Source organism: Heptranchias perlo, chromosome 12 (assembly GCF_035084215.1).
Source record: "Heptranchias perlo isolate sHepPer1 chromosome 12, sHepPer1.hap1, whole genome shotgun sequence".
Taxonomy (NCBI): domain Eukaryota; kingdom Metazoa; phylum Chordata; class Chondrichthyes; order Hexanchiformes; family Hexanchidae; genus Heptranchias; species Heptranchias perlo.
Genome location: NC_090336.1, coordinates 33,879,387 through 33,951,475, shown reverse-complemented (window position 1 = coordinate 33,951,475; position 72,089 = coordinate 33,879,387). Strand labels below are relative to the sequence as shown.

General features: G+C 40.5%; 1 protein-coding gene across 3 annotated transcripts; it reads left to right on the top strand.

Moving 5' to 3' along the window:
* Positions 1 to 19,073: 19,073 nt before the first annotated feature.
* lmo1 (LIM domain only 1) lies at positions 19,074 to 59,965 on the top strand. Of its 3 annotated transcripts, XM_067993510.1 has the most exons (6): positions 19,074 to 19,143; positions 20,042 to 20,107; positions 20,645 to 20,768; positions 45,984 to 46,197; positions 57,640 to 57,765; positions 59,540 to 59,965. In XM_067993510.1, the coding sequence occupies exons 3-6, from the start codon at positions 20,747 to 20,749 to the stop codon at positions 59,643 to 59,645; spliced, it is 468 nt and encodes a 155-aa protein (XP_067849611.1). In that variant the 5' UTR covers positions 19,074 to 19,143; positions 20,042 to 20,107; positions 20,645 to 20,746; the 3' UTR covers positions 59,646 to 59,965. The 3 variants fall into 3 exon arrangements, with proteins under 3 accessions (XP_067849611.1, XP_067849610.1, XP_067849612.1); XM_067993509.1 differs by lacking the exons at positions 19,074 to 19,143; positions 20,042 to 20,107 and having other exon boundaries at positions 20,188 to 20,768; XM_067993511.1 differs by lacking the exons at positions 19,074 to 19,143; positions 20,042 to 20,107; positions 20,645 to 20,768 and adding an exon at positions 20,822 to 20,897.
* The last annotated feature ends 12,124 nt before the right edge of the window (positions 59,966 to 72,089 follow it).

Here is a 72,089-nt window from a genome sequence, read left to right as displayed (position 1 = left end):
TGTGGATGGGGCATGGACGATCGCGACCTGAGATTTGCAGGTCCAATGACAAATTAGGCCCAAAAAAGAAGGCAAACATAAGTTGAATTTCTGAACCCAGTGAGTCCAGTGACCTCACTCAACAGTTTTAATTTTTGTGTTGCTTTCAAATCCAAGTGTTTTTTTTAAACTTAATTTCCAATCAGCTCTGTTTATGCTTGAACATTTTGTGATCCTCAAATTAACTTGCATAAATTTGACTGACTGCTCAATAAGCTAATAAAAACGTTAGCATTGGAACTAAGGTTACTGGAATGAAAAATGAGCATATCTGTTGTGTGTGGATATGTGTTTGTCTCTGTGTCTGTGTGACATCATCTGTTTGCGTCCAACATGATATTATACCATTGAACGATTAACTCTGCCTACCTTGAAGGTTAAGAAATGAGATTTCCCACATTTTTGGTCATTTCCTTTTCTTTTGCTTTTATTCTGTTGTTTAATAAAAAATATTTTTGCATAGAAGTTTTGGCCAACACTTATCGTAAATGTTCCTCCTCATGTTAACATGTGATCTACCTGCTCGTTCCATATTGAATAATGTAAGAATGGGAGTGAGTAACAAAGCAGTAATTTAATCGAGGTGTTCAAGCATTGTCATTAAACCTTCAATGCAGTTAAAGCTATTTATGGAGATCACTTGCAGCCTGAGATTTAAGTTACTCCCTTCTACACCTTGGAAGTTTCTAGGCTGCACAGTGCTATTGATATCTATAGTAGTTTCACTGTGCGAGCAGTAATGTGAGGCTTTGGGTTTATACCACACACATGGTCTGACGTGTATGGAGATTATCCCGTCCACTCTCTTTACCTCTGTGAAATACTTTGAAATTCTCTTGCTCTGCATCTTGCAGTGGAAAGGTAGATCAGAGATAGATCAGTTTTGGAGGTGGGCCCATGCCAACCCCTCTTGTGCTCCAAGACCCATGGAGAAGGCTGAGGCAACTCCATCTCCGAGTAACATTCCCTGAATCTCTCTTTTGATAAGAGAATTAAAGCAGCATTGTGTTTTATAATGGATGGCGCATCAGGCAGCCTGAGGGTCCTGGCTGCACAAAGAGTAGGTGTGAACAGGGACAAAATGGTTCAAGCACTCCATTTGGTCACAAACACTATCTGGGTACCCAAGTCATGCAAGTTACTATTAATAGTGAGCATTGCTAGCTAAAGGTATAGTTTGAAAATAACCTTATTTATTTGAACACAACAGCCAAGTTCAAGTGAAGGTAAATCTTGGCAATCCAACTCATGAGGTTTTTGGAAGTGAAGTGCCCAGTCACTTGCACTGCAAAGTTTTCTGTATGCATTTGTATATTTGATCATACCATAGTGAAATGTAGCCCTTTGAGTGGATGAAGCCTGTACTTTCACATATAACTGAAATTACCTTCATGCAAAGACCTTCCTTCATATGGTAACTGTGTTACACATTAAGTAGCTATGACAGCAATGTCTCACATGGATAAAACCAAGTTGGCAGGATTTCTACAGAGCAAAAATAAAGATTTCTTTCCTGTTAGTGAGCCAGTGGCAATAACTTGGAATATCAAGGAAACTAAGACTAGGCAGATGAACTGAAAAATGTAGGAAGTGATTGAGGACAGTCAGATTGATTGAAGAATATACTGGATAATTGAGGATAAGCTAATTGGAGAATATACCCAGTAATTGTAGATTGGCTAGTTGGAGAATGTACCTAGTAGTGATTAATTGGAGAATGGAGCTGGTAATTGAGGCTAGGCTGATTGATTGAAAAATGTATTTGATAATTGAAGGCACACTAATTGGAGACTGTAGTCGTTGATTCAGAATGGACGGGTTGACTGGAGAATGTACCTGGTAATTGGGGATAGGTTAATTGGAGAACGTAGCCAGTAATTGAGGATAGGCTAATTGTAGAATCTTTAAAAATTCATGCTTGGGATATGGGCGTCTCTGGCAAGGCCTTTATTGCCCATCCTTTATTGTCCTTGAGTGGCTTGTTAGGCCACTTCAGAGGGAAGTTAAGAGTCAACAACAGAGGTGTGGGATTGGAGTCACATCTAAGGCAGCTTTCCTTCCCAAAATGACATTAGTGACCCAGTTGGGTTTTTACAACAATGCATCAAGGTCACTTTAACTAACACCAGCTTTTTTTATTTCCATATTTTTTTAAACTGAATTCAAGTTCTCAAACTACCATGGTAGGATTTGAACTCATATTCTCTGCATTATTAGACCAGGATTATTAGTCCAGTAACATAACCATTATACTATTGTACCTTCTGTAGTGGTAATTGAAGATAGGCTAATTGGAGAATTTAGCCAGTAATTGATGATAGGCTAATTGGAAGAAGTAGCCAGAAAGTGAGGATAGGATCACTGACTGAAGAATGTACTTGGTAATTGAGGTATAGGCTGATTCATTGGAGACTTATACGAACATACGAATTAAGAGCAGGAGTAGGTCATTCGGCCCCTCGTGTCTGCTCTGCCGTTTGATAAGATCATGGCTGATCTGATTGTGACCTCAACCCTACTTTCCTGTCTACCTACTATAACCTTTGATTCCCTTGTTAATCAGGAATCTATCTAACTCAGCCTTTAAAATCTTCAATGACCCTGCCTCCACCACCCTCTACACCATGAGTTCTTATTTTGTGTAGTAGCCTTTGATGTGGCACCTTGTCAAAAGCCTTCTGGAAATCCAAGTACACCACATCCACAGGATCCCCTTTATCCATGTTGCTTGTTACTTCCTCAAAGAACTCTAATAAATTAGTTAAACATGATTTCCCTTTCACAAAGCTGTGTTGACTGCCTGATTGAATTGAGATTTTCTAAGTGCCCTGCTATAACCTCCTTAATAATAGATTCTAGCATTTTCCCTATGACAGATGTTAAGCTAACTGGCCTGTAGTTTCCTGCTTTCTGTCTCCCTCTTTTATTGAATAGAGGAGTTACTTTCGCTATTTTCCAATCTGATGGGACCCTTCTAGAATCTAGGGAATTTTGGAAAATTAATACCAATGCATCTACTATCTCTGCAGCCACTTATTTTAAGACCCTAGGATGAAGTCTATCAGGACCTGGGGACTTGTCAGCTTGTAGTTCTAATATTTTTGTCAGAACCCTTTCCTTAGTGATTGTAAATGTTTTAAGTTCCTCCCTCCCTTTCACCTCTTGATTCACAATTATTTCTGGCATGTTATTTGCACCCTCTACAGTGAAGACAGACGCAAAATATCTGTTCAATTCATCCGCCATTTCCTTATTCTCCATTATTAATTCCCCAGACTCACACTCTAGAGGACCAACGCTCACTTTACTTACTCTTTTCCTTTTTAAATACCTGTAGAAACTCTTACTATCTGTTTTTATATTTCTAGCTAGCTTTCTCTCGTACTCTGATTTCTCCCTCCTTATTATTCTTTTAGTCAGTCTTTGCTGTTTTTTAGATTCTGTCCAATCTTCTGACCTTCCACTAATCTTCGCGGAATTGTATGCTTTTTCTTTCAATTTGGTACTATCTTTAACTTCCTTAGTTAGCCACAGATGGTACGTCCTTCCCCTGGAGTCTTTCTTTCTCACTGGAATGTATCTTTGCTGAGTGTTATGAAATATCTCATTAAACGTCTGCCACTGCATCTCTACTGACATATCCCTTTACTTAATTTCTCAGTTCACTTTAGCCAGCTCTGTCTTCATGCCCTCATTATTGCCCTTATTTAAGTTTAAAACACTGGTCTTGGACTTACTCTTCTCTCCCTCAAACTGAATGCAAAATTCAATCATATTGTGATCACCGCTACCTAGAGGCTCCTTTACAATGAGGTCATTAATTAATCCTGTCTCATTACACATTACCAGATCTAGAATAGCCTGCTCTCTGGTTGGCTCTAGAACGTGCTACTCTAAGAAACTGTCTTCAGCCACTAATTGAGGTTTGCCTATTCCTAGAGGGTGTATCCAGTAATTGAGATTGGACTGATTGGAGGATGGCACCAGAAATTGAGGATAGATTAATTGGAGAATGCAACCAGTAATTGAGAAAAGGCTGATTGAAGAATATATCTGGCAATTGAGACAAGCTGATTGAGTGAAAAATGTATCTAGTAATTGAGGATAGGTTGACTGACTGAAGAATGTACCTAGTAATTGAGGCTGGACTGATTGGAGAATGCACCCAGTAATTAAGGATAGGCTGATTGGAGCATGTACACAGTAATTGAAGATGGGCTGATTGACTAGAGAATGTACCCAGTAATCAGGATAAGCTCATTGACTGGAAAATATGGCTGATAATCAAAATTGGTTGATCACCTTGAAGAATTTATAATGTAATTGAGGATGGGCTGATTGGAGAATGTACCCAAAACCTGAGGATAGGCTGATTGACTGGACAATGTAGCAAATAATCAAGACTGATCGATCACCTTGAGAATGTGTAAATTGATTGATGATGGACTGATCAGAGGATGCACCCAATAATCGACTAATTGATGGGAGAATGTGATTGGGAATTAGGAATTGGCTGATTGACTGCAGAATATAGTTGGTAATTGAGGCTATGCTGATTGAGTGCAGAATATTGCAGATAATCAAGGTAGGGAGATCAACTGAAGAATGTATAATCAAAAGCAAAATACTATGGATGCTGGAAATCTGAAATAAAAACAAAAAGTGCTGGAAATACTCAACAAGTCAGGCAGCATCTGTGGAGAAAGAAACAGAGTTAACGTTTCAGGTCAATGACCTCTCATCAGAATTAGAAGTTGTTGAAGATTTAACAGTTTTTAAGCAAGTACAGAGCCACAGAAAGTGGGGGGCGAGGAAGGGGGAAGGGGAGGAAAGAACAAAAGGGAAGGTCTCTGATAGGGTGGAGGGCAGGAGTGTTTAAATGACAAAAGGGATGATGGTGCAAGGAGGGTGGGTAATGGGACAAGTAAAGAAACAAAAGATGGGTCTAGAGGAGCTGTAAATGGCAACAGCAGAACCATTACCCATGCTGCTGTCCAAAAAAATGGGAGCAGTGGTTATGATCTGAAGTTATTGAAATCAGTGTTGAGTCCGGATGGTTATAAAGTGTCTAAACGAAAGATGTGGTGCTGTTCCTGGAGCTTCCATTGAGCTTCATTGGAACAGCGTAGGAGGCCGAGGTCAGAGTGGGAGTGGGACGGGGAATTAAAATGGCAAGTGACCGGCAGGTCAGGGTCACACTTGCGGACTGAACGGAGGTGTTCAGCAAAGTGATCACTGATAGTGATCAGAGGTAATCACTCTGCTGAACACCTCCGCTCTGTCGCAAGCGTGACCCTGACCTGCCGGTCACTTGCCATTTTAATTCCCCGTCCCACTCCCACTCTGACCTCTCTGTCCTCGGCCTCTTACACTGTTCCAATGAAGATCAACGGAAGCTCGAGGAACAGCGCCTCGATTAGGCACTTTACAACCTTCCAGACTCAACATTGATTTCAATAATTTCAGATCAGAACCACTGCTCCCCTTTTTGTGGGACTGCAGGTGATGCTAATGGTTCTGCTGTTGCCATTTACAGCTCCTCTAGACCCATCTTTTGTTTCTTTACCTGTCCCATTACCACCCTCCTTGCCTTGCACCATCTTCCCTTTTATCATTTAATCATTCCTGCCCTCCACCCTTTCAGAGACCTTCCCTTTCGTTCTTTCCTCCCCCACATCCAACCCACCCCCCACTTTCTGTGGCTCTGTACTTGCCTAAAAACTATTAAATCTTCACTTCTTCCAGTTCTGATGAAAGGTCTTCGACCTGAAACGTTAACTCTGTTTTTTTCTCCACAGATGCTGCCTGACTTGCTGAGTATTTCCAGCATTTTCAGTTTTTATTTTTGAAGAATGTATAAGGTAACTGAGGATACCCAGATCAACTAAAAGATGAAGACCATCAGGCCATCCTTTAATCAACCTGCCCACCATCAATTCTCTGGTATACTTCACACAGGCATTTGTTATTGCTTCATTCAACCCTCTGAGGACTGTAGAAGCATTGCTGCTGAGATTCCCAATAATAACAGAAGATTAGAACTGTCCATTTTTTTCAGACTCCACTATAACCAGAGATATGATCCATATGCCTGTTCTCATCATTGTCTATAGTATTCAGTTTTTTTTTGTTTAAGGCATTATTTTGAGAAACAATATGTGATGGAAAACAGACTTACTTCTGAGAAACGGATAAACAATATATGCCAGTTAGTGAATACTGGATTAAAGGGAACATTTGCTCAATTCCTGACAGTCACATTAGAATGTATTCAACGTTGTAATGAAAAATCTGCCAGTTTGTAGGAGCAATTTTGACCAGATCTCTTTTCCTTTTTAGGCCTCATTCTTAGGCACAGCCGCAATATTCCATTACTGTATAGCAATTGATTATATTGATGCATTGAAGAGCATTCAGAGAAGAAACAAAAATCTACATCTTAAGGGCCTAAGATATGAAGAGCATCTCCTACAACTGTACTTGTTTTCACTGGAGAAATGAAGATTAAAGGAGGACATGATCCAGGTCTTTAAAGTACTGAGAGGCACAGATGGTGTAGATGTAAGTGGGCTATTTAACTTAGTTTGTGATTACGGAATTAGAGTGCACAGGTTTAAAATTAAAAAGTATCAAATGAGACTAGAGAAATGAAGATTTTTTTTTTCTATCCACAGAGTGGTGGATATATGAAACAGACTGCCGGAAAAAGTAGTCAAGGTTAAATCAATCGCCTCCTTCTAAAAGGAGGTGGGTAAGTATCTGATTGGGAATGAAATAGGAATCAGTAAAGACTGAGATGCTAAAATAATGCATAGGAGACAATAGTTCCTGCACAGCTGGGGAGGGGTGGGGGAGGAAATGATTATTATTTGTGAAAGGCAACAAGCCTGTGAAGATTTGGAGATGGATCAATAGTTTGGACTTTGCATGAAATTCTTTAGGGATCAGGGTGTATTTCCATCAGGGTGGAATAGAGTTCACCATTGGGATTGTACATAGTCTGTGGAAGAATTGGGCTTGATTGGCCAAAAAGCCTTTTCTCATTCAATGCATTCTTATCTTGAGAAGAAATACTGTCGCTTTTTGTGATGATTGTTCCTTATGGACTGATGAAATATAGCTAAAATGATCGATCAAAAAGTTTTTATATAACCTGTAATACTGTACTTTTAAAAATAAAACCATTATAAATAATTGTGATCAACATCCTATTTTTATTTGTCTTGCATTTAAGTAGTATATTTGATGACATCATTAAGGGAAATGACTTGGAGGAGACACTAAGGGAGTTAAATCAACAGCTAAAATGATGCAATCATTCAAACACTGGGTTAATGACTGAATCGCCATTGATTCATCTCCTTTTTATAAGTCTCAGTAACTCCTCCCTCTAGCCACTAGTTCTGATGATGCCATCAGCATCCTTAACTCACTATTTATGCATAAAACATACTAAAAAATAATGTTTATAATTTTTTTATGTTTGATTTTTTTTTAAGTGCTCTGATGGTGACATTCAATCTACTTCAGAGATTGTCTTTTTGAATTTACTGATATTTTCCACCTCTATGTAGCAGTTCTCTTTAAGTGGTCAACTTCTGATCACTGAGCCCTTTGCTGAATTATATAACAGCTGTGACTGGATAATAAAGGCACAGTTGTGGGCAAATTCTGCAGGATAATCACAGTAATTGGATAATTAAATTTAATTTTCACAGAAAATTGCACAATTGGATAAAAAGTAGTGAAAGACTGCTCGACGTAAAAGACGTGTTCTCTTCTGGTACACTTGGTCATCTGGTTAAAATAACTCTTTAGAGCTGGAACGTTCCTCTCTTTTGGTTTTGTGTTTGTTCTTTTCTAGGCTTTGTATTGAAAGCTATGCAAATTTACAAGCAAATGGTCTTCACTTGAACTAATGTCATATTTTTTTGTAAGCTATTTAAACAGTATTGCAATAATCTGTTAATGCCAGACACGTATCTAAATAAGGAAGAGATTGATTTTTTTGAATATATGATAAACAAAACTGAGACTGAAAAGTAGAGGGAGCACTGGGACATGGATACTGACACAGTTTGTTAAACCAGTTCTAGTGTTTCAGAGTATGTGTAGCCATGGGTTTAAAGAAAACGTGATGGTAACTGGCTCATCTTTCTACAATTGTAGAAATCACAGAACAGAAGGAGGCCATTCAGCCCATCATACCTATGCTGGATTCATAATAATATTTAACATTATCTCCTGTTGATTATGTCACAGTGTATTTGAAATGCCTTGCTTTACAAACCTGAGTACAAGGGAGTGACATGTACATTCAATTTTAAATCCATCCAGTAGCCAAACAAAAGTGTTATTACCTCTTTAACTTAAAATCAGATTAACAAGTCTTTCCTGTAATGAAAACCCTATAATGATACTAAGCTTTTGATCAGCTGCACAGTTCTTTTTAAACAGTAAAAGACCCGATTTATTCTCGGATTGCACAACCTGTTCCTTTTGATGTTCTTTTTAAATAATGTTAACTGCACCAATAATGGACTGCCTGTTCACATCAAAAAATCATTTTACCCACATCATTTTGAATCAGAGCAAGAAATGGCTCTCCACAATGTTAACAAAAGTCTTTGAGCATATCGAGACCCTTTCTTTAAGTAGAAAGAACAACTTAGATTAGAATTTTGTGCTTCACTGGATATTGAAAGATGAGGCAATAAACTGCTAAACCTGAGTAATCACACGCTCCCGGAGGAGTGTCTAAAATGGGGACAGTCTAAAACCTTGAAATTCTATCCATCCACACATGCCTGTGCTTTAACATTTGATGAGATTCATTATTGTAGGGGCTGAATACAAGTGTATTCTGATTACAGACCTTCCATTAAAAGTTCCCACCAGTATGCCTTTCCATTCAGAAACGTCAGTGGGATTAAAACCTTCAATTCACCCCCCCTTCCCCCAGTCAATTCTCTCACAACAGGATTTCATCAGAGACAGTCAGTAAGGAAATGGCCTAGAAAGGCATATAGAGATAACTGTTGCAACAGCTGGTGTATAAATTATATAAAGCCCACTTTCTACTAACCAAGCACACCTTAGGCTCAGCTGCATTATTTTTTAATCATCAAAACTTAAAGTAGATGATTTTACGTAATTCATATTGTCCTTTTATTCCACAGAGGCTTGGCTTCACATTTAAAGTAAAGACTGTGCAAACAAATTAACATATTGAAAATAGCAGTCATATTTTCAATAAATTTTCTCCTAGTGACCCATTTTTATGCTGATACCTCATGTCTGTGTCAAAAGAGGCATCTACCAAACACCATTTTGAACACTGTGTTCTTCTGATTGATTAATACAAAGCATTTCAATGTTAGCAGCAAGTTATTTTAGTGCTTATTCAGAATCGGCTTTTAATGTGTATGAAGAACTTGTTAAAGAGTTTGACAAGTTTGTTTTAGATAGTTAAGCAACACTGCGCTTGCGTGAAAACAATAATATATTTATAATATGTATACTGGTTAATACCCTGGAAAACATACCAAAGTGAAATGATTTACTTTGTTTTTGTACTTACAATGCCATCCATCCATTATCCTTCATTACCAAAAACCTGCTCATCTCTATCAATTTATCCTGACGTGATACTGAATATAATTTGTTCATCTTTATACTCCACTTTTTATTTTACTCATTCTTTACACCTCCTTCCACACCCAATATGTGCCATTCCTCAGCCAAGCAGCCGAATAAGTGGCATCACCCCATGTCTCCTCATATGCTACTCTTTCAGCCACTCAATAAGATGTGTATGAGGATTCCCTGGAGTGACTTGACTGCTTAGTGTCCCTCTCGCCTGCTGGGGAAGTGCTTTCACCAAGTTCTGGCACGCCATTCTGCAGCATGTGATTAATCCAATGTGCTACGACACTCACTGTCTAAACATTTCTTAACAGCAAGGGTGTCCTGGCCAGAAAAAATAATTGGAAATAATCCCATGAAAAAAGAACCCAGAAATGTGTTTTAATATAACAGCGATATAAATATACACTGATAGAGAGATAGCTAGATGCCATGCATGCACTCCTACAAGTTCAGAAATTATATAATGTAATTTTTGTGACTTCAGAGTACTACTGGCATATTAGCAGTATAGAGTTTTGAATGGCACAGTAACCCTAACACAGGCTATTTCACATATACCATTAGCCCTAAACAGAGAAAATGTGAAGCTGGTTCAAAAAAATTAAACGTGCAGAAATTTAATAAATGGTAAATACTTTTTGTAATCTATTCAACTATAACCAATATTCATGTACAAAATAGTAATCAAAAAAATCTTGAATGGCTGAAATTCATTGCTGAATTGGCAAACAGCAGCAGGAAGTTTGCATGCACTCCTGCTGCTTAATATGCACTCACTGGTAGTGGCAGTTACGAGGGCAGACTGAACAAGCAACTGTCTAAACAACCTTGCTTCTGCCCTCTCAATTAAAGTTGCATTGTGATTGACAGCGAGGTCTGTGTATTACAACAAATGAATATAATCTGGTAATCATCCCAGGCTATTCCTTGAACTCTAGAAGTTCCCCATTACATGGGTGGGCTAGTTATTGAACTCTGCCCATCTCAAATTAATTTGCACACTTCAGCTGTAGTGTCATACAATACAAATTCAGCCTTGGCTGATGAGGTTCAGTAATCGCATGACCCTTACAGAGTTGAGTTTTCAAGACTTTTAATATGAAAAACTTGTGGACTCAAGTTACCTAAAACTCAAACAAGTTCCATCTCTATAAACGTCTGATGATGGGGTGGTCCTCAAACTCACTGTTTGCGTAGGGTTTATTACAGCTTTTGAGCAACTATATCTTCCCATGTCAGTAGATTTTTATGTGAGGAATAATATGATGCAGTGGGCATCTACTGAATGAAAAAATCTACTTTTAAATTCTCAACTTTACAGAATTGTATTAAAATGATGAATTGCTAGTAATTTCTAAGAGTTTTTTATATTGATTTTTAAAAAATATACCCTCAAAATTTAACATTTTGTCCTGACAATTTTAAAGGAAGCCATAGTTTAATTAAACTAACCTTGAGTAGTTGGAGACAAAATCATCCATTAAACACTTTGGCCTAGGTTGCTGAATCTTTGGGATGCATCCTTAAAGAGAGTCGTTATTTCCTTCAGATAAAGCCTGTCTCCTGAGGCTTTCTTAATGGCTTAGTGGGCAAATGCAACTCCCATCAGGGTACTGAGCCATTCAGATCAAAAGGTCCCAGGTTTAAATTCCCACTCTGTGCCGAATTAGCAGGTCTGAGCCAGAGTGCCAATAAGTGTTACAATTGGTCCCAGCATTCCTGGTAAAAAATGGGAAATGACAGCAAGTGTCCCACTCCTGATCAATATAAAGTGATTCTTGCTGGAAAATGCTCATGGGTTGAGAATATTGGTTGAGAACAGGATCAAACTGAGGCACCAGTGATGCTCCCCATGGTTAATAGCCTATTGACACACGCTGTCTAAGCTCATACGTTTCGAATAGCCTTTTGGTTGAGATACTGGAGTGTTGCTTTCACCTGTGGAACCGATCGGCAGCAAGAGTTGACATCTTCAAGCGAGGATAATTTTTTTAAATGGTCGGGGGTGGGGGGGAGCGGGGAGGGGGAAACTGTCCTCCTAAAATTTTTCTAACTGCTAAAAGTACTGGTTGACCCGCCAGCACAGCAGTAACAACCCTGGCTTTAAAACCTGTAGTTACAGGTTCAAGTTCCAAGAACGCTTGCTACTGGAACGCTCCAAGCAAACTTGTGAAAATTTAAATCAAATCTCGGTGGGTTTCATCTCACAAAACTGTAGCATTCCACCTTGGCAGAGAAAAAAATTGATTGCCTGTTTCCTCTCACAAGTGGTCTTTTTATTGATGAAATACAGAGTGCCATCAGAAATATTCTCGGCTACCCTGCCTTTCTGACTGAAAGAGCTCCTATGTAGACAAATAACACGTGGGGAATGAAGTGCAGATAAAATTGAGGGGGAGTTTTAAAATTTTGTGGCACAAAGCTACATTGTCAATTTTGTGTTGAACTGAAATTTAAAAGATTTTAAATGCCCTTGATTCACTAGAGGACACAAAAGATTAACTGAGGTGGCCAGAACATTGGATTTGCAATGAAGTGACCCAAATTTGAAACCCAATTTGAACTAAAATTGCATTTAGGCTTCCCCAGGGGTTATGTTTTTCAATCTCAGTTGGATTATCTTCTTTACCCATTAGAATGTGGAACTTGCTACCACATGGAGTGGTTGAAGTGAATTGCATAGAAACCTTTAAGAGGAAGCTAGATAGGTATATGGGGGAGAAAGGAATAGAAGGATATGTAGATAGGGTTAGATGAAGTAGGGTGAGAGAAGGCTCTTGTGGAGCATAAACATCGGCACAATCCAGTTGAGCGAATGGCTTGTTTCTGTGCTGTAAATTCTATGTAATTCCATGTATCTGAGCCAGAGAGGGAAAAATTACAAGGAAGAATTTCTTCTCTCTCAAGCATATCTCATGATGTGTAGACCAAAAGGTAACATTAACTGCATTTGTGAACTGGACCATCCTATTCTCCATGATGAGAGGCCAAAAATACAACACAAAACAGGTAAGGATTATTGGAACTATAAACATTCCAAAGAAGAATGTTGCCCATAACGTAATATGTCTTTCAATTAGAGGCTGAGATATAGAACTCTCCTCAGAGAAATCATTTTTGCCATGCACAAGGTCAAGTCAAAACCCATTCTAATGTGATTCCTCAAGAAGGCTTAAACCAACATATGGCAGAATAAGGAAACATTTCAGAAAGTCCAATAGCAAAGAGGTTCTGGCAATGGTGTGCTGAGAGATTGGTTTTATTCCTGTTCTATAAACTAAAGGCTTTAAGTTGCTGATGCAATAGACTAGTTAAAATACCATTTTCTGTAGTTACTGAAGCAACAAACAAGTTGAAATGTAATTTTCAATAAACGTGTTCCTCACCTAACAATTTAAAGTCACAATATATTTTTCTTTGATCGTTTAAGACTCATAGGGGTACAAATTGATATGTATTGCACCCATTTTTCAGGCATAAAATGGGCACAAAGCATACCACTTTCGCAGTGAGATAGCCTGCGCTCAATCTGTGCAGGTATTGGTCCCATCACTAAATTCATGGGGCTCTTTTCTTAGGTGTCCCGAGGACACCTAAACTGCTGTTAGGCCCCATCAATATGTAAATTAGGCAGCTAATAGCTGTTGAAGGACCCCATCCAGAAGTTAGATTGCGATGAGCAGGGCAGGCATTGGGCCTGCCATGCTCAGAAATCTTCAGTGGCCCTGGCAGCTGCCAACAAAAGGTAGGTAGTGAATTTTTTTTATTTTAAAAAAAACTTTCCTGCAGAGCCAAAATCTACCCCACCAACTATTTAAATGTAAAGGTACATGGTCTCCAGGAGAGCTGGTTAGCACAGCTGGTCAGAACACTGTCCACTCCTCTCTGTGGATGGGATGAAAATGTCCTTTCTTTAATAGCTAAGTGTCCCACGTGAAATGGTTTGGGCCAGTTTCAATCCAGCTGTCCACAGACATGAGTCTGTAACACATAGCTACCCTAACATTAGTACAACAGTTGTTAATTCCACAACGCAAGGCAAAAAATGGTACATTAATGTAAGTGGAAGGGTTAGCTGCTGTTCTGCGGTGCAATTTTAACCATATTGTCAGGGTAGTATAAAAATACTCCACTGCATCTACCCCATGCTTTCTCTTAATGACTACTTTATGGGTGAAAGTACTATTCATCATCACTCTTGGGCCTATCCTTTGAGGAAAATGAATTAGTACTAATTGTACTCTTTAATCCCTCCTTTATTTTTCCTGTATTTTATAATGTTCTGCAAAGAAAAACAGCAGTCTATTTCTGCTAAATTGTCTAAAAAGTTCTATATTCAACTGTAGAGAGAATTCTAATTAGTTGAATTAAAATTAACAAGTCTGTGTGTGCAAAAAGGAAACCAGACCCTTAATCATATATTTATTTGCAGCTGATACTGGATGTGTAGTTTTTATTTTTCTAAGTTCCCAGGGAATTCAAATAACTGCAGAGATGAAATATACACAACCAACTGTTACAGTCAGAATCCTGACATACTTTGGCATTCTGAAAAATAAACAACAAAAAAATCTGAGTTTCATCAAAACATTCGCCTGATTACTGCACAGTCACTTTGTTACAGTCAATTCCAGATAAGCACTTGCCTGATCCTAACATGATTCTGATTCTGATTCAGCTGTAGAATTCCATTTCACCAAATCATTTTCCATTCATTCCCTTTACTTAAAATCCCTGACCCACATATATTTCTTTGAGTTTTATTGTTTCTAATGTAATTTTGCTGATAATCATTTTTGAGTGCTAGGAGTTAAAAGTTAATTAGTAGATATGTTTCATAATGATTCCAGTATTAATCCATATTTCTAGGGAAATAGCCTCACACAGGTGATGTACCAATAGCAAATGACATTCCACTGGCCATAGGTTTTATTTCAGTTAGTACGATGTTGCAGTAGTGTCGTTGTGTATGACTCCAGGACAATGCCTTTGGTCTGTCCCACATGCAGCACAAGATGGGTGGCGTCACTTCGCCAGTCTCCCAACTGTTAAATTGAGGAAATCCTGCAAACCTCGATGGCAGCTGGAAAGATTCAATGCAGAGTTACTGCAGGTAAAAGCGTAAATGTTCTTTTTTTGCAATAATCATAGCTTGCATTCCGCTTAGCAAGTGGACAGTGATAAACCAAAGGATCCAAAATGTGAAATATGCAGTTTGGTCTATGTGTGCGGAGGTGGGATTAATTCATCAGGGAATATGTGTGTTATGAAGTCCTTTGTCAGATGTGGAATATACCAGGCACTGCAAAGGCCCACATTGTGTATTCTGTTTATGCAGATAAAATTGATTTAAATTTTGCGAATTTAATTTTAATATGGATTATTGCAAATTTACAATAATGGCCAGATTCTTTCATCTGCATTGCCTCTTACAATTTTCTTGAAATGACTGGCCTCCATATTGAAAATGTATTTAATTGGTATTGGGTATTACATTTATTTTTGTCATAAATGAGTCATGAAGCTGATGTAAATAGTTAGCTCTGCGACTTCATATGAAGACTCAAAAATTTAGAAATTTGCTGTTGAAACCTATATAAAAATTAAATTAGATGTAACCAACCAGTATATAATTCATGCACATGTCAGTCAGAGATAAATTGTTCCAATTAAAAAATTACAGCCTTGAAATTATATAGCATCTGATCACAACTCTCAGTACTTTACATAACAATGAATTACCTTGAAGTACTATTGTCATGCCGTTCAGACCCGCCAGATGGACCCACAATGGTCTTTTCCAGTCTTGTACATTCCTATAGTGCCAAAAATGGCAACCATTTAGCACATGGCAAGATCTGAAACAATTAGATTAGTGACCAGTTAATCTGTTTTTGGTAGTGTTGATTGAGGGAGGAATGTTAACCAGGGCAACCAAAGAATTCCCTTCATAGAACCATAGAATGATACAGCACAGAAGGTGGCCATTCGGCTCATCATGCCTGCGTCGGCTCTTTGAAAAAGCTATCCAATTAGTCCCGCTCCCCTGCTCTTTCCCCATATCCCTGTAAATTTTTTCCCTTCAAGTATTTATCTAATTCCCTTTTGAAAGTTACTATTGAATGTGCTTCCACCACCCTTTCAGGCAGTGCATTCCAGATCATTACAACTTGCTGCGTAAAAAAAATTCTCCTCATGTCGCCTCTGGTTCTTTTGCCAATTACCTTAAATCTGTGTCCTCTGGTTACCAACACTTTGGCCACTGGAGACAATTTCTCCTTATTTACTCTATTAAAACCTTTCATGATTTTGAACACCTCTATTAAATCTCCCCTTAACCTTCTCTGCTCTAAGGAGAACAACTCCAGGTTCTCTTGTCTCTTCACATGACAGAAGTCCCTCATCCTTGGTACCATTATAGTAAATCTCATCTGCATCCTCCCTAATGCCTTGACATCCTTCCTAAAGTTTGGTACGCAGAATTGGACACAATACTCGAGCTGGGGCCAAACCAGTGATTTATAAAGGTTTAGCATAACTTCCTTGCTTTTATTTTCGATGCCTCTGTTCATAAAGCCAATGATCATGTGTGCTTTTTTAACAGCCTTCTCAACTTGTCCTGCCACCTTCAAAGATTTGTGTACGTACACCCCTAGGTCTTTCTGTTCCTGCACCCCATTTAAAATTGTACCATTTAGTTTATATTGCCTCTCTTCATTCTTCCTACCAAAATGCATCACTTCACACTTCTCTGCGTTAAATTTCACCTGTCCATTTCACAGACTATCTATGTCCTTCTGAAGTCTGGTACTGTCCTCCTCACTGTTTACTACATTTCCGATGTAGTAAATAGTGCAATGAATCTTTATCATCCAGCTGAACCACTAGAACAGGCAGAAAGGGTCTCCAGTTTAGCATCTCAGTCCCTCAGTACTGCTGCACTGGCTCAAGTCCGGGATTGGGTAAGGCTGGAACCCACAACCTTCTGACTCAGAGGTGAGCCTATTAGCAACCAAACCAAGCTGGGTGCCCTCATGTATAATTCATGCATAGGCCAGCGAGAGGGAGTATTTCCAGTTGGCATGTTATCACTTGAAGCATAGAAATCATAGAAACGTTACAGCACGGAAGGAGGCCATCAAGTCCGTGCCGGCTCTATGCAAGAGCAATCTGACTAGTCCCACTCCCCTGCCCTATCCCCATAGCCCTGCAATTTTTTTCCTTTCAAGTACTTATCCAGATCCCTTTTGAAGGCCATGATTGAATCTGCCTCCACCACCCCCTCAGGCAGTGCATTCCAGATCCTAACCACTCGCTGTGTAAAAAAGTTTTTCCTCATGTCGCCTTTGGTTCTTTTGCCAATCACCTTAAATCTATGTCCTCCGGTTCTTGACCCCTCCGCCAACGGGAACAGTTTCTCTCTATTCACTCCGTCCAGATCCCTCACAATCCTGAATACCCCCATCAAATCTCCTCGCAACCGTTTCTGCTCCAAGGAGAACAATCCCAGCTTCTCCAGTCCATCCACGCAACCAAAGTCCCTCATCCCTGGAATCATTCTAGCAAACCTCCTCTGCACCCTCTCTAAGGGCTTCACAACCTCCCCTAAAGTGTGGCGCCCAGAACTAGACACAACACTCCAGCTGTGGCCGAATTAGTTGCCCACATAGAAAGTTTTAGAAACATAAAAATGCCATTTGGCCCAAAAAGCCTTCCCCATTTTGATTGACATGGTGCAGTGAGTTTCATGTTGTATGACAGTGTGGTGACAATGTTTTAACTGATGTATTTGCATAAATAGCAGATAAACAATGGGAACCAATGAGTGAGGAAGGCATAATAACTTTCAGGAGTGAGTTCTGAAAAATTAAATAAGCTGGTTACTGCACCCTCCTCCAATCTGAATTGTTTGTATAGCAGATGTGGAGATAATTTTGCTTACATTAAATTTTATTTATATCTCCTTACTTTTAATGGGGATTTTTTTATAAACATGGAAGATACTTTAAAACTCAATGCCACTATCAGTTGGCTGCCTCTCTTTTTCTCTCTGGATGTGAATAATCACCATCCTGAAAATCCTGTTTTCAAGGAATGAAGTTGAAATTTACAGGATCATTTCAAGCCCCACTATTAGTAATTTCATGAGTGAGTTGTGCAGACATATTTAGCTCCACGGTGAAATACAAAATAAAATTGTGAATACAATGCAAAATCTCCATAATCTGCAGCATGTAAAAAGTGTTTTGCTGCTGCAATTCCATATAGCCATGGTATTACTGCCATGGAGTACCTGAAATGGGAGACTTACATTACTAAGTGGAGAGGGAGAGGTAATACTAGTTGTGTTGATGTGATTATTTCTTATCATACTAATTAATAATGTATGATAAAATCTTTTTTATCTTATAAGATTTTAACAAAACACCAGTTGTATAAAGAAAAATAACTACTAGCAAAATGTCAGTCAATGCCAGTTAATTATTAGCAATTTAGAATGCTGAGTCTACCAAAATCCTGATTATCTTGGCAAACTAGTTTGATATTTTACTAGGAATTGAGCTTCAGAAAGTGGATAAAAGTGGCTTTGTCATGAGGAATATCTGACTTGCAGACCAAATATTCTCCAAGTAAACAAATCCATGTAACTACCGTCAAAGAGCATTTCGTCAACGGGCAGTGCAATGGATTTGTGGTGTTCACAGAAAATGGATGGAACTGCAGAATATGACCCCCACAACATTAATAAAAATCGCAGGATCCCACATAATAAAAATTTAATTTAATTAATTCAGTAACTGTAAACCATTTTCCCCCAGAACACTTTAGTCGATTAGTAAAGTGAGATCCCATCTGCAATACTGATGCAGCAAGTCCCATTTTCACTGTCATTCCATTGGGGGAATGGGGTTAATATGGGATGGAGAGCAGGCAAAAAGGTTAGCAAAATAAGAACAGAAAGCAAACCTCATGTATACCTCCTAAAGGGGAATTTATTTATTACTTGAAAAACATCATAAAACACTGTCTCCATGCCTTCAATATGGGTCATGATGTGGAGATGCCGGTGATGGACTGGGGTTGACAATTGTAAACAATTTTACAATTGTCAACCCCAGTCCACGACGTTCACCTGACGAAGGGGGAAGCCTCCGAAAGCTTGTGAATTTAAAATAAAATTGCTGGACTATAACTTGGTGTTGTAAAATTGTTTTCAATATGGGTAACAGTTTAGGCTAATGCCATAATGAATAAAGTTGCCCTTCATTTAAACGTTTCTTACAGCATTTAACAGCCTCCTTGGGTGGACAGTCAACATTCAAGAGTACCTGGTAACATTGTTGTTTTGTTTAGCGCTGCAATATGACAGTGCAATTTGTATCAAAATGCATCGTGTCGCAAAAAAGGAAATCGACGCACCACTTGTGACAATTTGAGACGATTCTCCCTCTTCAGGTATGAAGACAAGAGCCTGTTTAATTAACGTGATTAGAAGTCATAACGAACATCGCGACAACGACCAAAAAAAATGGAACGGGATTGAAAGAGAATGTAATGAAGATCAGATTTCTGGCAGCTATTAAATATAACGTACAAAGAGGGCCCTGTGTCTTTAACTGGGAACTGTCACATTAGGCAGTGAATTGTTGGATCCTTTCCCCACCTCCCAGAGCTTTTATTTCCCGTGTAAATTGTTGGCGGGGTGGCTGGATCCATAAAAATCAGAATGCTTAGGGAACGCAGAGGGGAGCGCAGTTAGAGTAAAAGAGTTTGGGAATTAAGGTCATTAATTTCCCAGTTTCAAGGCTGCCACACAGACCGAGATAAAGTCAGCATAAATATTCAACCAGAGTTTCTCTGTTTTCCTTCTCTCCTTTTTTTTCATCGGCTGCCCATTTATCTCCATCCTGTCAATTAGAGGAAAAAGCAAAGAACTAATTAGGAACTGTGCAATTTTAATTAGCTGTTTTGATAATTAAACTAATTGGTTCCCTTGTGTTTCCGCAATGTGCACAGAGCACTTTTTTGATATCTGGGCTGCAGATTTCCCATCCGTTGGTTAATTAGTCACTTTTGCATTAAAAAAGGCTTTCTTAATAGCCTTAATTTGCAGTTGAAAAGAGAATCTGCCGTCAATAATTTGTGTAATTGGTAACCGTTTGATTGTAATTTAGAACTGTAGCTGGACAGCTCTGCATGCCTAATTCCTAATAGTTAGGATTAAAGTTGGATTGAATGTTAAAAAGGGAAAACGGGAGGTGGGGGTCGATCTTGGATTCTGTCATTTTATTAAAAGATCGGTATGAATCCACAGTTTAATAATTTCTCCCCCCTCCCACAATTTTTTTCCCAGACCCGCTTCCAGGTTTAATAAAGGATTCGAGACGTGCTTCGCCATTGTACCTTTGGAAGAAATAAGGTTACCCATTTATAAATTAATAGCAAAACCCTCTTTTTTTCCTCTCTCTCTCTGGCGATCTCCATTGCTAAATGCACGTGTGTTACAGAATGTTCCCTTTGTGAGCCAACCACGCACACTCCTTAAATGGGCTTTTGTATTTGTCAGAATTAATGAGAAAAGTTCCCTTGCCCTAGGGGTAATTAGTGTCCTTGGAGTTAAATAAGCTAAAACTTAGATACCTCTGGCACAGGCAATTATGTTTGTGTATTGAATAATTGATTCGGGGGCTGCTAATCAGATATGAGCATAATGAATTGATTTAATTAACCAGGGAACCTGAGGAATACTGGGAAATGTGTGCATTTATTCGCCAGCCAGGGACCCTAAAGGGTACAGAACCACATAAATTGGAGGAAAAGGCTGGTAGTCGTGGTTTGCTGGCTTCTGAGATCGGTTTAGTGCAATTTTTAGGTAACGATCGTTGAAGGTGTGTGGTTTTCATTAACCGAGAAAGGTCGGTTGTTGCGGTTTCTCTCTCTCTCTCTCTCTTCAAAGGCAAGATAGATAGATAGTCAGCAGTTCAGCCACCGAGTCTCGCTGGCTGGAGAAGCCGAGGAGGGAGCGCCGTGCCCCGGACTCCGCTGCATCCAGAGGACGATGGTGCTTGACAAGGAGGAAGGTGAGACTCGAGGCTCTTAGATTTTTTAAAAAAAAATAAATTCATTTTTTTTTCTCTCTCCTAATGGGGCCTGACTGCCGTGAAATGAGAACAGCCAAAATTGTAACGACATCGGCGACTGAGTAAAAGGTAGAAGCTGTGTTTCTGTGATCACTTTCAGGGTCTGTTTAAATCATTCTTCCCCCCCCCCCCCCCCGTATTTCTCCCATATGCTTTTCACATGCCCCTGTCGTATTTATGTCGGCCGTGTATAAACATTGCGTATTTTCTGTTCCGATTTGTGTATCTCCCTTATCGGACCCTCGAACTCTAATCGCTTCAGGAGCTCTTTATTTTCCCGGTCCTTGTAGCAAATAAATTGCTCCATTTCTTTGTACGTGCTGCTAGTTTTCCCCCCTCCCCTCCTCACACACACACACTCTTATTTCACTTTGTGTGCTGGTGGTTTGATGTTGTACTGTGTGTGTGTATGTGTGTCCCCCCCTCTCTCTCTCGTCCTATGCCGTTTTCCCGACCACGGTGTTTGTAAATCCGAAGTGTCGTGGGTTTAAAACGATGTCATTGTTTTTGTTCCGCCAGTTCTGTGTAAAAGTTACAGCAGTGAATTCACGGACTGCCGCTGCTTAATATGTATTTTTTAAAAAAATATTAGCAATCGGATCACTGGAATATCGAGATGCTTCAAGCTTTTTAATTTCCTATCGTGGTTCATAAAGAGCGACTGAAGCCAGTTCTGTCCTTGTGTGTGTGTTTTTTTCCCTCTCTCTGATCAGTTGCTGGCTGGCGCTTGCTCCGTTGCTACGGAGATGAAATTGACACAATTAACACAATTACTTTCCAATCCTCCTGTATTTAAAAACGGTTCATACTTCCCTTCCTTTTAACGCTGTATGTTTCCTTTGCATCTGGACTAAATACTGAGATAAACGTATTTTTAAAAACTATCTTTTTTTAAGATAGCATACTTTATTTTAATGTGCCATTAAACTCTTGCGTTAAAATGACTGGGTTTAATCTGTGACTGTTTTCCTGCTATTCCCCGCGTCGGTACGAGCGAAGTGAACCGACTTTTTTTTTTAACTCTTTGAAGACTGAAGATCTTGATGTGTGGAAAAACATTGTGCCCCCCCCCCCCAAATGTCTTGTCATGAGCTTCCAGGATAACTGAGGACATATAGCCCACATTGAACGTGTTTGCTATTCACTATGCACTAAGGTTAATTGTACTGGATACAATGCGGAACAGTCACCACATACCATAGTGTTGGTGGGGTTAAATTGGTGAGAATAGAGGGCAGACTATGTGTTTTGATAAGTTGTAATTCTTGATGAAAACCATAACAAAAAAAATGACAGTTTAGTCAGCCCTATTAAATCCTGCTTCTCTAAATGGACTATGTACCAAGTCAACTGTAAATTTCCTGCTTTGGATGTCTGTCTTGCTAAAAGTTTTGTGTATGATTCATGATTTGGATTGCTTTTAACAGATATTGGCTAAGCAATATGGTAAATGTACAAAGGCGATACAAATGGCATTAGTAAAAGAGGATACACAGGACCATATAATGCAGTCAATACTACATTAACTACTGAAGCCCAATTACAGTACACTGAGAGTGGCTTTTAGTAGCATTAGGACTTCCAGAAGAGCGAGATCACCTGCTGTTTATTGCCTAAAAGCTTCACCCTTTGCTTGCTGGGTTCAACCAGTCATTGTGAGTAATAGCTGAAAATTTCTCTCTCTCCCTGTTTTCTGCTTGTTGAACTTAGTTGTAATAGTAAGGGCTAGATGTTATACTTGGTTGTTCAAAAAAATACCAAATAGATTGAACAGATTTTACACTGAATTTATAGCTGCAAGCCTTATAACTGAGTGTTTTTAAAAGATCTATCCCTCCCCTTCCTCAATTTAAAGATGACATTGGTTTTAAAATAGTGTAAAACTGCTTTTATCTTCTGCCTTTGACCTGTAATGGGCAGGTACATTTATTTCATTTTATAGTCTGAACTAACCAACCAGGGATATGCTGAGGCTGCCATAAAAGTGGAACTGGCTGTGTGAATTACAGTCATGAAAGTGCAACTTTCATCCAGAAATAATCAGTATTTTAAATGGCCATTTTATTCCTCTTTTCCCTATCTCCAATAGCTCTTTATTAATTTGTCAAAACATATTTCCATGAAAGGTCATATCGGTGAATCAATTATTCTGATAGTAATGGTTACCAGTAAAATGTAATGTAGGATTTCACAGGACTTCTTGAGATGTTGGCTAGTTTTTAAAAAGCTGGATTATTTTGGCTGCCTGCCTTGCGGATGTATTCTGAAAGTGTGTCTAAAAGGTTGCAAAGTAGTTGATCCAAATTTCAAAATGTTTACAAATTGTTAAAACTTATGTAAAAATCGCTGTTGATTAAGCTTGCATCAAAGTAAACTGCTGGACTTGCTTCATTTAAGAACTGATGGGCAGAGCTCTTGAAGGGATGTTTGCATTTCTCAAATCTGAGAATATAGCAACTTCTGTTGGGGAGGAACATTTCAGATTCTCGTTAAAATATAATTTGCCATTGATTTTGTGTATAGAATGCTTTACAATTGATTATCTTAATGTTATTGATTTATAATCAAATTAATTCACTCCATTTAGCAAGCTGGTGTGAGCATGGTACAGTATTGCATCTGGTCATGAGTCCTGTTTTAAAACCTGTCTACAAAATGCTCGCATTGCAGCAATTGAATAAATGCTTGGTAGTTATAGAGTACACATCAGCTTTTTTTAAAAAATTGCATGTTCATGTGTAATTGCAAGATGCAGAATAGCTGTTTAACTAGAAAGTGATCCATTTTTGATTTTTTTTTTGAAACATGAGATTTTTCATTTGTCAAGTGTCATTGCTATAGTGCTACTTACTGCATGTACTTTTTTTTAAAAAAAAGCTGAATGTGGAGTGGGTGTTGTGGACCTTCTACTCTGAAATGGAGAGCTCTTGATATACAAGACTGGTGATGGATCTGAGTTGGTTCTGAAACTGATGGTAGCATCTTGCTTTGCAGCACGCGCACCTAACAGCACAGCGTGTAGCCATTGCTATCCAAATTCATAATCTGCAGCACATGCAGATTTCTGCTAATTGAAAGGACGACAAGTAAACTTGGTCCCTTGGCTATACCAAAATGTTTTATTGACGCTTGCATTAACCCTTTTGAAGGTTACATTGATCTTTTGCACCCTGAAGTCAAGATTTGATACCAAAACCAGCTAAGTTTCATGTGGGCTTACATTCCACACTTTTTTACAGATGTTGGCAAAAGTATTTTGAAAGCTGTAAAAGGACTTTCAGTTTGGCTTCAAAGTTGGGTATTTTGATTGGAGCAAAACTTGATTCTTCAGCTGGTAATGACTTCCAAACGGCGACTAACATGCCTTAAATGTTTGCAGGAATTGTATATTAGCACTTCTGTCTAATTTGATCAGGAACTGCATTTGGTTCCTCTGATTTACCAGAGCAGTTTAATTGACTAGAGGGCTCCCTTAATTTCAGTTAAGTATTGAAGGGTTAACCTGCAGTTTTAAGCCTGAATTCCTTTCAATATCTTGCACAGAATAGTACTACCCTCAGTCATAAACTTTACTGCATTTTTGGAGATTAGAGTAATGCACCTGAAACAAGCTCTTCAGGGAAAGTTCCAACAAAATTAAGATGAGCCCATTTTGCTCTCTGGTGATCTAGCTTTGATCAACAGATAGATTGGTAATATGTGCATGTTCATAAAGTGCATGATTGAAACCTTTGCAAATGCTAATATACTTTCCAGATAGCTGGCAGTCACTAATAAAATCTGGGCTTCAGGGTGCTTTTTGCATTTAGAAAGTTAAGAATTGCTTTTTGTTTTGAGTTGCCATGGTGATCCTTTCACATAATAGTATATATCATTTAAAGTGGACAGTAACGGTTCCTGTCATGTATATTGAGTTCCTACAGCTTGCCTTCTAATTTCTACTAGATTACTTCTATAAAAACCTTTTTAGCTTGTCATTTCTCTAAGCCAATTCCCCCTTTTCCTCCTTTGCCACTTAACCGATTTCCTTTTCAAATTGCTTCAATGCCTGCCCCATAGTTTGAATTGTCCTTCTTTACTGTCTTGATCAGAATTTTAAAACTTTTAGAAGCGGCTTCTATGCCAATAAATCTCAATCTCTTCACTTAATACTGGTTCAGCTAATTTGTTAGCCTTTGTACTAGGGCTTCAAAAGTAATCTCAATTGAATTTTGGGATTTCTCTTGTCTTCTGGGGTGTATCAGCTTTTGTAGCCCATGGCTTGAGAGCTAGAATACAACTTTTAATTTGGTTTGATTATTATTATCCATTTGCAGTTTAGCCGTCGCTCTGTTGTGCGTAATTGAATTCAGGTTTGAGAAAACTGATGCTATTTCTACATGACAAATTTCTATAAATTGTTTTTCTGGATTGACATTGGATATTTGCACTAGTAGTGAACATTATCCTATTTGCTTTAGCACAATTTTTTTTGTGCTGTCAGTACTTGTTCTCTGTAAAATCAAGATTGCTATGAAAAGGATTAAAGGATCATTATGTGAAGTTGCTATTGTATTAAACTTGTTTTAAATTGGATTTTCAAAATTTGTCCAATATAGAAGCCTTTCTTAAATGAATCTGATCTAACTTGAGTCGTGAAACAAGACAAGGTCAGTCAAATAAGTAGATGGATTTGTGAACACTTGAAACGGGCTAGCTTGTTGAAATCTGCATACATCCAATGCTTCAATTCCATACAGATGTTTTATCTGCATGGGGACAAGTTTGCTTTTTCCACATTTATACTATATGTATGTGTGTAATAAGGTGACCCATTCGCTGTTTTCAAGAAACATAACTTCTGAAACATGCCTTTTTAAATTCTTGGAAACTGGCATAAGGTGAGACCTATAAGCAAGTACCTCTGTTAATAGACAAGACAATGACGCTGAACAAAAGCAAGCAGAGAGGAAAGATGCAGATGTTTAGTGTGAACATGACAGAATCTGAGGGAGAGTCAGTTTTGAGCAGTTGCTGTTTTTTGTTTTAAATACAGTGCCAAATGATCACTTAAATGTTTACGGGCCTGCTGTAGTATTTGGGAATAAAGGACAGCTGGCAATAATTGAAAATAGTCTGACAACCTACGATAGACTCTGGAAGGTTGATTTTTGAACTTTACACTAATTGTGCCAGTCTCATTTTTCAGAACTGAAATTGGTTTAAACCGATAGGTTGGCAGCAAGAAAAATCTATGCAAACTGGTACTTTGCCATTCTTGAGGGGGACTTTCAAACCGTGCCACCAGTATTAACTTTTTAATGCAGCTTGAGTGTACAAGAAAAGCTTAAAATGGTACACTTCTGATTTAGTCAAACTATACATACAAATTTTAGACTAGATAATGGGATTGCAAGAAAACAGCCCTCACACCGAGTTCAGCCAAAATATTGGCTGCTAAGGATTCTATACAAAACTTGGGTAGTTGTAATTCAATTTTCTGGGTGCACATACAGTGCAGTATGAGCTACTCTTAATTGGACAGCCTTGGAGGCCGTGAGGGCAGGTGGTGAGGGACAAATGCCATGCACTGTAGGCAGCATTGGTTAAAATATCAGATATTAATGGTGCCCTTTTACACTAGAGGAATGTTCTTTTTGGGGGAAGATAAAATTCTGTGCATTTTATCTTGCATCTGGTAAAGAATATCAGGAAATTCCTGGTTGGAGCAAGCACAGCAAAATAGCAGTGACCAGCTGTGTGGGATGGTATTTTAATTGACAGGTTTGATACACAGCAACACATTACACAGTTAAGTTACTATAGCAATGAGAACCTGGGACCTCTTTGAATTTGTCACCCAAGATTCAGTGAGATGTGATCTGAGCAGATGTGTAAAATAATAGTTGAGCTCCGAGTGGAGTCACAAAATTGAAGGGTTTTTATTTTTTTGGTCTAGCACTGATCAATGTTGGGTTGTTGCCGAACAGCATGTGCTCTGGGACGGGATGTGAAACCTCAAATTCCCAGTTTGGCTATTGGTGAGCACTTTTTTAAATGTGCACATGATGGCAACCAAGTTTCTCACCTCCTACTGTAGGTAATCAAGCAAATTTTACCTTGGAAATTTTTAAATGCCTACTCAGGAAGATTATGCTACAGCCAATTGTGTGAATTACTTCATGTGTCTCTGTACATCTCCCCTTTAGTTCCATGTGAATTCTCCGACAGCAGTGTTCACATTTAGTCTTGGCAGTGGGCAAGCCCGGGTTTTTAGATTTGATTGCAAACAGCTTCCTACTTAGCTTGACCAAGTTTAGCATTTGTCAGGGGCAATGCTTAGCAAATCGCTCAAGACTAGATTAGGAGTACATCAAGTGGAAAACATTTTGATCTGGGGACTTGATGGAACTTTAGTGTTCTCCATGTTTCTACCTTTTTAGTCCCTTGTTAGTTTCTCAAACTGGGGAAGGGGTGGGGCCATAGGCCAGTGTATTAAATACTTTATTATGGGAGAATTATGCAGGAGTTAATGCAGATCAACTTCAATTTAGAATAGTGTAAACTTTAATGTAAAGTGATCATAGATGGCTTGTTTATTGACAAGGGCTGCTTTTAACTGGGCCTCTCCAAGATTCTTGTTCAAATAAATCAGCATTCTGTCGTAGCACCAATTAAAGTGGCTTATGTAGACTTTCTTACACTTGCTATCTTCTAGAAAGTATAAAACTTTGTCATAATTTGTAATTTACCTGGAGATTCTGGTATCCCCTGTCATTCACTCGACAATTGCTTTTGTGGGGAGGAGCAATTGGTTGAATGCTAAAGATTTTCTAGAAAGTTACGTTTGAGGTGCTGTACTTCACTACAGTTAAGTTTGCTTCTGTCCCATTCAGGACAGAGCACACAATCATTACAAAATGTCAGTTTTAGTTGCTTTATTGAAAGTGGCTTATGTCCAGTAATCATTTAGATTTGTGAAGAAACTAGAGGATGTGTATGCATCACCAATTTGCATTTATAGTGTCTTTTTAATGTAGTAAAAATCCAAAGGGTTTCAATGCTCAGAACCAGATGCAATCCCTCAACTTCTCCCACCTGTTATCAAAAGGTAAGCTCGCTCAAGGCAATTGGTAGGATCTATCTAATTAGCTCTCAATGCCTTGGCACATAAATTACATAGTAAAAGTTTTAGGCAGAAGACCACCTTCAGTCCATCTAGTTGACCTATGCATTTCTAATATCCCTGAATCCCATCTGTTCACAAGAACCTGTCTAGATCTTTGAAACCCATTAGGGTGTTTTGTTCCACTACCTGTGGCAGTGATCAATTCCATATACTTACCACCCTTTAGTAACAAGTTTCTTTTGTGTTTCCTATATTTTGTTGTCCTTTTTAATTTGACCCCTTGTGCTTAAATTACATGGCAGAAAAGCTTGCTTGGATGCAATATGTCCAAACTTTTTCATAGGATAAAAGAAATGGATCAGGATTACACCTGAAAGAGAAAACATGGCACATTGGTAAGGTCTTTAAATGCATTTGAATGATGTTCAATGGTATTGGTGCCAGAAATGGAAGATGTTCCTGGGTATGTACATACCTCCATCTTTGTTCCCATGTCAGCAGGCTTAATTCTTGCTTTCCAAATCATCCATTCTTGTGGCACTAAATTGATACTCAAAGATCACTTTGTACTGTGGACATGCACAACTGGTTTAACTTGTCTGCTTAACTTTTAAGCCAGTAGAGACTTCATCCATCGGATTGGGATGATTTTGAGCTCTTTGCAGGTGAAAGTGATTGCTAACTTGCTGCACCACTTCAGTTTCTTGCATTTACGTTATCGAATGAGTCTTTAACTCTATAATCTTGGGACTACTTCAATAAGGGAAATTCAAAGTTTTTAATTCCTCTCAGAGGCAGTTTGCCATGTCATAAAATTCTGTTGTAACTTCATTTCTAATGGGGATGAAGGAAATGGCTGGGTGGATTCCCATGAGGTTTAGGTAAACTTGCCTTGGTGCTTTCATGGCAGAGATGAGTCTGTGTGAGTGCTTACTAGAAATCTCTGCTTCAAAGAACGCAAGAAATAGGAGTAGGCCATATGGCCCCACTAGTGTGCTCTGCCATTCAATCAGACCATGGCTGATCTTCAACATCAACTCGCATATCCCTTGAGTCCAAAAATCTATTGATCTCCGCCTTAAATACTCAACGATTCAGTATCCACAACCCTCTGGGGTAGAGAATTCCGAAGATTCACAACCCTCTGAAGAAATTTCTCCTCATCTCAGCCCTCAATGGTTGATCCCTGATCCTAAGACTGACCTCTAGTTCTAGATTCTCCAGCCAGGGAAACAGCCTCTCATAATCTTATGTTTCAATGAGATCACCTCTCAATCTTCTAAACTTGAGTATAAGCCCATTCTACTCAATCTCTCATAGGACAACCCTCTCATCCCAGGAATCAATCTAGTGAACCTTCATTGCACCCCCTCTAAGGCAAGTATATCCTTCCTTAGGTAAGGGGACCAAAACTGTACACAGTACTCCAGGCATAGTCTCATTAGAGCCCTATATAAATGTAGAAAGACTTCTTTACTCTTGTACTCCACCCCCTTGCAATAAAGGCTAACATACCATTTGCCTTCCTAATTGCTTGCTGTACCTGCATGCTCACTTTGTTGTGTGCAATGACACCCAAACCCCTCAACACCAACATTTACTAGTTTCTCACCATTAGGAAACATTGTTTTTCTATTCTTCCTACCAATGTAACTAAGCTCACATTTCCCCACATTATACTCAATCTGCCACCTTTTTGCCCACCCACTTAACCTGTCTGTCTCTTTTGCATCCAACTCACGGCTTACTTTCCCACCTAGCTTTGTATCAGCAAACTTGGATACATTACACTTGGTCCCTTCATCTGAGTAATATAGATTGTAACAGCTGAGGCCCAAGCACCGATCCTTGCGGCACCCCACTAGTTATAGCCTGCCAACTTGAAAATGACCAGTTTATTCCTACTCTTTTCTGTTTGTTAACTAATCCTCTATCCATGCTAATATTACCCCAACCCCATGACCCCTTATCTTGTGTAACAACCTCTTGTGTTTTTTTATTCGTTCACGGGATGTGGGCGTCGCTGGCAAGGCCAGCATTTATTGCCCATCCCTAATTGCCCTTGAGAAGGTGGTGGTGAGCCGCCTTCTTGAACCGCTGCAGTCCGTGTGGTGACGGTTCTCCCACAGTGCTGTTAGGAAGGGAGTTCCAGGATTTTGACCCAGCGACAATGAAGGAACGGCGATATATTTCCAAGTCTGGATGGTGTGTGACTTGGAGGGGAACGTGCAGATGGTGTTGTTCCCATGTGCCTGCTGCTCTTGTCCTTCTAGGTGGTAGAGGTCGCGGGTTTGGGAGGTGCTGTCGAAGAAGCCTTGGCGAGTTGCTGCAGTGCATCCTGTGGATGGTACACACTGCAGCCACAGTGCGCCGGTGGTGAAGGGAGTGAATGTTTAGTGTGGTGAATGGGGTGCCAATCAAGCGGGCTGCTTTATCTTGGATGGTGTCGAGCTTCTTGAGTGTTGTTGGAGCTGCACTCATCCAAGCAAGTGGAGAGAGTTCCATCACACTCCTGACTTGTGCCTTGCAGATGGTGGAAAGGCTTTGGGGAGTCAGGTGGTGAGTCACTCGCCGCAGAATACCCAGCCTCTGACCTGCTTTCATAGCCACAGTATTTATATGGCTGGTCCAGTTAAGTTTCTGGTCAATGGTGACCCCCAGGATGTTGGTGGTGGGGGATTCGGTGATGGTAATGCCGTTGAATGTCAGGGGGAGGTGGTTAGACACTCTCTCATTGGAGATGGTCATTGCCTGGCACTTGTCTGGCGCGAATGTTACTTGCCACTTATGAGCCCAAGCCTGGATGTTGTCCAGGTCTTGCTGCATGCGGGCTCGGACTGCTTCGTTATTTGAGGGGTTGCAAATGGAACTGAACACTGTGCAGTCATCAGCGAACATCCCCATTTCTGACCTTATGATGGATGGAAGGTCATTGATGAAGCAGCTGAAGATGGTTGGGCCTAGGACACTGCCCTGAGGAACTCCTGCAGCAATGTTCTGGGGCTGAGATGATTGGCCTCCAACAACCACTACCATCTTCCTTTGTGCTAGGTATGACTCCAGCCACTAGAGAGTTTTCCCCCTGATTTCCATTGACTTCAATTTTACTAGGGCTCCTTGGTGCCACACTCGGTCAAATGCTGCCTTGATGGCACCTTATCGAATGCCTTTTGAAAATCCAAATATACTACATCCACTGGTTCCCTTTTATCTACCCTGCTAGTTATACCCTCAAACTCTAATAGATGTTTCAAATACTATTTCCCTTTCATAAATCATCTTGAGTCTGCCTAATCATATGTTCTAAGTGCCCTGTTACCACTTAATAGATTCCAGCATTTTCCTGACTATTGATGAGCCTAACTGGCCTGTTATCCCTATTTTCTCTCCCTCCTTTCTTGAATAGCGGGGTTACATTTGCTAACTTCCAATCTGCTGGGACCGTTCTAGAATCTAGGGAATTTTGGCAGATCATAACCAATGCATCCACTATCTCTGCAGCCACCTCTTTTAGAACCCTCAGATGTAGGCTGTCGGGTCCAGGGAATTTATCGGCCTTTCGTCCCATTCATTTCTCTAGTGTTTTTTCTCTACTGATTACTTTAAGTTCCCCACTCTCATTAGCCCCTTCGTTTCCCATTATTTCTGGTATGCTTTTTAGATAGAAAATATTTGTTTAATGCATCTGCCCTTTCCTGATTTCCCATTATAATTTCTCCTGTCTCAGCCTCTAGAGGACCAATGTTTACTTTTGCTACTCTTCCTTTTTACATACTTGTAGAAGCTCTTGCAATCTGTTTTTATATTTCTTGGTGGTTTACTTTCATTTTTTTTCTCCCTCTATCAATTTTTTTGGTCGTCCTTTGCTAGTTTCTAAAACTCTCCCAATCCTCAGGCTTACTACTCTGGCAACATTATAGGCCTCTTTTAATCTAACACTATCCTTAACTACTTTACTTAGCCAAGGGTGGATCACTTTTTCCCCATGGTATTTTTATTTCTCAATGGAATGTATATTAATGTTTGCTATTGCTTTTCAACTGTCTTACCCTTTAATTTTCCAGTCTACCTTAGCAAACTTGCCCCTCATACCTAATGTAATTGGCTTTCTTTAAGTTTAAGACTTAAGTATATCACACTCGAACTCAATGTGAAATTCATCATATTATGATCACTCTTCCCCAGAGGATCCTTTACTGAGATTACTAATTAGCCCTGTCTCATTACACCATACAAGATCTAAAATAGCCTGATCCGTGGTTGGTTCCATGACTTATTGCTCCAGGAAACAGTCTTGAATGCATTCCATGAACTCGTCCTCCAAATTACCTTTGCCAATTTGACTTGCCCAGTCTATGTGCAGATTAAACTTCCCCCATGATTACTGCATTACCTTTGTTACAAGTGCCTATTATTTCATGATTAATACTCTGTCCAATGGTATAGCTACTATTAGGGGGCCTATAGACTACTCCCACTGTTTTCTGCCCCTTGTTTCTTATTTCCACCCATACTGTTTCTACTTCCTGATCTCCTGAGTCACGATCCTTTCTCACCACTGTCCTTATGTCATCCGTTACTATTAGGGCTACCCCCCTCCTTTTCCATTTTGCCTGTCTTTTCTAAATGTTATGTACCCTGGAATATTTAGTTCCCAAGCTTGGTTACTTTGCAACCATGTCTCTCTAATGACTATTAGAGCAAACCTATTTATCTCTTTGTGCAACTAATTCATCTATCTTGTTACGAATGCTCTGTGCATTCAGAAAGAGCCTTTAATTTTGACTTTTTCCCATTTTTTTTCCTGCTTTGATCTTGCATGTTGAGCTATTACTATTGAAATTTGTCTGTTCCTGTCACACTCTCTGCTTATCTTTACCCAAATCACCTACACTGCTCTGTTGTCTTGACTACTTATTAGATTTCTAAATTTCCCCTCACCCTGACCCCTTTTCTTCCCCCCCCCCCCCCCCCCCAGTTTAAAGCCCTATCTACAGCCCTAGTTATACGATTTGCCAGGATGCTAGTCCCAGCCCAGCTTAAGTGGCACCTGTCCCATCGGAACTGCTCCCTCTTTCCCCAATACTGATATCAGTGCCCTATGAATGGAAACCACTTCCTCCCACACCACTGAGTCTCACATTTAACTTTCTGATCTGTTTGCCCCTATGCCAATTTGCACGTGGCTCAAGTAATAATCTTTTGGATTACTACCTTTTTTGAGGTTCTGCTTATTAATTTAGACCCTAGCTCCTCAAACTGTCTCAGCAGAAATTCATTCTTAGGAACGACATAGGTAGAACCAAGTGGACCACAACTGGATCCTCCCCCTCATGCACCTAGTTCTTTTCCAGCTGCGAGGAGATGTCCTTAACCCTGGCACCAGGCAGGCAACACAGCCTTCTGGGCTCTTGGTCACGGCTGCAAAGAACAGTATCTATCCCCCTGAGTGTGCTGTCCTACCACGTTCCCTTTTACACCCCCCCACCATGGCCTTCTGTACCACAGTGCTGTGGTCAGTTTGCCCATCCTCCCCGCAGTCTTTGCTCTCATCCATACAGGTAGCAAGTATCTTGTAGCTGTTGGACAAGGTCAAGGGCTGAGGCTCCTCTGTCACTAGATCCTGGGTCCCCATACCTGCCTGACTTGCAGTCACACCCTTCTATCCCTGACCACTGAATCTAAACTACGACCTAATCTAAAGGGTGTGACTACCTCCTGGATCAGTGTCCAGGTAACTCTGCTCTTCCCGGATGCACATAATGTCTGCCTTTTAGGATGGTTCTTAAAGCTACCTATTATGACTGCAAATTGTACCAGAAAAGTATGGACAAATGTGAACTTTACAGAAATGGCTAAAATACTACAAAAAAAAAATGTCTTTAAGAGAATTCTTGCATGTGGAGCTTTCCTTTGGCGCAACTGAAATTGCCTTACAAGGAAAACCATGTGCTCTTAAGAGCTAATAGATCACACCTGGGCCCAATTTAAATAGTTATGTAATTTTCAGGCCCTCAAGATGCTTATACGCTTTCTGTGAGGCCTTTGCATGTGATTGTCTCTGGTTGGAATCGAGCTGAAGGCCAAACTTGTCTTGTGTCCTAACCGTTTACACAATCCTTGCCTTCTGTCTTTAGAGTGTTCACTTGGACTACTAGTGTGGAATGTGGGGGAATCTACCCTTGTATTCCTGACATGGATATTGCTGACTGGTGCTGAGCAAAAGTAAACAAAGGCTTTAATGTATTATCAACTAGTGATGGTCCATACTTAAAGTTCCAATGATTGCTTTTTCATGTTGGTTCAGTGCACTCATTTGGCAATGTTCATTGTCCTCTAGTGACTTTGCAATCTATCCTCAATAAGTAATGTGGTTTTAGAAGCTATGATGTAATCCTCCTGGTAGTTAATGCCCAGTATACTAATGTACTGTTTGTAAAATCAGTATTAATGAGAAAGTGATCCTAAGTTTATAGTTAAATCAGGGATTAGATTGGTCAGAAAACTGTACAAATTTTGGTTTGAAACTAGCATTGGAACTTTTAAAATGGTGGGTAGTATAAAATTGCACCAGTGAAATTGATTTTGGGGAGTGGGTGGGATTTTTTAAGGTAGCAAAGCAGACCTTGTCTTAATCTAATTTTCATGTCAATAGGTAGTGTAAAGTGACGACTGGAAACATGCAGTCAGAGCATAATGGAAACTACCTGGGCTAATAGTTAAGTCAGTAGTTCAAATCGTTCATTTGTAAGAATGGAGAAATGTAATTTTAAAATGACATTTGGCAATAAAAACTGCTGACTTCCAAGTGTTAATGGCACATGGTGTTCTCTGCATGACATCTATTCAACATGCATTTAGCAAGGTAAAAGCTTGAGTGTTTGAAGAGTACAGCAACCTTCTGTATGAATCATTCAGATAGAAGTGTTGTATGCTCCCTCAACTTGATGTCATTTGAAGGTTATCACCAATCACGTTAACCCACAGGATGGGTAAGTGAGAAGCTTCTTTTGACCTGCAATCTTTGTTAATTGTATTTAACAATGTAAATGAAGAGAACATAATAAAGCTCCTTCCTTACATCTGTTTAACAGCAAATACTATAAGCATAAAGTCAAGATAAAATGCCCAAATCCCTCAGCTACTGATGCCTTTTTACAGTTTGGCTCAGTTGAATATTTTGGTGAGCAATAATTTGAGGGGTTTGTCCAAAGTTGGTGAACCCCAGCTGTACACATTTTACAGAAATATCAAGTTTACAATTTAGATAAGATTTGGTTGTATAATTATAAAATAACTGTGGTTTAACAGGCCAGCCTGACTGTGGTTGAATAGTAGCAGGATGTTCCTGATATGCTTCAATGTTACAGCAACTTTTTTGTATTCGGTCATGGAATGTATTTTTAAACTTGGAATAAGGCAGAAGAGAGAATCCAAAAGAGCTACTTTCACCTGCTCAGTCCCACGAGTGACTTGGCTCGAACTCTAGTTTCCTTTCCCTGCTAAAGCTGTGTCCCCACTACTTGAATAAATGATTTGATTACTGTTTGACCTAAAATTTGTATAATCCAAGAATTTTAAACAGGTCCTTACTGATGGAGCACAAACTACAGTTCAGCTTAAAGCAGTTGCTGAAAATAAGATGGTGCTGGAGTGATCAGGTTAAACTAAAATACAATTTTGTAGGCTTTTTGAAGGCAGCTACCTTAAGGTGCAATCTCCCTTTGCCAGCAGAAGATGGGCAACCAGCTCAAATCATTTGGTAACTGAGCAGTTGAAGATACTTTATGTAACTTACTTTCTTAAAGCCAACTTTAGTAGAATTTCTAATGAGCCATGTTCTGTGGCAAAGTGGAGATATTGGGTTGATCATCTAAGGATGGTGAAGTTTTTAAATATTTAACTTCTCAGGCCAGTTCTCCACTCTACTTATTACTTCACCTGTAGCGAAGCAGCTCCTAATGAGGAATGAAATGCAGGTGCAGTGCTGCCATTAGTTGCTGCAGAAGAATACAAGTGCTTATATTGCTGGGAAGGCTCCTTGGTAATGAATTTCTAATATACATAGATAGCAGGAATTCTGCAGTTAAGAGCCAATGGATTGAGGCATGTGGTTACTACAACAATGCCAGGACCCCCAACAATAGACTGCAGTCAACAGCAACTATTGCGCATTTAATTTATAGTTGATTCTATTCATACTTTAATTTTGAACCTTGTAGGATGCTGTACATGAATTTACAAAACCAGTACTTAAATCTAGGCTTGTATTATAGAAGCAATTTTGTTCACCTCACTTGAATGTGAAAGCTCTTTCATAGACTCTTATGGAAATAAGCTGCTATACCTCATAATCTGGGCAGAACATAATCAATTCAGAACTTGAACTCCAACTTTTATTACTATTTGGTCACTTGATCTTCCTGAAGGGAAATTCAGAACTTGGCACAAGTGATATTTGCCTGAATCTAGTTGCTTCAATTCATACTTAATTAGCATCTTCCTTCAACTACCAAGAGACTGCTTGTTCTCTTTTCGCTTGCTTTCGCCACCACTGCCCATGTAAGAAATGGAATGTTATGACTCTATGGCAAATATTCCTACTTAAGGATGTTTGATATCTGTATGTAGAGAATTACACATCACAACATGGAAACAGCCCAACAAGTCTGATGATCCACCACACGAGCAGTAGTCCTTAAACCCATGAGCTTGCTTTTTCTTATGCCTTTTATAGACCTTTCCTTCATCCACCTATCTAACCTAGTTTTAAATAGTGATGTGGTCTCTTTCAATTACGAACTAATATCTTGTGGCCTAAATCTCTTGCACTTAATCTTGTATTTATGTCCTTGTTCTAGACCCCTGAATCCCTTCATAATTTTAAACACCTATTGAATCATCCCTTAACTCCATTCTAATGAAACCGGTCCCAATTTTTCCAAGTTATACCTCCTGAGTTATGTTTTCATCCCCTTTACTACCCAGCTGGCTACATTCAAATAGGATCCTAATGAAGGAAATAAATTATCCAGTTGTATGTTTCTCCAGAATTGGGGGTGGGCGAGAAGAGCCAGGAGCCTCATTGTATTTCCTTTTTTGTTTCCTTACTGGGTTCCCATAGCCAGGGCTCCAGGAGATAGCTCTAGTGCCCTGGCAACCATCTATCTGGTCTGCCTGCTCCTTGAAATAGCACTGGTGTAAATTTGAAGATACTGGCTGCTGCTGGGGTGTTGCACCTGCATTTTGTTCCTTTTTTGGTCTGACACCACCTGCATGTTGCTACAATGAAAGTCTTTTCCTCTTCTTGTATTCCACAGAGCTCTTAACCTTGATTCTGTGCCATCATGAGGCCCTGCTCTTCAGGGATGCTGGCCACCTGTTTTTAAAAAAAAATACTGCACTCTTGTGCTGTTACCTCCCTCTCGGTAGGGAAATAGACAGTGCGTTTCACCCAGGGGCTAAAGATGATCAAGCAGAAGGGATGAGGCCCAAAAGAGTTTAATAGAATTTGAGTATTAGGAATGGACTTACTGTGCTGAATTAGTGAATTTAAGGAAGCTAATGACACTTATGATAAACTGTTCACTGTCCATTCTAAAAGAAAAATAGATGCTTAGTTAGTATACGATGTTCAGATCCTCCAAGTTAAGTATCACCTTCTGAAATGTACTCGTGCAATAAATGTAAGATGTTGAACTGGATTAATTGAAGATTGCCAGTTAGTGTCCTAATGTGGGTAAAAGCAGTGTGCAAGGAACATGTGAAATATTTATCTACAGTATCCCTTTGACTTATTTGGAAATCAACCATCTAGTAATCTTTCTATAATAGAGAGCAGGTTCACTGTCAAATTGTAGCATTTGAAGAAAATGATCAAGATGAAACAAAGGTTGTATGATGCATGTGCCATTAAGTCATCTATTATCTTATTACATCTACACTTTCATTCCCTTGCAATTTCAAGGAACATGTTAATTGCCAAAACTCCAACCACTAATAGTTCTCTTCCTTCCCTCCCCACCCCCACCAAAGAACTGGACTTAAAAGCCACCTGTCTCTTGGAACAAAAATAGAAAATGCTGGTCGCATGTGGAAAATCAAAACATCCCAAAAGATTTCAAAATGTCACTTAAAGCTTGAATAATTTTTTGCTTATTAAAGGGCAACTAGAAAATTAGTTAAAATGATGAATGGAAATTTTTGTTTCCCCCAAAGACAAGCGATTCATTAACTTGTCTAGTTAATCAGGTGGAGGGGTGGGCACAGCCACTTCATACCCTTTGCTATTGTGTTGGAAAATCCTTTGATCTTTCTCTGAAGTGATGAGATGTGAGGAAGCTGCTGCAGCAGAGGTCTTGGTGGGGGGGGGGAAATTAACTTTTGGAACCCTCAGTTTAGCTTGAAGTGTTGAAGAAATGTAGGCGGCAGGCACTAATATCCAGTTTAAATGACATGCTACTATTTCATCCCTGGATTTTATTTTACAAGTAGCTGTAGGAAAGTGTTACAACTCCCATGAATGCAAGACATTCTGACTACTTACAGGACTTAGAGATGAGTGTGAGGTGATGCATTTTGGTAGCAAGAATGAGGCCACATACTGCTTGATAATGGCTCGATTTTACCAGTGGGTGGGGGGCTCCGGAAATCTCATTGGGTTTGGAGCCCGGCTCCAACCAGCTGAGATCCCCATGGACGCAGCTGTGTGCACGTGGGAGTTCAGAATCCAGAAATCCTGCCGGCAATTAAAGCCGGTGGGATGATAGTTGAAGAGCCGAAAGTACCTCATTGAGGCACTTAAGGCACTTCACCTGTGACATAGTAGGTAGTTAGAACGATTTTTAACTTAACTGGGTGGCTTTCCCATGGCTTCTGATTCACACCTGGTGAAAAAAACAAAATAAGTTATACAAAAACCATTGCACAAAGTTAAAACACACAATCAACCTACCTTTCCACCCTGCTCCGATGTCTCCCTCTTCCCCTCTGTCCGATATCTCCCTCTCCCCCGATCTCCCCTTCCAGTGCCGGATGGCAGCCAGCCTGTCAATCAGGGTAAGTTTTGTTTGTTCAGGTTTGCCACGTGCACCTTCAACCCTACCTGCTGCCAACCCATCACCATTTGAAAATTGAGCTGAGTCTGAATGGGATAGATGAGTAAAGGGGTACAGATACACAAATCACAAAGTAGCAATGCTGGTTAAGAGGCCAGAAAAAGACAATCCAAGTACTGGGGTTCATTTCTAGAGGGGATAGAATGGATAAACAGAAGTTATGTTAAACTTGTATAGAACCTTGGTTAGACCCCACTTGGAAGTACTGAGCACAGTTCTGGTCTCCATACAAGAAAAGGCAATAGAGGCATGGAAGAGGGTGCAGAAAAGATTTGCAAGGATGACGTCAGAACTGAGGATATCCTGATCAGAACAGGCTAGAAACACTTTTTAAAAATTATATTTAGGAAAAAGAGGGTGGTCAAGAGCATTGTGGGCACCATAGAAACTGATGGTGACACTATAAATGAAAATAAGGAAATGGCAGACATGTTAAATTACTTTGCATCAGTATTTACAGTAGAGGATAGCATGCTGGACACCCCAAGGAAACTAATTTTGAATCAGCGATGGGGACTCACCATAATTAATGTAAGCAAATTAACAATAACTAACTAAGAAAATAATGGCACTAAAGTGACAAATCCCCAGGACCAGATGATTTCCATCCCAAGGTTTTAAAGGAAGTAGTAAGAACATTGCGGGTGCCCTAACTGTAATCATAGAAATTTACAGCACAGATGGAGGCCATTCAGCCCATCGTGTCTGCCGCCCAAGAGAGCTATCCAGCCCAATCCCACTTTTCAGCTCTTGGTTTGTAGGTCATGACACTTCAAGTGCATAGCCAAGCACTTTTTAAATGAGTTGAGGGTTTCTGCCTCTACCACCCTTTCAGGCAGTGAGTTCCAGACCCTCTGCCCTCTGTTTGAAAAAATGTCTCCAACTCCTATCTAACCCTTCTACCAATTACTTTAAATCTATGCCCCCTAGTTATGATGTGGAGATGCCGGTGATGGACTGGGGTTGACAATTGTAAACAATTTTACAACACCAAGTTATAGCAATTTTATTTTAAATTCACAAGCTTTCGGAGGCTTCCTCCTTCGTCAGGTGAACGATGTGAAAAAGTTATTGACCTCTGCCAAGGGAAAAAGGTCCTTCCTATTCACTCTATCCAAGCGCCTCAATTAAATCTCCCCTCAGCTTCTGTTGCAAAGAAAACAACCCATTTTTCCTCATAGCTAAAATTCTCCAGTCCGAGCAACATCCTCATAAATCTCCTCTGTACCCTCTCTAGTGCAATCACATCTTTCCTGCAATGTGGTGACCAGAACTGTACGCAGTACTCTAGCTGTGGCCTAACTACATTTCCAGCATAACCTCCCTGCTCTTATGTTCTATGCCTTGGCTCATAAAAGAAAGTATGTGCCTTAACCACCTTATCTACTTGTCCTACCTTCAGGGATCTGTGGACATGCACTCCAAGGTCCCTCTGTTCCTCTACACTTCTCAGTATCCTACCATTTATTGTGTACTCCCTTGCCTTGTTTGCCTTTCCCAAATGCATTACCTCACACTTCTCTGGATTAAACTCCATTTGCCACTTTTCTGCCCACCTGACCAGTCCATTGCTATCTTCCTGCAGTCTACAGCTTTCCTCCTCACTATCAACCACATGGCCAATTTTTGTATCATCTGCAAACTTATTAATCATGCCCCCATGTTTAAGTCTAAATCATGTCACAAAAACACCTGTCAACCATTGCCCTTTGCTTCCTGCCACTGAGCCAATTTTGGATCCAACTTGTCACTTTCCATTGGAAAAGTAAAAACCCATGGGATCCAAAGATTTTTCTATTTAAGGAACCGTTCCTATAGATTGGGAAAATTGTATGTCTGTTATTTAAGAAAGGTGAAGGAAACCAGGGAATTATAGACCAGTTAGCTTAACATCTGTTGGGGAATTTGAATCTATAATTACAGATAATGACAGAACACCTTAAATTTTTAGTTGATCAGAGAGCCAGCATGGATTTGTAAAAAAAAAAGTCATGCCTGACAAACCTGACTTGAATTTTTTGAAGAGGTGGCTAAAGTAGTGGATGGGGGAATGTGTATGGATGTTGTTTATATGGACTTCCAGAAGGCATTTGATAAAGTCCCTCATAACAGACTGTTACCTAAAGTTGAAGCTCATGGAATTGAAGGCAAATATTGACCTGATTTGGAAATTGGCTGATGGGCAGTAGACAGAGCAGGGATAATGGGCAGGCACTCAAATTGGCAGGATGTGACTAGTGGTGTCCCATAGGGATCTGTTGGGGCCTCAACTATTCGCTATTAATGACTTAGACGACAGATTAGAGTCACATATCCAAGTTTGCTGATGACACAAAGATAGGCAGCATTGTAAGCAGTGTAGATGGAAGCATAAAATGAGATTAATAGATTAAATGAATGGGTAAAACTGGCAAATGGATTTCAATGTAGGCAAGTGTGAGGTCATCCACTTTGGACCTCAAAAGGATAGATCAGAGTACTTTCTAAATGGCGAAAAGCTCAGAACAGTGGAGGTCCAGAGAGACTTAGGGGTCCATGTACATTGATCATTAAAATGTTATGGACAGGTATGGAAGATAATCAAAGGCTAATGGAATGCTGGCCTTTATATCTGGAGAACTAGAATACAAGGGGGTAGAAGTTATGCTAGAGCTATACAAAGCCCTAGTTAGTCCAAACCTGGAGTACTGTGTTCAGTTCTGGGCATTGTACCTTAGGAAGGATATATTGGCTTTGGAGGGAGTGCAGTGTAGATTTAATAGAATGATACCTGGACTCCTGGGTTAAATTACGAGGTGATTACACAAACTAGGGTTGTATTCCCTGGAATTTAGAACATTAAGGGGTGATTTGATCAAAGGTTTAAAGATATTAAGGGGAACTAATAGAGTAGATAGAGAAACTATTTCTGCTGTTTGGGGAGGCAAGGACTAGGGGACATAGCCTAAAAATTAGAGCCACAACTTGCAGGAGTGAAGTTAGGAAACCCTTCTACGTGCAAAGGGTGGTAGAACTTTAGAACTCCTGCAAACAGCAGTTGATGCTAGCTCAATTGTTAATTTTAAATCTGAGTGATAGATTTTTGTTAACCAAAGTTATTAAGGGATATGGGGCTAAGTGTATGGAGTTAGGTCACAGATCAGCTATGGTCTCATTGAATGGTCGAACAGGCTTGAGGGGCTAAATGGCCCACTCATTTTCTCTAGAAAAGAGAAGACTGAGGGGTGACCTGAAACTCCATTATCTTAGAGATTTCTAATAGGGTAGATGTAGAGAAAATGTTTCCACTTGTGGGAGAGTCCAAAACTAGAGGTCATAAATATAAAATAGTTGCTAATAAATCCAATAGGGAATTCAGGCGAAACTTTTACCCAGAGTGGTAACAATGTGGAATGTGCTACCACAAGGAGTAGTTGAGGTGAATAGCATTGAAACATTTAAGGGAAAACTAGATAAGCACATGAGGGAGAAAGGAATAGAAGGGTATGCTGATAGGGTTAGATGAGTAAGGGAGGGAGGTAGCTTGTGTGGAGCATGAATGCCAGCCTGGACCAGTTGGGCCAAAGAACCTGTTTCTGTACTGTAGTTTTGATGTAACTTGATGAATGGATCACTGAACCTAAAAAGGAATCAACAGCAGACCTGAATTTGTAACAGCTGGAAATGCACAAGCCAGTATTTGAAAGAAAGATGGGGTTCCACCCAGAAGTCAACATTTTAGCTATCGTATCTGTATTTCAGATTTATAGTCTCTTGGATATGCCAAGTCAAATGAATTTCTATTCTCAAGTTTGCCTCTTCAACCACCTTTTTGAGGGAATGAGAACTTAGACTTGAATGTTGCCAGCATAGGAGTGAATGACCATGCTTTTGTATGCATAAAATGCTAGATACCTGTACAGGTATTTACTTAGTTAAGTCAAAGAATTATGATGAGCCAACTAGAATCAAGATCATAGGAATAGGCCATTTGGCCTCTGTTCAGCCATTGTCAGATCGTACCTCATCTCCATTTACCTGTCTTTGATCCATATCCCTTTAAGCCCTTGCCTAACACATCTAGCAATCTAGTGTTGAAAATTTCAATTGACCCAGCATCCACAGCTTTTTGGGGGAAGAATTCCAGATATCCACTACCCTTTGTGTGGGAAAAAGTGCTTCTTGATTTCCCTCCTAAATGGCCTAGCTCTAATTTTCTCATTGTCTCCAATAGTTTCCAGGAACTTTCCCACAACTGATGTTACACTGACAGGTTTGTAGTTTCTTGGTTTCTCCCTCCTGCCCTTATTAAAATGGATTGACATTTCCAATCCACAAGCAATTCCAAAATCTTGTACAACTAGATTTCTTTCCCCCAACCCCCCAAAGTTTAAAAGACCCATTAGACTGGCCATGTGAATTCCTGCTCTGAAGAGGAGAAAGGATGTTCATTTGCCTTTTGTCTGAATGCTTAGTTTGTATTCAGATAGTTCTATTCAATCGTCTGCCCCATTTCAGCTACATGGTGGCTTTTCCATTTTGATCAGTTCCTTCTGGGCTTCGAAGAGGACAGGAGGTATGTTTGAGAAGTTTTTTTTTCTTTGACAGCCTGAATGATTAAAAAGGAGAAATCTCTCCCATTGAGATGGGAATTGAACAACTAGGACATTGACCTAGTGTTGTGGAAACATGCCGCTGTTTCTTTGGTCCCAGTGGAGAAGTTCCTGAAGAGGAACCCTTTCGACCACAAGGCAGTCACAATGGTCGACACAAAACATTGAGTCCTGCAAGGAATTGAGGGTGGACTCTATCGGTTTCTACCCCGACTAAATGGTCGATGCCATTTGGCAGAACGTCTCATCACCGGAACTGACCAACAGGCACCAGGATGTAGCCTGGATGGTGGTCAGAAAGGCCCCCCCAGTGCAGTCCTTCTAACACGCACGGAACCTCAGTGCCACTGCAAGCTGCCCTCGAGGCTGTGGCAGGGAGGAGAACGTCGTCCACCTCCTGATGGGCTGCCCCTTCGTGCAGAGGGTGTGGAGAGAGATGCGTTGGTATCTGTCCCAGTTCATCCCAAGCAGTTTAGTAACAGGATGATGTGCTCTATGGACTGTTCCCCAGGGCGCACACAGATATCACCTGCGGCTGAAAGACCATCAACGCGGTGAAGGAGGCCCTTTGGTCTGCCCGAAACATGCTGGTCTTGCAGATGAAGGAACTGTCTACGACAGTGTTGCCGACTGGCACACTTCAAGGTGCAGGCGTAAGTGCTGCGGGACGCACTGAAGCGAGGTGCGACCTATGCAAAGGCTCTATGGGGAAAGGCCACCCCACCTTGTATTGTACACCATGAACTGTGTGTACAATTTATAGTGTGTAACTGTATTGATAGTACAATTGAACAGTCCTGGTACAATGTATACCTTTTACAAATTTTATGAATAAGGTATATTGAAATAAAAAGTAGCTAGATGCACAATTGTAATGGTGGTAGTCCTGGTGTACAGTTCCTTTCCAAATTAAACATTGAAGCTGAAATGCTTTCAAAAACTAAAAGAAAAAGTACAGATGTTTTCAATGGGTACATTATAGTGTGCTACTTCATTAGATGGATGGGAGAAATGTAAAATTGGATTCAATTCTACAGTCAGCAATGTTTAATTGGGCACATAAAGCTGATTTCTACATTAAATGACTATACTATGCTCTTGGGACAGCTGAGCCCTAAAATAATGAGCAGTTGGAGAGCTCTCTTGCCTCTACTGAGTTCTTTCTGTGTAGCCAATCTGAGAAATGTAAGTTCTCAAAGTTAACTTCCAAAAATATTCAATTGGAGAACTCATTATTTGGGTGCCAACAGGCAACTTTCCTAAAGCTACCTTTTTGGGTTTAATTTGACCCTTGGAGTTTGCATGGAAATTGAAAACTATAATGTATAAAAGATGACCAACTTGTAACTCCAGTGCATTCATCAGAAGGGTATGAACATTGGATTTTGACTTTTTCCAGTTGCATGTTTGGGTAGCACACTAGGATCCCTACAATGGTGCCTGAAATCAGACTGAGAAAACGCAAAAGGCAATTGCTCCTTAAAGTTGATTATAGTTTGTCGATACTGTTGGCAGATGTCAGAAGTAGCATCCCCCATCCCCCAAGTCAGGTACTACTTGGCTTGAACTTCTTGCATTACAGCAATTGACTTTTTTTTAAAAAACTCTGCCTTCTAGTGTTAGGTGTCAGCCATGGCTCAGTGGTAGCACCCTCACCTCTTGAGTCAGAAGGTTATGGTTTCAAATCCCACTCGAGACTTGAGCACAAAATCTAGGCTGACATTCCAGTGCTGAGGGAGCGCTGCGCACTGGGATGCCATCCTTCAGATGAGACGTTTAAACCCTTTTTAATGTGGGTTTTCCTAATGTGGATGTAAAAGATCCCATGGTACTATTTTGAAGAGCAGGGAGTTCTCCTGTGTGCTGGCCAATATTTATCCCTTCACCAACACCACTAAAGCAATTATCTGATCATTATCACATTGCTGTGTGCAAATTGGCTGCATGTATCTTATCACATTGCTGTTTGTAAGACCTTGCTGTGTGCATTGGTTGCTGCTTTTCCTACATTACACCAGTGACTACATTTCAAAAGTACTTCATTGGCTGTAAAGTGCTTTGCAATATCCTAGGGTTGTGAAAGGTGCTATATAAATGCAAGCCTTTCTTCAAGACTGGCTGTTTTGGTAGCTCTTCTGTAAGTAGATTAAATGTTCAATGAACATTTCAGGACCATTGCTAGATAACATACGGATTCCAGTCTAGAACTGGTCACTATACGCAGGTTATCTCTACTCAAGTAAACTGCATCATGATCTTGTAGTCTGATTTATAAAGCATAGGGGATGAGTTATTTAAACTTAAATCTTTCTAACTAAAGGTTCCTTTTGCATTATAGGTGTACCAATGCTTTCTGTACAGCCTAAAGGAAAGCAAAAAGGCTGTGCTGGCTGCAACCGCAAGATCAAGGATCGTTACCTGCTAAAGGCGCTGGACAAATACTGGCATGAAGACTGCCTAAAATGTGCCTGTTGCGACTGCCGCCTTGGAGAAGTCGGATCAACTCTCTACACAAAAGCAAACCTAATTCTCTGTCGTAGAGACTATTTAAGGTAAATAAATTAGGAAAAATAAACCACTAAAAAAGCTGAAGCTGGTTAACATCTGTAAATGGGAATATCCTTTATAACTAAGCATGCTAGTGCAGGTTTGTAAAAGCCTCTTGTAAGATTTCAGTACTGCAAATTATTGGCAACTTCTATGATGATTTTTTGTGTTCAAGAAATATTGCTCTACAAACATTTTGTGATTCTATTTGGATCTCTATGCAGAACTTGTAGAAGCCAACTTTTTTTCACTTTATTTTCACTACAAGCCACTTTGCCCATCTTTCATCCAGAGATCTGGATCCATCTTATTCACAAATTTATAAATACTTCAATAAGGTCATCTTTTTCTTCCAATGCATAGGAACAGGAGTAGGCCATTTAGCCCTTCGAGCCTGTTCTGCCATTCAATGAGATGATGGCTGATCTGTGCCCTAGTGCCATATCCCTTAATACCTTTAGATTAACAATTTTAAATCTGGGTGATAGATTTTAACAATTGAGCTAGCATTAACTGCCGTTTTGCGGAAGAGTTCCAAACGTCTACCACCCTTTGCGTGTAGAAGTGTTTCCTAACGTCACTCCTGAAAGTCCTGGCTCTAATTTTTAGGTTATGTCCCCTAGTCCTAGACTCCCCAACCAGCGGAAATAGTTTCTCTCTACCCTAAGTTCCCCTTAAGATCTTAAACTTCAATCAAATCACCCCATAATCTTCTACATTTCAGGGAGTACAACCCTAATTTGTATAATCTCTCCTTGTAATTTAACTCTTGGAGCCCAGTAGTAAATCTACACTACACTCCCTCCAAGGCCAGTATATCCTTCCTAAGGTGCGGTGCCCAGAACTGAACACACTACTCCAGGTGTGGTCTAACCAGGGCTTTGTATAGCTGTAGCGTAATTTCTTCCCCCTTGTATTCTAGTCCTCGAGATATACAGGCCAGCATTCCATTAGCCTTTTTGATTATTTTCTGTACCAGTCCATGACATTTTAATCTATGTACATGGGCCCCTAAGTCTCTGGACCTCCACAGTTTCGAGCTTTTCACCATTTAGAAAATACTCTGATCTATCCTTTTTAGGTCCAAAGTGGATGACCTCTCACTTACCTATATTGAAATCCATTTGCCAGTTTTGCCCATTCACTTAATCTATTAATATCTCTCATTTTATGCTTCCATCTATGCTGCCCACTTTTTACTCTATGCAGCTCCTTCTTTCATATTATACAGAAACTAGTACTGCATAGCATATGCAGCAGCATTCTCCCGATAGCATAACCGGCAAGCCAGCGATCTCTGAAGTGAGGTCATCCACTTTGGATCTAAGAAAGACACACCGGAATATTTTCTAAATGGCGAGAGATTAGAATCTCTGGAGGAGCAACGGGATTTGGGTATCCAGGTACACATCAGTAAAAGCCAGTGCACAGGTACAAAATGCAATTTTAAAAAGTTAATGGAATATTGAAATACAAAGGGGCGGAAGTTATGCTTCTGTTGTATAGAGCCCTCGCCGGACCCCATCTGGACTTTTTCATTTAGTTCTGGCCACCACACCTCAGGAAGGATATATTGGCCTTGGAGGGGCTACAGTGCAGATTTACCAAAATGATACCAGGGCTTAAATGGTTATGTTGAGGACCAGTTGCATAAACTTGGGTTGTATTCCCTTGAGTTTAGAAGGTTGGGGGTGATCTAATGAAGACTTGATCGATACAGAAGTTTTCTTCTGGTGGGGGAATCCTGAACTCCACCTTAACATTATCAATTTCAATTGGCAGAGAAGGCCAATGATCAAGTTTTACATGCCAATTCTCCCTAAACCTTCTAACTATTGATGTAATGGGGTTGCTGGCCATGTATTAGGCTCGGGAACTCTGTTAATACGCCATTGTTTTGCAAGTTTGATTTTTTTACAGCAACCAGTCTGTCCGAAGACATCGCTGCATCATGTTATTCCACATAGTTGTAGAGGTCTAGGATCTTTGCTTTGATTGGGGAATGAGGAGAGTATAACTTTTCCCGAAAGGGTGTGAATTAATGAGCTATATGCTGTGTCTTTTGATTCTAGACCTGCTTATAGCTGGCAGAGGGCTTTAAGCATTGATTTCTATTCCAGTTGGAGTACAAAACCCTTCAAACTACAATTGAACTGGATTTTTGCTGGTTAGTGTTGGGGAAATAGAAGTATGTGTACTGAAGCACACTGATCATTGAGAGCAGTGGTGCATGCATCTCCAGAAGAAGTCAATTAAGAAAAAATGAAGTACTTTGACCACCTACTGCATATTGAAATAGTGGTTTGTAACAATTGGCATAATCAGCTTTTGTTCTTGCCATCTTTCACCCTTTTTTAGGCAATGGGATGTAAACTGCAAAATGCAAGGATCAACAATTCCATTTAATCTTTTTCAAATTAAACTGGAGCAATTCATTACTAATGTAACTGAAGATCATCTGATTTCAGATGTATATCCTAGGGATTGTGCTTCCATGTATTTTGTCATTTACAGAAGTGGCTTACAAGTTATCTTTGGCACTTGGGTAAAGCTCCTAATTTCTACTGCATACATCATGGGGCACCATAATGGACCAATCTTCAATGAACGTCAAAATGCAATCAATATTTGCTACAATTAAAATATGGTTTTAAAAAAAAATGCCAGTTGGACTAAAAGCTTCTTAAGTTGTGGCCCATTACCTCCTGATTTTTTTTTTTTAGTAATGCATTCTTCAGGTCTGTGTGGGAGATCTCCTGCAAATATTCCCGGAGACGCCAGTCTTCAAGAGTGAGACAGCTACCCAAAGAAGTATGTTCACTACAAAAAAAAATTTAGCAAGTAGTAACAAATAACACTGAAGGCCCAGAATTTGCAGACTTGCATCATTCTAATGGTGCATTTATGACCTCGAGCCCATTTTACAGTGTAGAAGTCCCAGGAAATTATGACTTAAGTTATTGATGCGATTACTTGCGCCACGCCATAATTTCCTGGGACTTTTGTGCTGCTCTGCCGAGACCCTTGCCAAAACCATTGAAAGTTAGTTGTCTTGGCTCAACCCCATTCAAAAGTTAATGTGATAACTGAATTGTGACCCTGAAGTCCCTTAAAGTCTGGGATCCATAGCTTGAAAGTGAATGCACTCACAACATCTCACATCCTTCCTTCTGATCTAGATATCCCAATTTGCTTTATGATCAATTGACATTTTTTAAATGTAGAAGATGTGGCAACAAATTTGTGCACAGCCAGGCTGTCTCAAATGGCAAATCTATTTTTGGTTGAATATTTGCCAAGATACATGAATTTCCTCCTGTTCAATACGTTTAACTGAGCGAGCAGCTGAAGTTTGGTTTGACACTGAAGCATCACCCTGTGTGCTCAAATCCTGCAGTGGGGCTTGAGATGAGTACTACCAACTGAGCCTCATGCAACCTAGTCCTTAAGTTGGCTCAATGGGCCTTGAAAGTATTCACTTTTGTAGGAAATAAAAATTTTTGTGTACAATTGAATGATCAGGATTGGTTACTTGTACACCAAGTCTGTATAACAATAGTCTTGTGTTGACTAGTTTGTGTTCACTAGTTTTGCAAGCAGAGATAAAAATAGTTGAGCCTTTGGTTTTTCTGTAGCTCTTTTAGCTGTGACTAGTCTACTGTGCAACAAATTGATCAAGTGAAGCAGCTGGTTTGTGTTGGAAATGTTTCTGCAGCCTGTGTGAAGTAAAGCTGAGTACAGCTCCAGCAAGAGGCCTCATAAGGCGTTTAATCCCACAGATTGGTTTGGGCCAACAGTTTGATGCTGCTCAGGAGTGGCAGCCTTTTCCATGGCAGTGCTGGATATGTTTGGTTTTTGAGATAGTGACTAATGCTGTGGTTTGTTCACTTTGAGGCATCCACTTTTAGGCTTAACCTTTTCTAAAATGCATTTGGAATCAAAGTTTAGAGTATAAAGGGTTATTTCAGCTCATGGCGTACACTGAATTTGCTACAGCTATCCAAAAATAAACTCACTGAACTCCCCCATAGCTGTGTATCTCCTTTGCTTGAACTATTTATCCAATTTTTCTTGAGATCCGTTTATTGGAAGAGACTAAGTGTTGTGCAATTTCCACATTGAATCATGCTAGCGTCTTAATTTCCACACTGATTCATCTGTACAGTTTAACCCTTGCTACCTGATCTAACTGCAGCTTTTGTTCCTTTGGCATGTGAGCTATAGTTGAACTAGAGATCTTTGGGCACTACTTCTAATTGTATAGAAGTAATTTTCAGACTGTGCTTCCATCACGAAAGTATCTTTCCCCTTGTAAATGCAAACCATCAGCTTTTTAAGCTGTCAGCTTCCAGAATAACTTTTTTGCACATTGGCACCCTCCAATCTCAATTTGATCAATTGAAAGGCACCTGTTAGGCACAACTGGAGGTTGTCAGAACCAAAACCAGTCAGATCAGTAGGAGGGCAGAACTGAATGCTGTTGCAACCATTTATTCTCCAACTGGCTGTGCACAAACTTGGGGCAGAAATGTTTTAAGGTGAACTCATCTGAGTAGTTAGGCTCCAGAGTTAAGCTGCTGAATTGTAGCTTTTTTTTAAAAAAAAATTAAATTTATCTCATGAAATTTTGAGGCATACTCTTTGCCGAATGTGAATATTTCCTTTTGAAGACTAGTTACAGGCATTTTGGGGATTTTTAAAATTCATTCATGGGATGTGGGTGTCGCTGGCGAGGCCAGCATTTATTGCCCATCCCTAATTGCCCTCGAGAAGGTGGTGGTGAGCCGCCGCCTTGAACCGCTGCAGTCCGTGTGGTGAAGGTTCTCCCACAGTGCTGTTAGGTAGGGAGTTCCAGGATTTTGACCCAGCGACGATGAAGGAATGGCGATATATTTCCAAGTCGGGATGGTGTGTGACCTGGAGGGGAACGTGCAGGTGGTGGTGTTCCCATGTGCCTGCTGCTCTTGTCCTTCTCGGTGGTAGAGGTCGTGGGTTTGGAAGGTGCTGTCGAAGAAGCCTTGGCGAGTTGCTGCAGTGCATCCTGTGGATAGTACACACTGCAGCCACAGTGCTCCGGTGGTGAAGGGAGTGAATGTTTAGGGTGGTGGATGGGGTGCCAATCAAGCGGGCTGCTTTGTCCTGGATGGTGTTGAGGTTCTTGAGTGTTGTTGGAGCTGCACTCATCCAGGCAAGTGGAGAGTATTCCATCACACTCCTGACTTGTGCCTTGTAGATGGTGGAAAGGCTTTGGGGAGTCAGGAGGTGAGTCACTCGCTGCAGAATACCCAGCCTCTGACCTGCTCTTGTAGCCACAGTATTTATGTGGCTGGTCCAGTTACGTTCTGGTCAATGGTGACCCCCAGGATGTTGATGGTGGGGGATTCGGCGATGGTAATGCCGTTGAATGTCAAGGGGAGGTGGATAGACACTCGTTGGAGATGGTCATTGCCTGGTACTTGTCTGGTGCAAATGTTACTTGCCACTTATGAGCCCAAGCCTGGATGTTGTCCAGGTCTTGCTGCATGTGGGCTCGGACTGCTTCATTATTTGAGGGGTTGCGAATGGAACTGAACACTGTGCAATCATTAGCGAACGTCCCCATTTTTGACCTTTATGATGGAGGGAAGGTCATTGATGAAGCAGCTGAAGATGGTTGGGCTGAGGACACTGCCCTGAAGAACTCCTGCAGCAATGTCCTGGGGCTGAGATGATTGGCCTCCTAAAACCACTACCATCTTCCTTTGTGCTAGGTATGACTCCAGAGGATGTTCCTGATTTGAATGCCCTATTGGATCAGTAGTCCTGTCACTACACAGGTGGGATTGCCAGGATTTGGGTGAACAGTGGGGTGCTACAACATACTGCTATAATGTGGACTATTGGTTTGTTTTCAGCTATGTTCTGTAACTTGGCTGTTTTTTGATATGCGGTTGAGGTCCTTTTTCATTACTGTGGAGTAACTGGGTAGAGAGCGCACACCACTTGGTGGCCAACAGACAAGAGGAAATATGGAGTAACAATGAGGCAAACCTCAGACTGGAGGCTGGCTGCACCTGAGCACAAATTGGCTCGCCATGCCTGATCTTAACCATAGTTGTGCGCATTTTTAAAAAATTGTTTGTAAATTGCAGTGTAATGTTTTCTTGAAGGAAACATTTTTTTGGACAGCGCAACATAGGCTAAAATTATTGACTATGTGTTCCTATGACCTTGTTTTAACATGGATGGCACTTTACTCTGTAAAGTTGTTCTAAAGTCTGTACAACTGTTCATATCAAAATGTAATCTAACCCTTAACTAATTTTTGGTTTGAAAGCTAGGACCTCATGCCACATTGTGCTTTGAACGCCCCCCCCGCCCCTTGTCTTGTCATTCTATGTCCAGCTTTTGCTAGTTTTCTAGGTTAGCATTTATGTTCCCTTAAAACTGAACAGATCTATTGGATAATAAACCATTTTTTAATTCTGAAAGGGACATGGTAGATTTTGGTTAACTTAATTTAGCAAAGCTGACCACATTTCATAAGTAGTAGGCTGATACATGAAATGTTTTTCAGGATTTAGCTTTTCTGTTCTCTTCTCACACACTCACACTCACGCGATCTTGTGAATCTTGACTTTTTTGCCCTTCGGGCTCATTCACATGACTGACTATCCTGCCAGCTGTGTGCATACTGAGGTTTTGGATGGCAGACGAGGAAAGTGGGTGTAGTCAAAGTGCCAGAAGGGGAAGAGGAGGGATTGCCTTTTTTAAAAAAAGATAGTTACTGAGATACAATGGGTAAAGAAGTTTCTCCTGAATTCCGTAGAGTGTGGTTAGAATGTGGAACTCTCTACCATGAGGAGTCGTTGAGGCATCTAACATGGATGCATTTAAGGGAGAAAGGAATAGAAGGATATGTTGGGGTTAGATGAAGGGTGGGAGATGTGTGTGGAGCATAAACACTGGCATGGACATGGGCCAAATGGCTGGTTTCTGTGCTGTACATTCTATGTAATTCTATATTTTGACCTACCCTACAAAAACTGATGCTAAGTTTAAGTGGTTAGTATTAGCTCTAAGATACTACTGCAAATGGCAACATATCAAAAATGAGGTGGAGCAAAAGCATTGAGTGTTAAGGACACTAAATCCATTAAACATCTTTGTGCATTAAATACAGTTTGCTTTTCAAAATAACTTTAGTGTTAACTTGTTTAAAAACCTAACCAGTTCAATTGAAGGCAGTAAGTACGATTAACCATTTCTTGTATTATCTCATGCCATAAAGGGCATCATTTATGAAAGAACATAAAATTGGGCAGGAAAAGACCAGCTGGTCCATTAAGCCTGCCCCACACCATGATTGCTGGATCATGACAACACTTCCCATTCCCTTGCAGCCATGTAATCATCTGGGAGAGGTTTTAAAAAAAAAAGTAGCTAAAATTAGGAAGACTTGGGAGGAAGAGTGGCAACTAACAGTGAGGGCTTCAAGTGCATGGGAGATGAAAGGGAATTGAGAGAATGGTTGTGATGCTTAGGAATCTAGCATCAGTTTTTACCAAATAAGGTGAAAGCAAGACTTAATACCTGTGGAAGAGCCACAAAAGATGATGAGATCTAAAAATAGTCCAGGCCCAGGTACTATACTGAACATTTGGGAAGAGATATTGAAGGGCTAAGTTTTACATAAATCTTTGGAAATGGGAGTTAGGCCAAAGGTCTGGTGATGGCAGATGTCACACCCTGTTCAAAAAAGGATAAACCAAGACCGTATAGGCCAGATAGACTCTCCTGTATTGTGGGTAAAGAGTCTCCAATGAGATGGCCTAATCTGGGGCAGATGGTGTGGATTTAAAGGTTATATCACTCTCTTGACTAAATTTGAGGAACTGTGTATGGATAAAGGAAATCCATGTATGTGGATTTTCAGTCTTTTCAAGGTGCCACGTGAACCTTATGAAAATTGAGGCAGTTACGTGAGAAGAAATATCTAGAGCAGCAGTGAATGGATGTTCTAGATTGATGGCAGATAGTGTCCCCCACATTGATTTGGACTGGTGCACAAAATGATGGGTTGAAATTTGCTGATACCAAATTTGGCATAGCAAACTGAAGAATGGAAGAGATAAGATGACTGGTCAGTGTGGACAGATAGTAGCAGAAGCAGTTCAATTGATTGTGTGAAGTAGTAAAATTGGGAGCTGTTATCTAGAATAACTGACCTCTAGAAGATGCAGAGCCATTTAAAAATAGTAGAAAAGGCCATAAAGGCAAATGGAGTTCTGAACTTTATAAATAAGGATGTTATAAAAGCAAGAACATGGAGCAGAAGTAGGCCACATGGCCCCTTGAGCCTGCTGCGCCATTCAATAAGATCGTGGCTGATCTTTGACCTCAACTCCCCTTTCTCGATCGATCCCCATATTGCATGATTCCCCGAGAGTCCAGAAATCTGCATCAGCCTTGAATATATTCAATGACTGCATCCACAGCCTTCTGGGGTAGAGAATTCCAAACATTCACAATCCTCTGAGTGAAAAAATTTCTTCTAGTCCTAAATGGCCGACCCCTTATCCTGCAACTATGCCCCCAATTCTAGACTTTCCAGCTATGGGGAAACAACCTCTCAGCATCTACCCTGTCAAGCCCCCTCATAATCTTATGTTTCAATGTGATCACCTTTCATTCTTGACTCGAGTTTTAGGCCCATTCTACTCAACCTTGCCTCATAGGACAACCCTCTCATCCCAGGAATTAATCTAGTGAACCTTTGCTACACCACCTCTAAGGCAAGTATATCCTTCCTTAGATAAGGAGTCCAAAACTGTGCACAGTACTCCAGGTTTGGTCTCATCAAAGCCCTGTACAATTGTAGTAAGACTCTTGTACTCCAACTCTCTTGCAATAAAGGCCAACATTCCATTTGCTTTCCTAATTACCTGCATTCTAACTTTTTGTGTTTCTTTGAGGACCCCCAGGTTTCTCTGAACACCAACATTTAATAGTTTCTCTCCATTTTTAAAAATATTTTTCTAACCAAAGTGAATAACCTCATTATATCTGCCACCTTGCCCACTCACTTAACCTGTCTATCTCTTTACAGCCTCTTTGTCCTCCTCACAGGGAAGAGATCTTGAAATTTGTAAGAGACTAGTTAGGTAGCAGTTAAAATATTATGTACCCCTGAACAATCCATTATTGGAAACATTGAAGCTCTGGGGAAAAAATACAGCTAAGGCTCACTAGAATGAAGTTACAGTGAAATGAAAACAGCTGCCAAACCCCCTCCACACCGTGAAGGTTAAGGGGATCTAATAGACCATTTCTATTATGAAAAGGTTTTGAGGGGTTGAAAAAAGGAAGATTGTTTCCACTATTTGCAGAATTGGAAATGGGCATAGATTCATGATTATCACTAGAAGGAAAAAGTAAGTTAGAAACTTTTTTGCATGGGTTTATTGGAATGGAATGCTTTACCAAGAGTCATTATTGAAGCAGGTACTATAGCATTTGGGGAAAACTTATTTTGTAAAAAACCTTAAAAGGAAAGACCAAGGGAATGGAAGAACTAGATGGCTTCAGTTGACTGACTAGTGCCAGTACAATGGGACAAACAGCCTCTTGTGCTATAACAACTGATTCAATCAATAATTAGTTGACAAGTTGCCCTCAGATGCTTTTGATCATTGGGGCATCACTTTATTAACAAATCAAAACTGTGTGCTGGCTTCTACCTGAATTTGTTTTGTGGTAAATTTGAAAATGCAATGGTTTACAGATGAGTTAGTCACTTTTTTTATATAAGAAATGGAAATGGTGTGGCTTGTATGTATCTCAACTGATTTGTGGTTTGGGGAATGTGACTATTTTAAGAAATGGTTAGAGGTAAAGGAAGTTTCTCTGGGAAGAAGTGTTCACCGATCTGAGATTGCTTATTTACTGTACATAAATGATCTGGAGTTGGGAATTGATGAAACTCTGATTCCTGATACTGAATCGGGGGGAAAAGTATGGCAGATTTTGACTGGGACTAAGACGACAGGATGGCTAGAGGGGTGGCAGATGCAGTTCAATGTAGGTGAAGCAAGAGATTTGACACAATGCATTTTGGCATTCTGACTAGAAGAAAGTAGTCACGTTCCTGAATTTGACTTTTTCAACTTTTTGGAAAATTCTTTTAAAACTCAACATTAAAAGCAAATGTACAAGTTCAAAAGGCACCTAACCAAAAGGTGATTAATATGCTGGTCAGAAGTTGCTTTTCAGACCAAACAAGCTATTTGGGTATTCAGGAAGGCACCTCTCCACTTGTGTTGGGGGGAAAATCCTTTAGATTGGTCAGTTTGAGATGAGCTTTGTGACTGCTTTTAAAAACCAGAAGATAAACACCATGGAAGGCAGTCTGGCCTTTTGAAAACTGGATGCTCCACAAGCAGTCAGGCAGCAAAAGACTGAAGAGGTTCTAGCCCTGGACTATAGGACAGAATGCCAAGGGGTTATTCTGTTAAATTGAATAAAGTGAACTGCTAAAGGAGGATGATATCACATGCTCTTTGTATCATTACATGAATGCAAGTTGTATTATTGAACTAAACAACAAGCCTATTGCTCTGTATATTGCACTTTACTGTGGAATAAAGCAGCATGTGAATTGAACCAAACTTTGCCTCATCTAGTATTCATTGTCCATTTTCAGAGACTGATGTGCATGTGTAAAAGACACTAGTATCTGGTCCTAGTTATAAGGGGATACTGTTGCATCCCTGGGTTATGGAATTGTACAAGTAGACATAAGGCAATGAGTCAATTTACACGACATTCAGATGGAATAAGGAAATGTCTCACTGAACCTGAAGTATTTATGCCAAACCTGCATTTGTAATGTGCCTTTTTTAATGTAATACAGCAGAGGGATAGGCTGATGTGACAAACAATTTGCTGTTTGAGATTGTTCACAATGATAGCCAATTAATCTTTGAGGGATGATTGGCCACAGATCGGGGAGACCTCCTACACTTCGAATAGTGCCATGGGATCTTTATGTCCACCTGTACGGGCATTTGGGGCCTTGAGTTTAATGTCTCAAAGATGGCACCACTTAACAGTTCAGCACTCCTGTATTGAACTGAATTGTTAGCCTAGATTGTGGGTGCAAGTCTGAGTGGGGCTTGAACCTGTAACCTTCTCATTCAGAGAATGTTATCACTCTGCTAAACTGACCAAAGAATATTTAATTTTCTATCTAGAAACAAAAGCCAGAGTGACTTAATGTTGAGTATTATCTTCAATCCTGTTGTCTTAAATTTCAAACAGTCTCCAGAATTTGGATTCCAAAATGCATGGCAAATGGAATGCAATCTTTTAGGCTTTTACCAGATTCATTTGCCTTGGAGTCGGTGCTGCTGTGCTCATATAGCATGTATTGAGCTTGCTATCAAATCATTTTTTCTTTTACTGGCCAGGCTCTTTGGTACCACGGGGAATTGTGCAGCATGCAGTAAACTGATCCCTGCCTTTGAGATGGTGATGAGAGCTCGTGATAATGTCTACCACTTGGACTGCTTTGCCTGTCAGCTGTGTAATCAGAGGTAAGGCTGGGAGGTGAGGGTATTTAAATGCATTACATACAGCAAAGGCCAAGTTTTAAATGTAGCACAAATGAAGTTGCCTCAGCTTGTTTTAAAATTCAAATAATTTAAGTCTTGAGGCCATGGTTGGTATACTGAAAAATGTATAACTTTCTTCAATTTTATCTATTAATTGCACCCACCTGGTATGGTCTTTCATACATGGCTCTAACATGCCAGGAAAACATTTATCACAATGGTTACAGCATGGAATAAGGCCATTCGGCCCATCTTGTCTGTGCCGGCACTCTGCAAAAGCAGTCCAACAAGTCCCACTCCCCTGCCCTTTCCCTGTAGCCCTGCAAATTTTTTCCCTTCAAGTACTCATCCAATTCCCTTTTTGAAAGCCGTGATTGAATCTACCTCCACCTCTGGCAGTGCATTCCAGATCATAACTGTTTATAAAACAGTTTTTCCTCATGTCAGAAGCTTTCCGATTAAATTTTGCTCAAGTAAATATGGATTCCATTTATTACATGCTAATTAGAGCTCACTTTCCCACTGCATGAGTGCTGAAGCACAAGTGAGCACCAAACTGTAATTGATATAATGGAATCTTCAGAGGGTGAAGGTGTCTTGGAGTTCAGGATGGGAAGAGAATTATATTCTGTGGAAGAAATATTTATGAATGGCAAATTAGAATTTAATATACACGATTATCATAGCATAGAAAATAAATATATCCCTGTTGGCAGGCCTGCTGCACTTTTCTGACCATTCAAACTAGTCAGTACTAAATGTAGGGCGTTATCTCCCTCCAGGATGCCCTTAGCTGGACAGGAAGCCAAATGTTTGACTGATCTTCTCCAGCTCTCTGGCAGCTTAACTGGCCAATCCCCAGTTAATGTGGGCTTCTGGCAGCTAACTCCTACTCAGCACACATGAATAAAGCAATTCATCTAATGTGTAAATGTTTACTGGAATGACTTAAGGAACCTCTAGTCTCCAGCTGATCTATGTGGGTAGCACCATTCTGGACATGCTTTTCTGAATCTAACCTGTATTCCTGAAAGCTGTTGATTTAACTTGCACTAATTTAACTTGATCATCCTGATATGAATTGATCCAAAATCGCTCCCAAGACAATGGTCAAAAATCTCCAAATGTGAGTTTTCATTACTAATTGCCATGCAGTGTTTACTGCTGAAAATGCATAATTTATTTGAGGCCTTACCACAATGAGGGAGGTAGTGGAAAAAGAACTTATGTTTATGATGCTTTAACACTCCAGAATGTATTAGTGATTTATAACCAATTGATTACTTATGTGCAGTCACTTATGTAGAGAAATGTGGCAGCAAATTTGCACACAGCAAGATCTTGTAATCCACAAATGAATGGATAATCCTGTTTAGTTTTTTTGTTGGCTGAGGAAGGAATGTTGGACAGAACTTCCTGCTCGTGTGGATGTAAAAGACCTGTGGCAATATTTGAAGAGGATACGGGACTGTAATCTGTGTGTGCTGGCCACATGGTTGTCAGCAGGATTTGCTTTTTTAAAAAATGGCATCTGCAGCTATTCTGATCTTGCACAATGAAAATCCTGCAAAACTTTGTGTGCTATGTTGTATAAAAGTGTGGACGTTGAGAAGTATTGGATTCTACTGATGGTGTCTTATGTGCAGTTACTATGGAAACAGAATCTGACCCTGATGTCACTAACTGGTCACAGGATGTCCATGTGGAAGGTAACAAACTCCCCAGTACACCTAACTTTTTTTTTTCATTTCTTTAGGTTTTGTGTGGGAGACAAATTTTTTCTGAAGAATAACATGATCCTCTGCCAAATGGACTATGAGGAAGGGGCAATGAATGGAAGTTTTTCATCACAAGTTCAGTGACTTGCCCATGGCCTTCTAAAGCATTGTGGGATGTTCTGCAACACTTTAAACGAAAATGGAGAGCATCTGTCAGCTTGCTTGCAACACTTCAATTAGTCCAGGATGGATTAAAGTAACTTTCTCCAACACTGAGCAGTTAAGATTTTAGATGCACAGCTGTGCCTGTTTAGCTGGGCAGTGCTTTGCCTGTACGTTTTGTGATGTTGGGTCTGGGAGGGTATGTACAGTCTGTTTCTGTATATATAAACTGGAACATTTATTTTACATAAATGTAATGCAATTTTATTATTACTGGTGTGCATTAAAGAAAATTAAATGTTCCTGCTTGTGAACATTGTGACTTTTTTAACGAGTCTAGTCTACTTTAGTCTCTGAACACATAATTTGGGAATGAACAGCTACTTCAGAAAGATGTAAAGTCAATGCTCCAATCATGGTGTTCCAAAACTATTACTCTTCACATAGTGGCTTATGTGAAGCTACAGGATTTTTCTCATTGAAACCTGCTGTATTTTCTTTGACATTATGGGTCTTGCTCTTCAATTTGGTGCATATTTGGGCAATAGTACAGTCCCACTACTGCAAGTGTCAAAAAATGGGAAATAGTTTTTGTGACGGGTAGTGGGGGTGGTAAGTAGGGCTGACCACAAGAAAATAAACTTTGTGCCTTTGACACTTGTCCCCTTTTAGGCTTTCATGCTTTTGTCTCCCTTCCCCCTTTCAATACCAGCTTTTTGTGGTCCTGTCATGCTTTTAGTATTCTAGGTTGGTATGAATAAGCAGAGGGATATGGATTTTTAAAAAAAACATTTTTCACAATATTTACACTTTCAGGAATGACTGCTGAAGTGAATTGTATAAATGGATTTTAGGTGGTCAGGTTAGATGGGAATGATGAAAAGACAGGTACTTGGGATTGAGATTTTATATCTGACCGACATAAAATGGGCCTTTCCAAACAACAAGGATACCTAGTCTTTTTCAAACCCTCATCGTTCCATTTCACCCTTCCAAATAAAAAACTTCACCCACTCAAGCTCTGGTGAAAAACAATTGAATTTGGTAGAAGTGTAGCAACTGGCAAATTTTATTTTTGTTGCTGTGATCATACACGCAACTTGTAACTGCTTGTAAAGCTGCTAGTCTTGACTAGCACCACTCACTAAATGTGCAGTTGCAGTGAGATGATGAGCTGTGCATATGGCACATTTCTTTGAGTATTTTTAAACTTTTTTTCCATTTTTGTTTGTGCCTTGTGATGTGGAAGCATTATTTATAGTGGTTTTTAAAGAATTTTCATAAAAGTAGCAATAATCCTATTGCGCCCCTGCCTGCTAGTCTAGTTTTGAAGTTGAGGAACCCAAACTTGATTAAGCTTTGCGGCTGGAATTTTAGATAGAAAACACACAACCATAAATAGTGTATATTGCATCCAGGTTTTACCACACCATGTAATGCCAAATTAGTTCCTTTTTATAAATGACCTTTCTCATTCACTCTAATCAAAGCTTTTAATTTCAATGTCTTCAGAATTTACTGGGTTTTTTTTCAAATAGAGATGGTGGGTCACTATAAATATCTTATTCAAAAACTAACCAGTGACATTACCTTCAGTGCTAAATGATTTAAAAACCACACCCTCTAATGTTATTGGCCTTTATTTACTCAACTTGTTCACTTTTGTAAATGTTGACTTTCGGGCCACTTTTTTTGTCTTCAGCTTCAAGTCAGTTCTAAATGACTTAAGTTGTGCAGAGTACTAAATTCTCTGGTCTAAGCTTATCTGCATAGTTGCACCAGCTGCAGGCTCAGCTGGGCCTGCTGACATGAGTGATGGAAGAGGGAAATTGTAAGTGAAATTTTAAAGGAATGGGGTTAATTTGAAGGAGAGCATCACAATGGACGGGGACACAAAATCCAGCAAGACTAAATGTGTAGACACAAAGTAGCAGGCAAAAATGAAAGCAAAGGGAGCCCGAAGTGCAGGCACGAGTCTGTAGACGAGTACGAGAGCAGCCCACACCGGTCAGTCTGTTTGGCAGCTGCATAAATTGCTTTTAAGGGGGGAGGTGCAGTGCTGTTCCACAGCACCATCTCTGCAGGTCAGTATGTCTTCAAGGAAGGTAGAGCCATAGTTGACTGTTACTGCCCTGACATACCCCCAGCCTTCTGCATGGTAGCTATAGGTGGCTTCCAGCATCTGCTTTTCTTTGTAGCCAGACCGAGAGAAGACAGAACCCCACAGTTGTTGGCAGGTTGGTGGGTCAAGGCTGGCATCTTGTTGACTGCAGCAAAATCAGACAGTACTGGCTCTTGAGGTGTCAGCCTTGGCTTGGTGGCAGCACCCTCACCTGAGTTAGAAGGTTCTGGGTTCAGGTCCTTCTCCAGAGACTTGAACACAAAATCCGGGCTGACGCTTCAGCTCCGTAGCGAGGGTGCACTGCACTGTCTGAAGTGCCGACCTTTGGATGAGATGTTGAACTGAGGCCCAGTCTGCCCCCTTGGGTCGACGTAAAAGATCCCATGGCGCTAGTTTGAAGAAGAGCAGGGCATCCTGGCCAATATTTATCCCTCAATCAACACCATTTTTAAAAAAAATTGATTATCTGGTCATTTTCATTGCTGTTTGTGGGACGTTGCTGTGTGCAAATTAATTGTCCTGTTTCCTACATTACAGCAGTGACTACATTTCAAAAGTACTTCAGAGGATGTCCATAAGTGCTTTAAAGCTAGAGGTCATGAAAGGCTCCCTATAAATGCAACTTTCTTGATATCCTCTTTTCATGCTGTACGACAAAAAGCATAACATGCTGTGATTGGGTACTTTTGACTAATTGTGCAGCATAAGTTAGTCAGGCATTCAAATGTTGTGAAGTCATTAGGAATATGCAGGCACAGCTTTCTTTGGGAAGAGCAGCTACCATCTGTACTATATTTGACAACGGAGTGTTAATTTTACCTCTGTAGAAGTAGGAGGGTAGGGGCTGATGGGAAAGTACAGCATCTGCCTGGCATCTCACTCAGGTCCTCGTCATTTTCTAAACAGGTCGACTGAGAGGACTTCCATTGGCATACCCATTAGGTACGAAGAAGGGAAGAGAGACAAAATAAAATTAACTGACGAAGGTTTAGAAGAACCTGAGTCCCAGCAAGAAATAACGTGGCAATGGGGGGGCAGGGGGGGAGCCCAGTAATAGCCTTAACATAAGAATAGGAGTAGGCCATTCAGCCCCTCAGGCCTGCTCCGCCATTCGATAAGATCATAGCTGATCTGTGCTGTGATCTAACGCCATATACCTGCCTTTGGCCCCTATCCCTTAATACCTTTGGTTGCCAAAAAGCTATCTATCTCACATTTAAATTTAGCAATTGAGCTAGTATCAATTGCCGTTTGCAGAAGAGAGTTCCAAACTTCTACCACCCTTTGTGTGTAGAAATGTTTTCTAATCTCACTCCTGAAAGGTCTGGCTCTAATTTTTAGACTGTGTCCCCACTCCTAAAATCCCCAACCAGCGGAAATAGTTTCTCCCTATCCACCCTATCCGTTCCCCTTAATATCTTAAACTTCGATCAGATCACCCCATAACCTTCTAAACTCCAAAGAATACAACCCCAATTTGTGTAATCTCTCCTCGTAACTTAACCCTTGAAGTCTGGGTATCGTTCTAGTAAAGCTACGCTGCACTCCCTCCAAGGTCAATATGTCCTTCCGAAGGTGCGGTGCCCAGAACTGCTCACAATACTCCAGGTGCGGTCTAACCAGGGTTTTGTATAGCTGCAGCATAACTTCTGCCCCCTTGTACTCCAGTCCTCTAGATATAAAGGCCAACATTCCATTTGCCTTCTTGATTATTTTCTGCACCTGTTCATGACACTTCAATGATCTATGTACCTGAACCCCTAAGTCCCTTTGGACATCCACTGTTTTTAACTTTTTACCATTTAGAAAGTACCCTGTTCTATCCTTTTTTGATCCAAAGTGGATGACCTCACATTTGTCTGCATTGAATTCCATCTGCCACAGTTTTGTCCATTCACCTCATCTATCAATATCACTTTGTAATTTTATGTTTTCATCTACACTGCTTACAATACCACCAATCTTTGTGTCATCGGCAAACTTAGATATGAGACTTTCTATGCCTTCATCTAAGTCATTAATAAATATTGTGAATAATTGAGGCCCCAAGACAGATCCCTGCGGGACTCCACGAGTCACATCCTGCCAATGTGAGTACCTACCCATTATCCCTACTCTCTGTCGCCTTTCGCTCAGCCAACTTCCTAACCAAGTCCGTACTTTTCCCTCGATTCCATGGGCTTCTATCTTAGCTAACAGTCTCTTATGTGGGACCTTATCAAATGCCTTAAAAACACACATGATCCATTACAGGCCTTATAAAGCCCTGCCATCTGAAAGCTCCCTGCTAACCAGGTTTCATAGGCATGCTGGGTACTTGGTATGCAGCACACTTCCCACCGTTTTCTCTTTAACGTCCTAATAAAGTTCTTGCCTGTTTCAAACAGCAGCTTCTCAGCCTGCCCCAAGCCAATCTCGCAATTGTGTGTCAAAATTAGCCAGCAAGCTGGTGGAACTGATTACCATCTGACTTTGCTGTCCAGTAGGACTGTGTGTGCCCAAACATTGAAGCGGATGGGGCATACAGGGTATTAACAGGCCCCTTTAAATGACATTCAGCACTTGGTGGTTAAGGTGGTTAGAAATGTTTTTCCCACACATAATATTCAGAGAGCAACATCTGCTTCCCCTTGCACTTCTCCATTATTTGAAATTGTGTGGGGCTGATTCCTCTTTGTATAAATTAAGGTTATCTTCTTACAGAGGAATTCATCCTTTTCCGAGTGTGATTTTAATGACGTTCCAGTGGCACCACGATCTTTGCAATAACTGCTACTTGTACATTTTATCTGCATAAACCTGAAACACGCTATAGTCTTACTGCCTATTTTTCTGCCAAATGGAGCCCATGATGCTGCTGCAAGTCAGCCACGTAGTCGCCATTATGTAGATGTTGTGTCATGTTTTGCTGTATGGTAACATTGACAGAATCCTTTTAGCTACGTTGGAATCGGCATCGGCTTTCAACTGTACGTAATCTATCTGGCAACCAACAGGAAAACTGAATTTACGCCATTTCATTTTAACATGATTAATGCACTGAATATTTATTGAAGTAGTGAATCCAGCAAGTTATGGCGTGGGAAGAGGAAAAGCAAGAAAAATGATCAACGTTAACTGGGCAGTAGGACAGCATGAAACTTTAAAATATCTCCAATAATACAGTTCCTCCTTTCTGGCTCGTTCTGCATTTAAAATTACCACAGAAGAAAAAACAATTTAAAAATATTTTTATACTGCAGTATTGAGCCTCATTCTACAGACAGCAAATGTGCACAGGTGTACAATCTATGTGAGCACCTGAAAGAGTGATAACTATGTGCCATATAGAAGTAACTGATGCAAAATTCCACCCGAAATGGTAAGTTTTCTAAAGGCTGCCTGCTGGACTATTTACAGTTTAATGTCCACTCTTTTCAATCTTTAAAATATTAATGGAGATGGGAGACCCGTGGGCAGCACTGAGCAAACATGCGCAGAGTTCAGACTTCTCCAATTTTACATCAGTGCTGGCAGGAGTGGGAACATCCATTTGCACTGGTGTGATAATAACATGACACTGCATGCTGTGCAGTGTGAAAGTGCTGTTACACTGCTGGCTATCTGGATGTCCCTGAGTACCCTGACTGCTAGTTGATGGAGTTGTACACAATCATTTGGCTTATATAATGTTCTTCGGTCCAATCGTTGAATTCCAATTGCCGTACAAACGACAAACTGATTTTAAAATTGATTCCATTGTTAGGACTGGTTAAAAGAAAACTCAAAACGTGTTTAACTAAGGTAATAATTTGGTAAAAAGTACCCAATATTGGCATGTTTACCTTAATTTATCAATGAGCAAACAATGTTGACTTTAAGGTGGATCTTTGTAAAATTGTTTTCCAAAGGTAACTAGAAAATGACCGTGGGATGTTAGTAGTTTTAAATGTAATGTGGACAAAAAAAGACTATAGTGACACATATTCACCTTACAATGGAGCTAAATTTGATAACCTGCCCACCTGGAATTGAAATCCTAGCTGCCGGACACAATAATAAAATTAATTTATATTAAAAAGTACCTCTTTGTTATCTTGCTCTGTGTCCATTTTTCTTTATTTAAAAATGTCATGTGCAAAAAGTAATTTTATAAACTCAAACTCAGTTTCCCAAGGTATAGAGTCAACAGGAATTATACAAGCAGCCAACAAGTTAAAGGACAAGTTGAACTGATTTCTTTTGGGAGTCTCCTAAGGTTCATATTACTTTTGCTATTGCCTCTCCCATGGTGTAATTGTTTCAAGTTGTAAGTTCCCAATGCACTATACCCGCTAAAGAGCTCTTGCCAATTTTAGTTGAATTTAAGTAGTTAAACTACAGTTTATTGTAGCATAAAGCTGTGTTTAATATTTAAACTCCCAAATGCATGGTACATTAGACAACAGGTTCAGTACTACGGCACATTCAAATACAGTTGTCAGATATGATTGAGTGAGACTGTACTTAGGCACAGCTTTTGAATTTTACTGGCCCAAAAATCCATTAAAATTGTCTGGTGTCCTATTAGAATTACAGGCAATTCCTTTTAAGAACAAATACCAAATGTTCTCAACCAAAATATTGCTGTTAACATTGTAATCAGCTAAATCGAGAATTGTTGTTCAGTTGCCATGCTGAGTGGAATCACCAGTATAAAGTAACACCAGTATAAATTTGAACAGAAATACTCTAGAAATATTACAATGACTAATTCTCTCTTTTCAAATGTTTCCTTTAGATTGTTTTCCACTTATTCCTTTTAGCCTGTAGGTGGTGACATCCTGGAGTATGATTTCACAGGTGGTCTTGGCCCTATTGCTGCCTGTGCTGCCCCCCACCCCTGCCCCCGCCCTTCCCCTGGACCACCAAGCCAAACCTTCCCCAGGCTGCCCCCGATAATCCCTAATCCCATGTCCTTTCTCTCCTGTCTCCTTTCATGCTCTCTCTGAGCTAATTTTATCTGCGATCCACCTCCTGCTTTCTTGACCCCATTCCCTAAACTGCTGACCACCCAACTTCCCTTCTTGGTTCCATGCTGGTTGATATTGTAAATGGTTCTCTCTCCTCAAGTACTGTCCTTCTTGACCCGTCTGTCCCTGCACCATCTCCAACTTCTTTTTCCTCGCCAAAGTCTTTGAACTTCTTGTCGCATTCCAAATCCATGCCCATTTTTCCCACAATTCTATGTTTGAATCTCTCCAATCAGGTTTCCGCCTTTGCCACAGGACTGAAACGGTACTAATCAGAGTCACAAATGACATCCCTTCTTGTCCAGCTCAACCTCTTTACAGTCTTTGACATGGTCATAAGAACATAAGAACATAAGAAATAGGAGCAGGAGTAGGCCAATCGGCCCCTCGAGCCTGCTCCGCCATTCAATAAGATCATGGCTGATCTGATCCTAACCTCAAATTTAAATTCATGTCCAATTTCCTGCCCGCTCCCCGTAACCCCTAATTCCCTTTACTTCTAGGAAACTGTCGATTTCTGTTTTAAATTTATTTAATGATGTAGCTTCCACAGCTTCCTGGGGCAGCAAATTCCACAGACCTACTACCCTCTGAGTGAAGAAGTTTCTCCTCATCTCAGTTTTGAAAGAGCAGCCCCTTATTCTAAGATTATGCCCCCTAGTTCTAGTTTCACCCATCCTTGGGAACATCCTTACCGCATCCACCCGATCAAGCCCCTTCACAATCTTATATGTTTCAATAAGATCGCCTCTCATTCTTCTGAACTCCAATGAGTAGAGTCCCAATCTACTCAACCTCTCCTCATATGTCCACCCCCTCATCCCCGGGATTAACCGAGTGAACCTTCTTTGTACTGCCTCGAGAGCAAGTATGTCTTTTCTTAAGTATGGACACCAAAACTGTGTGCAGTATTCCAGGTGCGGTCTCACCAATACCTTATATAACTGCAGCAATACCTCCCTGTTTTTATATTCTATCCCCCTAGCAATAAAAGCCAACATTCCGTTGGCCTTCTTGATCACCTGCTGCACCTGCAAACTAACTTTTTGATTTTCTTGCACGAGGACCCCCAGATCCCTTTGTACTGCAGTACTTTCCAGTTGCTCGCCATTAAGATAATAACTTGCTCTCCAATTTTTCCTGCCAAAGTGCATAACCTCACATTTTCCAATATTGTATTGCATCTGCCAAATCTCTGCCCACTCACCCAACCTGTCTATATCCCTTTGTAGGTTTTTTATGTCCTCCTCACTCTCTACTTTCCCTCCCATCTTTGTATCATCTGCAAACTTTGATATGTTACACTCGGTCCCCTCCTCCAAATCGTTAATATAGATTGTAAAGAGTTGGGGACCCAGCACCGACCCCTGCGGAACACCACTGGCTACAGGTTGCCAGTCCGAGAATGTACCATTTATCCCAACTCTCTGCTTCCTGTTAGATAACCAATCCTCCACCCATGCCAGAATATTACCCCCAATCCAGTGATTCTTTATCTTGAGCAATAATCTTTTATGTGGCACCTTGTCGAATGCCTTCTGGAAGTCCAAATACACTACGTCCACTGGTTCCCCTTGATCCACCCTGTACGTTATATCCTCAAAGAACTCAAGCAAATTTGTCAGACATGACTTCCCCTTCGTAAAGCCATGCTGACTTTGTCCTATTAAATTATGTTTATCCAAATGTTCCGCTCCTGTCTCCTTAATAATAGACTCCAAAATTTTACCCACCACATAGCTGCATCCTCCCTCAATATCTCTCCTCCGTTGTTCAGCTCAGTGGATCCACTCTGACCTATCTAATCATAGCCAGAGCATCTCCAGCACTGGCTTCGCTTCCTATCCTGCACGGTTACCTCTCGGGTCCCCCAATGACCTATCCTTGGCCCCTCCTCTTCCTCATCTACATGTTGTCCCTTTACAACATCATTCAAAGAAATGGAGTCAGTTTGCACATGTACACCCAGTTCCACCTCTCCACGACCTATCTCGACCTCTCCACCGCTTCTGTGTTGTCAGGCTGCTTATCGGACATTCAGTTCTGCAGAAGTCGCAATTTCCTCCAGTTAAACATTGAGAAGACTGAAGCTATTGTGTTCGACCCTCGCCACAAACCTCACACCCTTTGCCATTGATTCCATCTCCCTCCCGGCCAGTATCTCAGGTTGGACCAGACTGTTTGTAACTTTAGTCAACTATTTGACCCGGGGTTGCGCTTCCAACTCCATATTCTCTCCATCACAAAGATCGCCTGCTTCCATCTCTGTAACATCATCCCTGCCTCAGCCCATCTACAGCTGAAATCCTCATCCATGCCTTTGTTACCTCCAGTCTCGACTATTCCAATGCTCTCCTGGCCAGCCTCCAATCATCCATGCTCTGCAAACTTCAGCTCATCCAAAACTCTGCTGCCCCTATCCTCTCCCACATCAAGTACTACTCACCCACCACTTCTGTCCTTGCTGACCTACATTAGAATCCAGTCCTCCAATGCCAGCAACTTAAAATTTTCATCCTCATGTTTAAATCCCATCATGTTTAAATCCCACCCTATCTCCACAACCTCCTCTATCACTACCCCTCTCCAAAACTCTCCGTCCCTCTGACTCTGGCATTTCATGCATCCCCCCCTCCCATCGCCTCACCATTGGCAGCAATGCCTTCAGCTGGCTAGGCCCCATGCTCTGGAACTCCCTCCCTAAACTCCTCTGTCTCTCCTTCTCCCTCTCCTCCTTTAAGTTCCTCTTAAAACGCACCTTTTTTAACCAAGGTTTTGGTCACCCATCCTAATTTATTGTCTGATTACGGCGTTGGGAAGTGCCTTTGGGTGTTTTTCTACATTAAAGGCACTATATAAATGCAAGTTTTTGTTGTTGTTGTTCGAGTGGCAATTCTTAATGTGTGAATTTGGCTAGTGAGTGTTGGCCCCTACGATCAAAAAGGCTACAAACACCTGAGTCAGCAAAGACCACCAGACCATAAACCGTGTGTGTGTGTGTGTGTGTGTGTGTGTTTGTGTTTATCCCCAGCCTTGATGAACACAAAGCTGAACACATTATTACCTCAAAAGAGCCAACGTAAATACATTTATATATTGTTAAAAAAAAAGTATGATACAAAAGTTAGGTGCTACATTTGTCTTGGAGGCTGCAAAAGATATTTTGCGATGTTTAATTTGCATTTTACTAGAAACCACCCACAATTTTGTACTTTGTTTAAGAAGCTGGAGATTGAGGAAAACATGAAGTACAAGCCCAATGAAACAAAGTTTTTCCCCCCCCCAATGCTGTTATTATGCTGGCAATGCCACTGCAGTAATGTGAGAGGGGACGAGGCTGCATGCTTGCACTGCTATGGGAGAGCCGTGTGCACGAATGAAGTGTGATTTACTGGAGTCCTGTCCTACTGGTGAATTTTCTGCTCATTGAAGAGAGCTGACGGGGCATGCAGTTCTTTTCGATCAGTTTGAAAATAGAATGGCAGCCAACTTTATCTAAAAAGTAAATAAAGGCAGGCTTCCGCAAAGTAAAACTGATGTGAGACTGTAGTTGGCTCCAGCGATAGAATGCTTGGCATGGCACTGCCTATAGCAGTATAGTATGATGACAGTGTTGCATTGAGGTAGACTGGGCACCTGTTGATATGAATAGAGTTTGGGTGTTTTATTTTTAAATCTGTTCTTTTTAAACAAGCAAAAATCCTAGGGCCTAGGAACTGGTTCGATCCCTGCATCAGGCCTTATTTACATCAGGGTGGCGAGCCATGGACACCTGCTGAGTGTCTGCAGGCAGCTCGCCGGTGATGAACATTTGAATCTGAGACCGCTGCATCGTCAGTGGGTCTTGGGAAAAGCTGGGGGCGACCAGGATAGGGAACGAGGGGAGCGACCGGGAGAGGAGGTGACTGAGAGAGGGAGTGAGCGGAGCAACCGGGAGAGAAAGTGACTGGGAGAGGAGGCGACTGGGAGAGGAGGCGATGGAGAGAGAGGGTTGAGGCAGCAATCGGGAGGGGGTTTGAGGTGGCGATTGGGAGAGGGGGGACCGGTGGCCAGCAGTGGCCCGTGGTTTTAATGTGGAGCTGGATGGAACCTCCCAGCCCCGCATTCAGGTAAATATTTTTTAAAACTTACCTTTTTGATGGTGGCTTGCAGAGGTCCCTTTAAGAACTGCTGGTTCGGCTGCATGTCGACCTGGTTTTCCTAAACGCAGCTGGCCTGATGCTGCCTGCGATCAGGTAAAACCAATTTGTAACAGGAGGCATCAAACAGGCTTTAGGAAAATTATTGGCACATGAAAAAGGCTTAATACCTGGCGTGGGTGCCTGGATGGCACTTTTGTTGCCAGACTTCAAGGGTTAAGTTACGAGGAGAGATTACACAAATTGGGGTTGTATTCTCTAGAGTTTAGAAGGTTAAGGGGTGATCTGATCAAAGTTTCTAAGATATTAAGGGGAATGGATAGGGTGGATAGAGAGAAACTATTTCCGCTGGTTGGGGATTCTAAGAGTAGGGGGCACAGTCTAAAAATTAGAGCCAGACCTTTCAGGAGCGAGATTAGAAAACATTTCTACACACAAAGGGTGGTAGAAGTTTGGAACTCTCTTCCGCAAACAGCAATTGATACTAGCTCAATTGCTAAATTTAAATATGAGATAGATAGCTTTTTGGCAACCAAAGGTATTAAGGGATATGGGCCAAAGGCAGGTATATGGAGCTAGATCACAGATAAGCCATGATCTTATCAAGTGGCGGAGCAGGCACGAGGGGCTGAATGGCTTACTCATGTTCCTATGTTCCGATACCAATATGGCGGGGAGCGCACTTCAGGCATGGAATGTGCGCGTGCTGCTGCCTGCCATATAGGTCACTTGGGTGCCCGTTTTACACCTGTAAAACAGGTGCAGCAGTGTCGAATTTCTAGGCCTATATTACTGATTAAATTTTATACAGTATTTAGCTGAAGAGTAGTAGCTTATGAATGGCTGTTGAATTCAGTTGCAATTTGGTTACCAGAGATCAGGCTGTTGCGACCTGGATGGAGAAGCAAAAGAGATGAAAAGAAAAATCAGATATAATGACAGAAATTGCTGGAAATAACAAGCAGATCCGTCAGCTTCTGAAAAGAGAAAAGGCAGGTTTACATTTCAAGTGTAGATCTTTCAGCTCTGATGACGGGTCTACACACAAAACATTAAGCCATGTTTTCACTTTTAAAGATGCTGTTGGACTTGCTGGAAACATATTTCCAGCGTTTTCTGTTCTTATTTAGCTAAGCTCACATATAAAATAGTTGCATCTTTGGCTGCATACCTT

Coding starts and splice junctions, on each gene's coding strand:
- lmo1 (XM_067993510.1), top strand. CDS start 20,747: ATGGTGCTTGACAAGGAGGAAG. Junction 46,198..57,639: donor TGTCGTAGAGACTATTTAAG/GTAAATAAATTA, acceptor TTTACTGGCCAG/GCTCTTTGGTACCACGGGGA. Junction 57,766..59,539: donor TGTCAGCTGTGTAATCAGAG/GTAAGGCTGGGA, acceptor TCATTTCTTTAG/GTTTTGTGTGGGAGACAAAT.